Source organism: Camellia sinensis, chromosome 3, assembly GCF_055761805.1.
Source record: "Camellia sinensis isolate YWXY chromosome 3, ASM5576180v1, whole genome shotgun sequence".
Classification (NCBI taxonomy): domain Eukaryota; kingdom Viridiplantae; phylum Streptophyta; class Magnoliopsida; order Ericales; family Theaceae; genus Camellia; species Camellia sinensis.
Genome location: NC_138963.1, coordinates 115,952,825 through 116,024,913, shown reverse-complemented (window position 1 = coordinate 116,024,913; position 72,089 = coordinate 115,952,825). Strand labels below are relative to the sequence as shown.

General features: G+C 38.7%; 2 protein-coding genes across 2 annotated transcripts; both read right to left on the bottom strand.

Moving 5' to 3' along the window:
• Positions 1-29,283: 29,283 nt before the first annotated feature.
• Positions 29,284-34,196, bottom strand: LOC114294842 (uncharacterized). The gene is made up of 7 exons (XM_082918358.1): positions 34,034-34,196; positions 32,330-32,482; positions 31,888-32,253; positions 31,559-31,635; positions 30,779-31,394; positions 30,188-30,405; positions 29,284-29,313 (listed from the first exon to the last, which is right to left on the bottom strand). Exons 1-7 carry the CDS (start codon positions 34,194-34,196, stop codon positions 29,284-29,286), a joined length of 1,623 nt encoding a protein of 540 aa, XP_082774484.1.
• Positions 34,197-36,024: 1,828 nt separating this feature from the next.
• LOC114297594 (calmodulin-binding protein 60 B-like) lies at positions 36,025-61,282 on the bottom strand. Its single transcript, XM_082920567.1, has 9 exons — positions 61,098-61,282; positions 60,806-60,946; positions 58,946-59,021; positions 54,892-54,950; positions 44,760-45,253; positions 44,497-44,657; positions 44,213-44,416; positions 43,055-43,292; positions 36,025-37,018 (listed from the first exon to the last, which is right to left on the bottom strand). The coding sequence occupies exons 2-9, from the start codon at positions 60,907-60,909 to the stop codon at positions 36,426-36,428; spliced, it is 1,929 nt and encodes a 642-aa protein (XP_082776693.1). The 5' UTR covers positions 60,910-60,946; positions 61,098-61,282; the 3' UTR covers positions 36,025-36,425.
• Between the last annotated feature and the right edge of the window lie 10,807 nt (positions 61,283-72,089).

The window sequence follows — 72,089 nt, the reverse complement described above, 5'->3', positions numbered from 1 at the left end:
TTTTCGTTTTGTCAACTATGGGAAAGTGGTTTGGAAATACTGTTTTGATCCACTGGGACGCTCGAGATCCTCAATTGATGACCTGAAAAGAAACAAACACTCCGCTCGGGGGTGCCGGAATTAGCACTCCGACGGTTAAGTCAGTGTATACTCTCTTAGTTACTTGTGTTTTAAGTTAAGCACAATAATTTCCACATGCCTCTCTCTGGATGATATTCTTCTATTTATATATTTTCTTTCTTGGGCTTCAGGGCTAGGCCCACCTTCAATTCGTCGTATAACTATTTACTCGGCTCCTTTTGTTGCAAGCGCCCTTCACTTGGTCCCTTACTCAACTGGTTATTTGGCCGAATAGGGTACCTCTGGATTTGTGTATAAGACAGGGCCGAATGCGATATATGAATTTTGACTCTCCAGGTCCAACTATTCGGCCTCTTTACGTCTCCCAATATTCGGCCCCCATAATTGCCCCCCAAACACTCCACTAATGACAGTTAGCTGGTGTGTTTGGTTTCGAACTCGAAAAGTCAAAGCCGAAATTCGGCGGTTAACCTCATTCCAACGCGGATGTCAGAGCACATGCCTTTCCATCATCATTTCAACTTCCTGCCCCTTCATACGCTTCCATTTATTGTGATTTAAAATTTTCTCGTCTTTTCAAATACACACACATTGTTGGATGCTTGAAGTTTTTGGATTGCCTTCCGACTCACCTCTACAACTTCCTTTTATCCTTCATTTTCCTCTCCGTCTCTTGTAAGTTCTCTTCCTCTCTGCTTTGAATCCCTTTTCTTGGTTTGCTTTTAGTTTAGCATATTCCTATAGGCTGACGAAAATGGCAAAGCATTTGAAAGACCTCCTCTCTGCGGATCGAGTCTCTAGCTTTCGACGCCATTTTTCTATCCCTGATGACATCCGTCTGTCACTTGTGACAGACGGCACCCTTGATATGGAGAGGGCTGATGAAAGTACAATCATCTTCCCTCTCTTATCAATTGCAGAGGGCGAAGTCTGTTTCCCGCTTCACCCACTCCTTAGGGCTGTCCATCGCCATTGGGGTCTAATCCCTTCCCAACCCAATGTCAACATTTTTAGAATCGTAATGGGGATTATAGAGTTAAGCCGTCGCCTTAGGATTAACCTCAGCATACCTGCTATTCAACACTTTTATGCCTTGGCCAAGTCTTCTGGCCGGCATGGATGCTATTTCCTTAAGGCCAAGGACACCGACCATCAATTAGTGACTATGCTTTCCAGCTCTGGCAAGCGGATCGATGACGTCATGGTCATTGTCCGAGGTAACTGGGAATTCAGCGAAGGCGAGAATCGCCTAGATCCTATTCCTAGACGGAGGGGTGAACCAGGTGGCCATATAGCTCCTTGCGTTTATTTTTCTTATATGCATAAGGCTTTATTTTTGCGGTCTCATGGTTTTGCTTGCGCAAGAAATGATTTGAAGAAAGTTTTGACTTCAACCAACAATGTCGTTCCTATGTAAATTAAAGTCGCGCTCAAAAACTTCAACCGTCCAAGCCTTCAAAAACAAGGGAGGGCGGCCCACATTCTCCTTCGATACGACCCGATGTGTACGACGTTTTCGGCGGCAGAAAACATCCCAATTTCGAGGGGTGAAGAGTTTCTTACGGCTCTTGTTTTAACTAACTTCAAAACTTGCGGCAAGTTGGTTTCGACGGATCCAACTCCGAGTGGGCGGAAGTAGCTGAGGAGGTCGCCGAAGAGTCAAACCAGTCCGAAGCCGAAGTAGACGAGGCTTTAAAGTTTGCCTTCGAAGAAATCGGTCTCAATTCAGCCAATCCTCTGTCCACTTCGGGCCGAGGGGACCTTCCCTTCGATGACATTTTTACTGATTTAGAAGTCCTTCCGGCGCGTACCCCAAAGACATGGCCGGGTTGTCACTCACACAACTCGCTAAAAAGAAAAATACGGAAAGAATGGCCGCGCGGCGGAGAGCAGAGTCCATTCGATCTGAAGGGCCACCTACCGCCGAAGCTAAGCCCTCCCTGCCTGTTATCAAGGAGGGGACGGCTCAAACCCGAAATGCCGAGTCGAAGACGGTTGTGCAGGCTAATCAAGAGGCTGAGCGAAGGGCGAAGAAACGTCCTGCCGAGTTCGAGGCCGGCTCTGAAGAAAACCCTGCTGACAAATGGCCGCGCTTAGAGAAGTCGGATGTGGTTGTGCCCCTTGTCGTTCAACCAAAGATAAAAAAACATGCCGATCTCCTCTGACGCATCGGCTATGAAAGACCCAGCCGTGGAATTGAGCATGGCTTTGTCGCTCTCATTGCCGGCTGACAAGGCGGCTTTCTAGGTGGAGCCAAATCTGTTGGCAATAGCATTAGCCGCTCAATCAGCTCTTCTGGTATATACCTTGATCTTGTCTTTCCCTTTTATGCATATATTGTTTTGGTTTTAATTTTCTGTTTTGCAGAAGGTCAGAAAGATAGCCGAGATAAGCCGTTGCCAGCATGACGCCATCGAACGAATTGGCCGTTTACAATCGGAAGTTAAAGGCCAGAGGAGCAGGGCCGAGTTCGAAGCAGCGAGGGCAAAGATAGAAGGTGCGAGGGCCGAGGCCGAGTTGGAAAGGGCGAGGAATTCAGACTAGCTCAAATTGGCAGCCGAGGAGAGGGCGAACGCGAGCAAAAATGGGCTCAAGTTAGCCCGAGAGGCGATTGCCAAACTGGAGGGTGACTTGGAAGAATCGAAGAAAGCGAAAGAAGTAGCCGACTTTGAGGCTTTCAAGGCATACGAGGCTGGGCAAAGCCCTGCCCTCGCAAGTTATGTGGAAGAAGTCTCCAAATTTGAAAATCGGGGATTCAAACACAGCTTGCTCAAAGCCCTTGCTGCTACTAATGTGACATTGGCTATGCCAATTCCATACGAGCAAGTGGATGTTGAGCCGCTGGAGTCTGACTCCGAGGATTGATTAGGGAGACATTTTAGTTGTTTTTGTTTAAGGATTTTTAATGTATTGTTGTAGTTTTTCGTTTAGTAGTTTTTATGTGTAAAATAACTACAGTTTTTAAGTTTTTGCTAGGCATTTCTATGCGAACTTGTAGCTTTTTGTTTAGTAGTTTTCACATGTAAAATGGCTACAATTTATGCCCAATTCACTAATGAAAATTTCCTTTGTACTTTGCTATTGATGAATGGTATTGCTTTTTGCTACTTTGGATAAAACATTCGTGCATACTTGCCGATTAGATAACTAGGCAATTTAGTAATTTATCCTCGTCGAATAGCCAATTAGATTAATAAATCGCCCTTGCCCCAGCTAATGTATGAATTCTGAAAGCCGAATATCATTAGTTCATGGAGTAGCTGCGGCACAGATCGATCGGCATCGGGCTTAGATATTTGGATGATCAGATTAATAAATCTGCCCTTGCCCCAGCCAATGTATGAACTCCGAAAGCCGAATATCATTAGTTCATGGAGTGGCTGCGGCATAAATCGATCGGCATCGGGCTTAGATATTTGGCCGATCAGATTAACAAATATGCCCTTGCCCCAGCCAATGCATGAACTCCGCAAGCCGAATATCATTAGTTCATGGCGTGGCTGCGGCGCACGTCGATCGGCATCCTTTTGGAGTTTAGCATTAATGAAATCGCCTCGGGGGCACTGCATACGTTAGGAATAAATGGGGTGGGTTCTTCGCGCCCGTAATTTCACTTATTGTGTTCAGACTCAATTTAAACCAATTTGTTGCGGAAGGTTAGACTGTTTTTCAACAGTAGAGAAGAAGGGTGAATGTCAAATAGACTGTTCTTCAACAGCAGAGGAGAAGGGCGGACATTGGTTGAGCTTGACACTGAAATGAACCACAGCAGCAAGCCCACACAAATGGGAAATAGGACGTCCAGGGAACGGGAAAAACGTCAGCCCCTAAATCGTCGAAGCAAATCACCCCGAAAGGAAAAACAGCAACGGGGCAGCTCTCCTTGACCGTAACCGAGAAATGAGTCCGATGCGACGCCACGACCATTGAGTTTTGCGATTTTTGTGGGGAATAAACCGATGATGGAGGCAGATTCTATTGTTAACGACCCAGGTGTAGCAATCGAGTTCGCTCGACAGATTTTTCCACCGAAAGTCCAACAGTCGATGGTTGGTCAACAGGATTTCGAAGTGTTTCGAGAGGGCATCCATGGAGCAGTGAGAGGGCTGTATACCACCTATGAAGTCGGCATACGTCTACGCACCGCACAACGAGAGATAGAAAAGAAGGACGAACGAATTTGAAACTTAGAGACTCGTGTGGAGAAGGCCGAGTGTGAGCTAAAGAAGGCCCAAACTGCCGAGCCATGTGCGGCCGATCAATCTAGCCCGATCGTGGAGGAAAGAGTGACCCAACGGCTGATAAGTCATGTGATTGCCGATTGAGATACGGCAAGCATGTTTGCAATAGAGACTGCAAGGTCCGTGGGTTATGAAAATGGCTTCCACAACGGCCGGAAAGTTGGGATAGAGAAGACCAAGGAGAAACTCATAGAGGAGGTATGCCGATGCGAGAATCAGGGCTTTAGGCATGGGTGGATTAAGGCTCTCCAAGCCACAGAGGCACTCCAAGGAGCAGGAGTTGAATCGGCGTCACCATTATACCAACGTCATCACTTTCCTTTTGGCGCTTTCGAAATTCAAAAGAGCGATGATGAGGGTGACGCCGAATAGAATTGAACATATTGTAAACGCTCCAACACATATTGGGCGTCAGCTATGTATCTACTGGTTGACTTAATAAAATACTTTGTTTTAAATGTTTGCGTTTCATTTTGAATGTTTGCATGCTTAATTAAGCATCTCATTTTGAATGTTTGCATGTTTTAATTTGTTTATACGGTTTGCGCCGCCTCAACTTCATTAAGCATTTCATTTTGAATGTTTGTATGCTTTAATTTGTGTATACGGTTTTTGTCAGCTCAACTTAACGAAGCATTTCATTTTGAATGTTTGTATGCTTTAACTTTCGTCGTGAGGGGTGCTCCGAATCTAGAGTCTTATTCGGCCCAAACATGTTGTGCATGGATGGGGCTCCGAATTCGGAGGCCTTTTGTCTTGGCCAATCGTGATATCCATGAAGGGCACCCCGAATCCAGAGTCTTATTCGGCCCAAAAGCGTCATGCACAAATGGGGCTCCGAATCTGGAGACTTGGCTTGGCCGATCGTGATATCCATGAAGGGCGCTCCAAATCCGGAGGCTTAATCGGCCCAAAAGTGTCATGCACCAATGGGGCTCCGAATCCGGAGACTTGGCTTGGCCGATTGTGATATCCACGAAGGGCGCTTCGAATTCGGAGGCTTAATGGGCCCAAAAGTGTCATGCACCAATGGGGCTCCTAATCCGAAGACTTGGCTTGGCCGATTGTGATATCCACGAATGGCGCTCCGAATCCGGAGGCTTAATCGGCCCAAAAGTGTAATGCACCAATGGGGCTCTGAATCCGGAGACTTGGCTTGGCCAATCGTGGTATCCACGAAGGGCGCTCCGAATCCAGAGGCTTAATCGGCCCAAAAGTGTCATGCACCAATGGGGCTTTGAATCTGGAGACTTGGCTTGGCCAATCGTGATATCCACGAAGGGCGCTCCGAATCCGGAGGCTTAATCAGCCCAAAAGTGTCATGCACCAATGGGGCTCCGAATCTAGAGACTTGGCTTGGCCAATCGTGATATCCACGAAGGACGCTCTGAATCTGGAGGCTTAATCTGTCCAAAAGTGTCATGCACCAATGGGACTCCAAATTCGGAGACTTGGCTTGGGCAATCGTGATATCCACGAAGGGCACTCCGAATCCGGAGGCTTAATCGGCCCAAAAGTGTCATCCACCAATGGGGCTCCAAATCCGGAGACTTGGCTTGGCCAATCGTGATATCCACGAAGGGCGCTCCGAATCCGAAGGTTTAATTGGCCTAAAAGTGTCATGCACCAATGGGGCTCCAAATCCGGAGACTTTTGAACTAAATTACGCGATGAGAAAATGGGAAACTTTGCATTGCAAAAGTGAAATATGTACATGGCGAACCATTTAGAACAAGTATCATTCCCCACAAGTCCGGTCAATGATAGAATTTATGTAAATGTGTGGAATTCCAAGGCCTTGGCAGACTTCTCCCAAACATGTCTTTGAGCTGATATGCCCCTACTCCCGCGACTGAGTCGATCTGATAAGGGTCGTCCCAGTTAGGACCCAATTTTCCGTCGACCAGATTCTTGGCAGCTGGAAGCACTTTCTTCAGGACCAACTCTCCTGGCGTGTAGCGGCGTAGCTGAACACGTTGATTATATGACTTAGCAAGTTGCTCCTGGTACCGTGCCATGGATGCAAGGGCACGGTCTCTCCGTTCTTCAATTAGAATCAAATCCAAGGCCAACATCATGTCGTTTCGGCCCAAATCAAAAACTCTTGATTTCAAGGTTGGGAGGCCAATCTCCATAGGGTTGATTGCCTGCGTTCCGAAGCACAAAGTGAACGCCGTCTCCCCAGTGGACCACCTCGAAGTAGTGCGATGAGCCCATAACACACTTGGCAACTCCTCTACCCATCTTCCTTTAGCTTTCTCCAGCCTCTTCTTGATGTCGTCTAAAATAGATTTGTTGGAGGCTTCAGCTTGGCCATTACTCTGTGGATAAGCCGGGGAGGAATAATAGGGCCGAATACCATACTTGTTGCACAGTTCCCTGTAGACACCGTAATCAAACTGGGTGCCGTTATCTGAAATAAGCGCTCTTGGAATGCCAAATCGTGTTATGATATTTCTCCACACAAAACGCTTCACGTCGGTATCTCAGATGTGGGTTAGTGCCTCCACTTCTACCTATTTTGTGAAATAATCTGTCGCGACAATCAAAAATCGCTTGTTACCCGGGGCACGAGGTAGTGGTCCGACGATGTCAAGTCCCCATTGGGCGAACGACCAAGGACTGGTTATAGAGTTTAACTCTTCAGCGGGCAGGTGGGTCAAAGGAGAGAACTTCTGGCACTATTCACACCTTTTCACGTAATATTCGGCATCAGCTCTCATTGTCGGCCAGTAATACCCCTGTGTCACAGCTCGATGAGCCAAAGAGCGCCCGCCATAATGGGCACCACAGTTGCCTTCATGTATTTCGGTCAGAAGTTCTTCGACTTTGTCCGGATGAAAGCATTCCAGGTATAGACCAGAAAGGGATTTTTTATAAAGCTTTTCTTGCAAATCCAAGTAGTATCGCAGGGCTTTGTTTCATAGCTTGTGCGCTTCTTTCTTGTCCGTTGGGAGCTGTTCAGAAGATAGGAATGCAGCAATGGAGTCCATCCAACCCGGTCCTGACTCTATGACATTGACCTGGACTTCCTTAGAAGGGCCAATGCTCGGCTCTGGGATGAAACCTACTTCAATGGTCCGTTTAATCTCTGAGTTGATGGTGGAGGCTAGACAAGCCAGGGCATCTATATGTGTGTTCTGGTCACGGGTTATTTGGTTCAATTCATGATGGTCAAATTCTGCTAGCAAGGAATTTTCCGTTTTCATATAAGCTGCCATACGATCGTTTTTGGCCGCGTACTCCTCCTTCAGTTGATTGATCACCAGTTTTGAATCGCAAAATACAAGCAAATGTCGAGCACCTAGAAGGTGTGCATTCCACAAACCGGCTAGCAGGGCTTCATATTCAACTTTATTATTGGATGCTTCAAAGCCGAGTTTAACGGCCTACTCAATTATTGCGCCGTCGGGAGTCATGATTACTACTCCGGCTCCACTGTCCTGTTGGTTGGATGATCTATCACAGTACAACTGCCAAATGTCCCCAACATAAATTCTCCAATTTGGCTTGGGCTAAATTTGTTCAAACTTGAAGTCGGCAAGACCGCCCATGAATTCGACCACAAAATCAGCAAGTACTTGCCCCTTGATTGAGGTTCTAGGCACGAATTGAATATCATACTGGCCGAGTTCGAGAGCCCACTTTGAAACGCACCCTGATGCTTCTGCACTACGTAGTACTAACCGGAGGGTGTAATCTATTAGTACCCCGATACTATGCCCCTGGAAGTAATGCATCAGTTTTCTTGTTGCCATGACGAGGGCTAGGATCAGTTTTTCCAACGGAAGGTAATGTGTTTCGGCGTCAACCATTGCCTTGTTCACATGATATACTGGTCGCTACTCCCCAAGCTCTTCCTTTAACAGTACAGCGCTGATGGCCCGGTCGGAGACGGCCAAATATAAAATAAGCGGGTCGCCAGGCGATGGTGTTGTCAATAATGGAACTGATCGGAGATAAGTCTTCAGACCGTTGAAAGTCGCTTCACACTCAGAGGTCCATTCAAAAGCTTTACCCTGCCATAGAGTATGAAAGAATTGTCGGCAGCGGTCCGTGGAACGACTGATGAACCTGTTGAGTACGGCGGCCATCCCCATCAACTTCTGAACTTCCTTGACCGATTGAGGAGAGTCGAGTTCCAGAATTGCTGTGATTTTCCTGGGGTTGGCTTCGATTACTCGGTGGTTGACAATGTAACCCAAGAATTTGCCAGAGCTGATCCCAAACGCGCATTTGGAAGCGTTCAGCTTCATTTTGTATTTGCGTAAAATGCCGAATATCTCTTCCAGATCGACTAGATGAGTTTGCTCTTCTTTGAACTTGACCACCATATCGTCAATGTACACTTCCATAGTGTGGCCAAGTTGCTCCTTGAACATGGCCGTGACTAGTCTTTGGTAAGTTACCCCTACATTCTTCAGCACAAAAGGCATAACCTTAGAGCAATAGGTTCCTCTTGGGGTGACAAATGCAGTTTTGTCTTGGTCCTCCGGATGCATGGCAATTTGATGGTAGCCTCTGTAAGCATCTGTGGAGAAGTGGTTTGGAAATACTCTTCTGATCTGAGGGGACGCTAGTGATTCTCTGCTAGTCACCTGAAAAGGAATAAACACTCTGATTGAGGGTGCCGAAATTAGCACTCCGACGGGCAAGTTAGTCTCTGCACTCAAGATTACTTGTATTCTAAGTTATGCACAATAGTTCTCACATACCTTTCTAGAACTGAAGATCTTGTATTTATAGTATTCTCTTTGGGCCTTGGGGCCTGGCCCAGCCCTAGTACTTTTCATGTACTTCAACTCAGCCCTTGTTTCACTGGAAGGAATGCCAGCTACTTTATTCGGCCCTTCAATTGAATAGGGTCAATGCCGAATAGAGGTTATGTTCTGGATCGAACTGGTCCACTCCTGTTGATCCAAGATTATTCGGCTCTCACAATTACCTCCCAAACACCCCACTAGCATCAGTTAGTCAGCGTGTTGGCTTCTAGTCTAGAGGTCAAAAATTCAGTGGTTACACCTCTTCCCGATGCGTGTCAGAACGCGTACATGCTTTTTGGTCATTGTAACGTTTTCCCGCCCCTTCGTACACTGCGTCCATTTAATACGATTTGAATTTGTCTCTTTGAATGTTTGTTCTGAATACTCAAAGATATTTGGCTCGCCTTCTAGTGCAACTCCTACATTCCGCGGCTTCTGTAACCCCTTGTTTCTCGCTTTTTCCTTCATCTCCTGTAAGTTTTCTTCTCTTTCATTTTTTATCCTCCTTCTTTATCTGCTTTTAGTTTTCCATAATCCTTGGGTTGGCCAAAATGGCAAAACATCTGAAGGAGCTCCTTTCTGCGGATCGAATCTCCGGCTTTCGACGCCATTTCTCCATCCCCGACAACGTCCATCTGTCACTTTTGGCAGACAGCACTATTGATATGGTGAGGAAGATGAAAGCACAATCATCTTTCCACTCCTATTAATTGCTGAGGGCGGCGTCCGTTTCCTCTTCACCCACTTTTGAGGGCCGTTCTTCGGTACTGGGTCTCATCCCTTCCCAACCCAATGTGAACTTCTTTCGCATCATAATGGGGATTGTAGAGATAAATCGGCGTCTTAGAATTAATTTAGGAATTCCCGCCATTCGGCACTATTATGTCCTAGCCAAATCTACCGGCCGACTAGGACGCTACTTTCTTAGAGCCAAGGATACTGATCATCACTTAGTGACCATACTTGCCAGCTCTGGCAAGCGTATCGATGACGTGATAGTCGTTGTCCGCGGTAATTGGGAATTCGGCGAAAGTGAAGATCGCCTAGACCCTGTGCCAAGGCAAAAAGGCAAACCAGGTGGCCGATCAAATCATTTTGTTTCTGTTATTTACATATGCATGTATTCGGCACTAAGCTCATCCAATCATTTTGTTTATGCAGGCAGCGGCTTGAAGAGGGTGTTGGTTTCAGACGACGACGCTGTGCTCATAGAAATTAAAGCCGCGCTACAGTTCGTCGGCCGCTCAGACCTTCAAAAATAAGGGAGGGCAGCCCACATTCTCCTGCGGTACGAGACAACTTACACGACGTTCTCAGCGGTAGACAATATTCCGATCACACGAGGCGACAACCATCTTGTAGCCCTCATCTTCTCCAGCTTCAAAAACTTAAGACAGATCGGCTTAGAATCATCTGATTCTGAACACGTGGAAGAACAAGTGGTCGAACCAATCGCCGAGGACCCAAACCAGTTGGCCGCAGAAGTTGACGAAGCTATTAATTCGGCCTTCGAGGAAGTCGGATTGAACTCTTCTGACCCTCCATCTACATCAGGCCGAGGGGACACCTTCGAAGATATTTTTACAAACTTGGGAGACCTTCCCAGCGATTTTCCTGAGGATATGGCTGGGGAAAATCTTACGCAGATGGCACGAAAAAGGAACGCCAAACGCATGGCCGCCCGACAAAAGGTCGTAGCCATCCGTTCCGGACTTGTCCCGACTGAATCTATTGCCCCTACTATTATAGAAGAAACAGCTCACGTTGCCGTGGCCGAGACAGAAAAGGAGGTCAAGCGCCCGATTATAGAAGGGCGGCCGATTTCGAAGGATCGGGGCGAAAAACGAAGCGCTGAGGGCCAGGATGGCTCCGAAGAGGGCCCTATTGAAAAATGGCCACGCTTAGAGGAGTCGGCTGTGGTTGCTCCTTTTGTTATTGAGCCAAACATGAAAAACATGTTGATCTCCTCCGAAGCGTCGGCTTTGAAAGATCCAACCGTGGCACTAAGCTTGGCTGCCTTGGTCTCCTTGCCGGCTGACAAGGCGACCTTTCGTGCTGAGCCGAATTTGGTGACAATGGCATTAGCCGCCTAGTCGGCTCTTCTGGTACGTGACTAACTCTTTGGTTTGGTTTGCATTCGATGTTTCTTGGCATATGACGATCCTTTGTTTTGTAAACGGTTGGAAAGATCGCCGAATTAGGCCACCGCCAGGATGACGTTATTGAAAGGATCGGCCGTTTGCAATCTGAAGTCGAGGGTCAAAGGAGCTGGGCGGAGTTTGAGGTAATGAGAGCCGCGATGGAAAGTGCGCAGGCCGAGGCTGAGAAGGAAAGGGCCAGGACTGCTGATCAACTCAGATCTGACGCCAAGGAGAGGGCAAACGCGAGCGAGGAATCGCTCAAGTTAGCCAAGGAGGCGCTTGCCAAGCTGGAGGCTGAGTTGGGAGAGTTGAAGCAGGCTAAGGAGAAAGCCGACTCTGAGGCTTCGACGGCGTTTGAGGCTGGGAAGAGCTCCGCCCTTAATGACTATGTAGAAGAAGTCCCAAAATTCGAGAATCGGGGATTCAAACACCGCTGGCTCAAAGCCCTTGCTACCGCTGGAGTTACATTGGCCATGCCAATTCCATACGAGCAAGCGGACGTTGAGCTGCTTGAGTCTGACCCTGAGACTTGATTTGGGAGACATTCTAGTTTTGTTAGGTTTTTCTCAATTTCAATATATGTTTTTGTTTAGTAGGTTTCTGTTAGTTCGAGGTAATTTTCATGTATAAATTGGTTACTATCTGCGCTTAATTTATTAATGAAAATTTCCTTTCATTTCGTAATTCATTGTATGCAGTTTTTGACATTAACAAAGAGTTTTGCTTTTGCTTTTCACTACTTTGGATAAAATGATCACTGCATGTTGTGCTTGCTAATTATCGATCCAATAGGAAGTAGGATCATGAGATGAGTAAATTAAATATCCCATTGCATACTTGGCGATTAGATAACGGTGTAAATCCGAATAAGTAAATCCATTCGGCTTCGTTGTATGCCCTTGGCCGTCAGTGAGCTCTTGGTGCTGAATAAGATTAGTTCACGGGTAATGTACTAGTAAATCGGTTCATGGGGCGGCTGGGGCACACAAGCCGAATAGATTGATGAATCTGCCCTTACCCCAGTTGGCTTATGAACATTGGACGCCGAATAACACGCACTCATGAAGTACTGATGAATTGATTCATGGAGCGGCTGGGGCACTCGAGCCGAATAGATTGATGAATCTGCCCTTGCCCCAGTTGGTTTATGAACATTAGACGCCGAATAACACGCACTCATGAAGTACTGGTCAATTGATTCATGGAGCGGCTGGGGCACTCGAGCCGAATAGATTGATGAATCTACCCTTACCCCAGCTGATTCATGAACGTAGAACGCCAAATAACAGAGGGGACGATTGGGGCACGTGACTCGATCGGCGCTAGGCTGTTGAGGTTTCGATATTAATGACATTGCCTCAGAGGTGCTACCTTCGTAAGGAGAAAAAGGGTGTGTACTTCGTGAACGCAGGTCTTATTTATATGTTTTGGCAGCAACTCAGTCCAGTTCTTAGTGGAAAATTAAGCAAGTGCGAATGTCGAATAGACTTTTCTTCAACAGCAGAGGTGAAGTGAAGACGCTAGCTGAGCTAGGAGGAAACATGAATCGAAGTGGTGAACCTTCACGCACAGGCAGTAGGACTTCGAGGGATCGGGAGGGACACCAATCTCCCCGTCATCGAAGTAGGTCGCCCAGAAGGGACAAGTAGCCACAACGCAAGTCTCTTCAACCTCGTCCTGGAAGGGAATCCGACGCGACTCCTCGCCTATTAAGTTTTGCGGTCTTTGTGGGTAATAGACCAATGACAGAGGTGGATTCGATCGTTCGAGATCCAAATGTGGCAGTCGAGTTCGCTCGACAGATCTTTCCACCCAAAGTTCGGCAATCGATGGTAGGTCGGCAGGACTTCGAAGTGTTTCGTGAAGGCGTTCACGGGGCGGTGAAAGGACTGTACACTGCTTATGAGATCGGCATGTGTCTTCGAGCCGCTCGTCGCGATATAGAACAGAGAGATGAACGCATTTGGAAGTTAGAAGCTCGCGCCGAGAAGGCCGAGCGTGAGCTCAGGAAAATCAAGTCCACCGAGCCTCAATCGGCCAGCCACCCAAACCCAGTTGTGGAAGAGAGGGTTACTCAAAGGCTGATTAGTGATGCGATCGTCGATCGGAACACGGCTAGCATGTTCGCGATCGAGACCGCGATGACTACGGCCTATGAAAAAGGCTTCCACGACGGCCGAAAGGTCAAAATTCAGAAGACCGAGGAGAAACTCGCTGAAGAAGTTTGCCGATGCGAAAATCGTGGATTTAAGCACAGTTGGATCAAGGCACTTTAACAAGCTGAGAGTCTCCAGGCAGCAGGGTTGGATTCAGCATTTTCGTTGTACCAACAGAATGATTTCTTCTTATCCACTTTTGAAATCGAGCAGAGTGATGATGAAGAAGCCGCCGAACCGAAGAAAACCTTGTAATGATTACGTAGTTTGAAAGTGAGATTATGTATTTATTGGCTTATTTAAATAAAGTGCTTATTTCTCAATTTGTAGCGTACTTGTTATTTATATTAGTACACATTTTATTCTGAATGTGGGCACGTTTTAGATTACGTTTATGTAGCTTGAACAATCTTATTTGAATATTCGCATTTTTCAGCCGTTGTTTAAGGAGGCCTTAATTTGGATAATAGTACATTGTCTATTTCAATTGTTTGTTTCGTTGTAATTTTTACTTGGCACACGCGTATTTGAACAAGTGTATAAACATTGAGATAATTGTAAAAACAATGACCGGCATAAGTCGTCACACGCCGAGGGCTCTCCGAATTCGGAGGCTTTATCGGCCCAAAGATGTCATGCGCCGATGGGGCTCCGAATCCGGAGTCTTTAATTGGCCAATCGTGATGTCCACGAAGGGCGCTCCGAATCCGAAGGCTTTTTCAGCCCAAAGACGTCATGCGCCGATGGGGCTCCGAATCTGGAGTCTTTAATTGGCCAATCGTGATATCCATGAAGGGCGCTCCGAATCCGGAGGCTTTTTCGGCCCAAAGACGTCATGCGCTGATGGGGCTCCAAATCTGGAGTCTTTAATTGGCCAATCATGATATCCACGAAGGGCGCTCCGAATCCGAAGGCTTTTTCAGCCCAAAGACATCATGCGCCGATAGGGCTCCGAATCCGGAGACTTTAATTGGCCAATCATGATATCCACGAAGGGCGCTCCGAATCAGGAGGCTTTTTCTGCCCAAAGACATCATGCGCCGATGGGGTTCCGAATTTGGAGACTTTAATTGGCCAATCGTGATATCTACGAAGGGCGCTCCGAATCCAGAGGCTTTTTCGGCCCAAAGACGTCATCCGCCAATGGGGTTCCGAATCCGGAGGCTTTTTCGGCCCAAAGACGTCATGCGCCAATGGGGCTCCGAAGACTTTTGAACTGGATGTTGAGAATAAATAGGGATCTTTGCATTACAGAAAATGAGATGTACATGGTGAACCTTTCAAAACAAGTATCATGCCCCACAAGTCGGGTCAGTGATAAAATTTGCGTAAATACGTCAAATTCCAAGGTCGTGGCAGACTCCTCCCTAACATGTCTTTGAGTCGATATGCCCTTACTCCTGTGATCGAATCAATCTGATAGGGGCCGTCCCAGTTAGGACCCAATTTTCCATCAGCCGATTTCTTGACAGCTGGAAGTACCTTCTTCAGAACCAACTCTCCTGGTGTGTAGTGGCGCAGCTGAACACGTTGATTATATGACTTGGCAAGCTGCTGCTGGTATCGCACCATCGACGCAAGGGCACGGTCTCTTCGTTCTTCGATCATAATCAAATCCAGTGCCAGCATCATGTCGTTTCGGCCCATATCAAAAACTTAAGATTTCAGGGTTGGGTGGCCGATCTCCAGGGGTATGATTGCCTGGGTTCCAAAGCACAGAGCAAACAGCATTTCTCTAGTAGATCGCCTCGGCGTAGTTCGATGAACCCACAATACACTCGGCAATTCTTCGACCCGTTTGCCTTTAGCTTTCTCCAGCCTCTTCTTGATGCCGTCCAAGATGGATTTATTAGAGGCTTCGGCTTGACCATTGCTTTGTGGGTAAGCCAGCGTAGAAAAGTAGGGCCGGATGCCATATTTGCTTCACAGCTCTCGGTAGACGCCACAGTCAAACTAGGTGCCGTTGTCTGAGATAAAAGCTCTTGGAATGCCAAATCATGTTATGATATTTCTCCATACAAAACGCTTAACATCAGCATCTCGAATGCGCGTTAATGCCTCCGCTTCGACCCATTTTGTGAAGTAATCTGTCACGACGATCAAGTATCGCTTGTTCCCTAGGGCCCTTGGCATTGGTCCTACGATATCAAGCCCCCACTGGGTGAACGGCCAGGGACTGGTAATGGAGCTCAACTCTTCAGCAGGTAGGTGGGTTTGCGGGGAGAACTTCTAACATTGTTCACATTTCTTCACATAGCATTCGGCATTAGCTCTCATTGTCGACCAGTAATACCTCTGTGTTATAGCTTGATGGGCCAAAGATCGCCCGCCAGAATGGGCACCGCAGCTGCCTTTATGTCTTTCAATCAGAAGCTCTTCGACTTTGTCAGGGTGCACGCATTCCAAATATGGACCAGAGAGGGATTTTTTATAAAGCCTTCCTTGGGGATCCAAGTAGTATCGCAGGGCTTTGTTTCACAGCTTGTGCGCTTCTTTCTTGTCCTTTGGGAGCTATTCGGAAGACAGGAATGCAGCAATGGGATCCATCCAACTTGGTCCAGATTCTATAACATTGACCTGGACTTCCTCTGAAGGGCTGATGCTTGGCTCCGGGATGAAACCTACTTTGATGGTCCGTTTAATCTCTGAGTTAATGGCGGAGGCCAGGCAGGCAAGGGCATCTGCATGTGTGTTCTGATCACGTGTTATCTGGTTCAATTCATGATGGTCAAATTTTGCCAGCAAGGAGCTGGCCGTTTTCATGTAAGCCGTCATTCGGTCGTTTCTTGCTGCGTACTCCCCCTTTAGCTAGTTGATCACCAGTTTTGAATCGCAAAACACAAGCAAGCACCGAGCACCCAAAAGATGTGAATTTCGCAAACCAGCTAGAAGGGCTTCATACTCGGCTTCGTTATTTGACACTTCGAAGCCGAGCTTGACGGCCTGCTCAATTATTGCGCCATCGAGGGCCATGATCACAACTCCAGCTCCGCTGTCACGCTGATTGGATGATTTATCACAGTAGAACTGCCAGATGTCCCCAACATAAATTCTTCAGTTCGGCTTCGGTCGAATTTCATCAGACTTGAAATCGGCAAGACCCCTTGTGAATTCGGTAACAAAGTCAGCTAGCACCTATCCCTTGATTGAGGTTCTAGGTAAAAACTGAATGTCGTACTGGCCGAGTTCAAGAAGCCCACTTTGAAACACGTCTTGATGCTTCTGCACTTCATAGTACTGATCGGAGGGGATAATCGGTTAGCATCCCAATGCTATGTCCTTGGAAGTAATGCATCAGATTTCTTGCCGCCATGACTAGGGCTAGGATGAGTTTTTCCAGCGGAAGGTAGCGTGTTTCGGCGTCAACCATTGCCTTGCTCACATAATACACTGGCCGCTGCTCCTCCAACTCTTCCATTATCAGTACGGCGCTGACGGCCCTGTCGGAAACTGCTAGATACAGAATGAGCGGGTCACCAGCAGTAGGTGTTGTCAAGAGTGGTACTAAGCGGAGGTAAGTCTTGAGGCCATTGAAAGCGGCTTCGCATTCAGCAGACCATTCAAAAGCCTTGCCCTGCCGTAGAGTATGGAAGAATTGTCGGCAGCGATCTGTAGACCGACTGATGAACTTGTTGAGTACGGCAGCCATCCCCATCAACTTTTGAACTTCTTTTACTAAACGACGGGAGCTGAGTTCCATGATTGCTATGATTTGCCTCGAGTTGGCCTCAATTCCCCGGTGGTTGACAATGTAACCCAAGAACTTGCCGGAGCCGATCCCAAACGCACATTTAGAAGCATTCAGCTTCATTTTGTATTTGCGTAAGATGCCGAACGTCTCTTCTAGATCGGCTAGACGGGTTTGCTCTTCTCTGGACTTGACCACCATGTCATCAATGTACACTTCCATAGTGTGGCCGAGTTGCTCCTTAAACATACCCGTGAACAGTCTTTAGTAAGTTGCCCCTGCATTCTTCAGCCCAAAAGGCATAACCTTATAGCAGTAGGTTCCTTTTGGTGTGGGGAATGCAGTTTTTTCTTGGTCCTCAGGATGCATGGCGATCTGATGGTAGCCTCTGTAAGCATCGAGGAAGCTCATACGCTGATGGCGTGCCGTCTCATCTACAAGTTGGTCGATTCTGGGTAGGAAAAAACAATCCTTGGGGCATGCTTTGTTTAGATCCGTGAAATCGACGCACACTCGCCAAGTCCCATTTTTCTTCTTCACAACCACTGTATTAGAGAGCCATGTAGGGTAGGTCACTTCCCTGATTGCCCCGGCTTCAAGCAGCCTGTCAACCTCCTCAACAATGGCGGCAGTGTGCTCTGCGACTGACCGCCGGCTTTTCTGAATAATCGGCTTGCATTTACAGTCAACATTCAAACGGTGCTGTGAAACGGACGGATCTATATCCGGCATCTCGTATGGAGTCCATGCAAAAACGTCAAGGTTGCTCAGCAGGAAAGAGATTAGCTGCTGTCTGTCGGTTTGACTTAGGGAGGCGCCGACCATGAAGAACTTCTCTGGGCTTCCATCAATTTCAACCTAGTCTAGGCCTTCCGTGGCCTTTTCACTTGGAAGTCGCCCAACATCGTCAAGGCTCTCCCGATCCAGTAACTCAATGGAATTTACTTGCAACTCATTTGTCGTCTTTCCAGCGAGGAGATAGCATGCTTGTGCTGATTTCTAGGAGCCGCGGATTTGCTCAATGGCGCGTTCCGTCGGGAAGCATAGTAGCTGATGATACATACTCAACACGGCCTCCATGGTGTGCAATCAAGTTCACCCCATAATGAGATTGTACGGCGATGGCAGTTTGACGACCAAGAATTCTACATCCACTATTCGGAAGCCTGCTCGGACAGGTAGTGTGATTTTCCCCAACGGGTACTCTGGATTGGCGTTGAAGCCAAATAATGGATAAGGAGCCGGGGAGAGATCTGATTCGGAGAAGTCGAGTTTGGTGAATGTCTTGTAGTACATGACCTCCGATGTGCTCCCCGGATCAATGAGTACGTGCTCACCTGTGAATCGGTTTACACGTAACTCAATTACCAAGGGATCAATATGGGGCAGCGTCACTCTGGCCAAATCTGAATCATCAAAAGTAATGCCTACGGCTTCATGGGGTCATTTAGCCGGAGTGAGTTGATTTTGAGGGTCGGAGTTCGACTGAATCGTATGCACCGCCGATGACATTGGCAGGCTGTATATCACGTGAATCACGTCGAGCGGAGGTGAATCCTGTCTTAAGGCTATTGCTTTGGTTGGGTTGCCTTTTCTAACATACTGTTGTAGGTGGCCATCTTGTACCAATTCCTCCAAGTGATCCTTCAGTGCATAACAACTCTCAGTATCATGGCCATGGTCCTTGTGATACTCACACCGTCTATCCCGTCTTCTCGTGTCGGGAGGTCCCACCATTTTCGACGGCCACTTGAAGAACGGAAGATGTTGGGTTTTGGACATAACCACACTGATCAGCTCCGTCAACTCCGTATATTTCTTGTTGACGCGCCTCGTGCGCCTGCTGTCATCTTACAGTTGTTCACTTTCTCGGTGGGAGTAGTGGTCGCTTGAACAGCGAGAATCTCGTCGCTTATCTCGTTTCGCCCGATGTCGTGGTTCAGGGCTCTAAGGTGCTACAGAATTTAACGACTGAGCAATTTCAGCAAGAGCTTTGTTGGTCACCTTGTCGGCTTTAACCCTCAAGGCATCATCTTCCACTTTACAGTATTCTTCAACTTTCTTTATCAATGACCAAACTGTTTTGGGGGGCTGTCTGGTCAAAGAGCTGCGGAGGGCACTATCAGGATGCAGCCCTATCTTGAAGGCGGTGATGGCCATGGAGTCATTGCAAGAATCGTCTACCAGATTGAAACATTCCCAATACCGCGCCGAGTAGGCACGAAAGGTTTCCCCCGGTTGAATCTGCATTGCCCAGAGGGAATCGGCTTGCTTTGGCTGGACCTCATTAGTGATAAACCTTGCCCTTAAGGATTTTTGAAGTTGGTGGAAGCTTTTAATCGAAGCCGGCTCTAGTTTGTAATACTACCTGACAGCTAGTGGTCCCAAAGTACTCGGAAATATCCTGCACATCAAAGCCTCGTCATCTACATACAGTGTCATGGCTTGCTTGTAATGGCGGATGTGATCGGTGGGGCCTGATTTACCGTCGTACAAGGTGAATGACGGTGCTTTGAATTTCTTGGGTAGCACTGCCTTTGCAATCCGTCGTTCAAAAAGTTCGTGTTGATCTTCATCCGAACTGTTTCTTCTTCGCTTATGCCTTATATGGGGACTCTCTTCAGAAGAACTGGAAGTTTCAGATCATCCCTTCTTCTTGGGCTCGGGGGATAATGAGTCAGAGTCGCTATCAGCGTCTTGTTGTCGAGCTCGAGATCGTCGGCCACCTGCCCTCACAGGTCGTTCCGGATCTTGGCGTACAGCTTGTTTGGACTTTGCCACTTCCAAGGCCAAATTCTGACGGAGACGTTCATTCTCTGCAATCACGTTCTCCAACCTCTGTTTGTTTTGCTTTGCTTGTTCCATGATCGCCTGCATTGGCTCATGCTCTGGAGTCGAGGGTGAGGCGAAGTTCAAAGCGCGTCTTGCAGGGATAATCTCCGGTCCAAGCATGTTTGTTGGAGTGAGGTTATCTCTCTGCATGGTTTCATCAGTGACTATTGGAGGGTCTTCCGTTACCCCCGCCATGGATGTGTTTGAGTATTCCCACAGACGGTGCCAATTATGGAGAAGTGGTTTGGAAATACTCTTCTGATCCAGGGGGATGCTAGTGATTCTCTGCTAGTCACCTGAAAAGGAATAAACACTCCAGTCGAGGGTGCCGAAATTAGCACTCCGACGGGCAAGTTAGTCTCTGCACTCAAGATTACTTGTATTCTAAGTTAAGCACAATAGTTCTCACATACCTTTCTAGAACTGAAGATCTTGTATTTATAGTATTCTCTTTGGGCCTTAGGGCCTGGCCCAGCCCTAGTACTTTTCATGTACTTCTACTTAGCCCTTGTTTCACTAGAAGGAATGCCGGCTACTTTATTCGGCCCTTCAATTGAATAAGGTCAATGCCGAATAGTGGTTATGTTCTAGATCGGACTGGTCCACTCCTATTGATCCAAGATTATTTGGCTCCCACAACATTGAAAAAGCTCATACGCTGATGACGTGTCATCGCATCTACAAGTTGATCTATTCTGGGGAGGGAAAAATAGTCCTTGGGGTAGGCTTTGTTTAAGTCCATGAAATCAACGCAGACTCGCCAAGTCCCATTTTTCTTCTTCACAACCACAATATTCAAGAGCCATGTAGGGTAGGTCACTTCCCTGATTACCCCGGCGTCCAGCAACCGATCAACCTCTTCAACAATGGCGGCAGTGTGTTCTGTGGTTGACCACCGGCTTTTTTGAAAATCGACTTGCATTTAGGGTCAACGTTTAAATGGTGCTGCAAAATAGACGGATCTACACCTGGCATTCATATGGTGTCCACGCAAATACATCAAGGTTGCCGAGCAGGAAGGAAATTAGCTGCTGACTGTTGGCTTCATTCAGGAAGGCGCCGACCATGAAGAACCTGTCGGGGTCTCCGTCAATTTCAACTTGATCCAGGGCTTCCTTGGCCTATTCACTTGGGAGCTGCCCAACATCGTCGAGGCTCTCTCGATCTGGCATTTCAATAGAATTCACTTGCAACTCTTTTGGTGTCTTTCCAGTAAGGAGATAACATGCTTGTGCCGATTTCTGGGAGCCACGGATTTGCTCAATGCCGCGTTCTGTCGGGAAGTGGAGAAGTTAATGATAGGTGCTTGGCACGGCCTGTATAGTATGCAACCAAGTTCGCCCCATGATGAGATTATACGGCGAAGGCAGCTTGACAACCAAGAATTCCACATCCACTATTCGAGAGCCCGCTCGAACTAGTAGTGTGATTTTGCCCAACTGGTATTCTAGATTAGCGTTGAAACCGAATAATGGATAAGGAGCTAGAGAAAGATCCGATTCAGAGAAGCCGAGTTTATGAATGTCTTGTAATATATAACTTCCGATGTGTTCCCTGGATCAATGAGTACGCGTTCAACGGTAAATCGGTTTACGCGTAACTTGATTACTAAGGGATCGATATGAGGAAGTTTCACTCCGGCCAAATCTGAATCATCAAAAGCAATGCTCGCAACTTCATGGGGCCGTTTAGCCGGAGTGAGTTGATTTTGAGGGTCGGGATTCGACTGAATCGTATGCACCGCGGATGTCATTAGTAGGCTGTATATCATGTGGATCACATCGAATGAAGGTGAATCCTGCCGTAAGGCTATTGCTTTGGTTGAGTTGCCTTTTCGGACGTACTGTTGTAGCCGACCATCTTGTACCAATTCCTCCAGGTGATCCTTCAATGCATAACAACTCTCAACATCATGGCCGTGGTCCTTGTGATACTCACACCGCCTATCCCGTCTTCTCGTATCGAGAGGTCCCACCATTTTGGACGGCCATTTGAAGAACAGAAGGTGTTGGACTTTGGACATAACTGCTCTGACCGGCTCTGACAACACCGTATATCTCTTGTCTGCGCGCCTTGTGCGCCTGCTATCTACTTGAAGTTGTTCATTAGCTCGGTGGGAGCATTGGTCGTTTGATCGGCGAGAATCCCGTCTCTTGTCTCGTTTAGCCCGATGCCATGGTTCAAGGCTCTGAGGTGGTGCAGAATTTACCGACTAGGCGATTTGAGAAGGGGCCGTCTTGTTGGCCATGTTTCCGGCTTTAACCTGCAAGGCGTCATCTTCCACTTTGCAGTATTCCTCGACTTTCTTCACCAACGACCAGACTGTTTTGGGGGGTCTTCTAGTCAAGGAACTACGGAGAGCACTATCAAGATGCAAACCCATTTTAAAGGCGGTAATGACCATGGAGTCGTTGCAAGCATCATCGACAAGATTAAAGCATTCCTAATAGAGCGTCGAATACGCTCGTAAGGTTTCTCCCGGCTGGATCTGCATTGCCCAGAGAGAGTCGGCTTGCTTCGGCTGGACCTCGTTGGTGATGAATCTTGCCCTGAAGGATTTCTGTAGTTGATGGAAACTCTTAATCGACGCCGGCTCTAACTTATAATACTAACTTACGGCCAATGGCCCCAAACTGCTCGGAAATATTCTGCACATGAGAGCCTCATCGTCTGCATGTAGCGTCGTGGCTTGCTTATAATGACGGATATGATCAGTGGGGTCTGATTTCCCGTCATACAGGGTGAACAACCGGGCTTTGAACTTCTTGGGTAGTATTGCCTTTGCGATCCGTTACACGAAGGGATCATGCTGGTCTTCTTCGTCTGAACCATTTCGTATTCGCTTATGCCTTAGACGTGGACTCTCTTCAGAAGAACTGGTAGTTTTGAGTCGTCCCTTCTTTTTGGGCTCTAGGGATAATGAGTCAAAGTCGCTGTCACTATATTGCCTCCGAACTCAAGGTCTTCGACCACCCGCTCTCAGAGGTCGTCCTGGATCTTGGCGTGTAGCTTGATTGGATTTTGCTACTTCCAAGGCCAAGTCCTGAAGGAGGCGCCTGTTCTCAGCGATCATGTTTTCCAGCCTCTAATCGTTTTGCTTCGCCTGTTCCATGATCGCTTGCATTGTCTCATGTGCTGAAGTCGAGGGCGAGTTCTGGGCAAGTGAGTCGGAGTTCAAGGCACGTCTTGCGGTGATAGTCTCCACTCCAAGCATGTTTGTTGGGGTGAGGTCGTCTCTCTATGTGGTTTCGTTAGTGACTATCGGAGAATCTTCCGTTACGCTCGCCATGGATGTGGTTGAGTATTCCCACAGACGGCGCTAATTGTGGGAAAGTGGTTTGGAAATACTCTTTTGATCCACTGGGACGCTCGAGATCCTCAGCTGACGACCTGAAAAGAAACAAACACTCCAGTCGGGAGTGCCAGAATTAGCACTCCGACGGTTAAGTCAGTGTATACTCTTTTAGTTACTTGTGTTTTAAGTTAAGCATAATAATTCTCACATACCTCTCTCTGGATGATATTCTTCTATTTATATATTTTCTTTCTTGGGCTTCAGGGCTGGGCCCACCTTCAATTCGTCGTATAACTATTTACTCGGCTCCTTTTGTTACAAGCCGCCCTTTACTTGGCCCCTTACTCAACTGGTTATTTGGCCGAATAGGGTACCTCTGGATTTGTGTATAAGACGGGGCCAAATGCGATATATCAATTTTGACTCTCCAGGTCCAACTATTCGGCCTGTTTACGTCTCCCGATATTCGGCCCCCACATCAACCATCCTAAGTGCCTCATGTGGAGGTTCCTGAAAGTCTTTTATGGATGAGTCCCGTGATCAAGTCTTGTGATCAAGTTTTAAGTTTTTATTCTTTGTTTATTTGGTCAAATTTTTGTACTATAGGGCTAAGTCCTTTTTTGTTTTATCTGTATATGGATGGCATAAAGATGATGTTTCACTATATGTATGTAAATGTTTAAAGTTTTCTATCTCATATACGTCAGCACAATTCAATGGACGATTATATTTATGTATTGCTTCCGCTAGCCCTTTATTTTGCTAATCTGTTTCAGAGGCTTTCGGTAATCTTAGGATTATTGGCCAGTTACGACACTAAACCTATAGCAGGTTTGGGTTGTGACAATATGTGATTAGACAACTTGTTATAAAATCATCATATATCATATTTTCATCAACACTTGGCACAACTTAGAAATTGTTTACAACTTTTAAAATTAGGGATATTAAGGATATCAATCACATAGTTTCAGAATTGAAATTTTAAATGCAATTTCTTACTTAGTGAAATCATTGAGATAAAAATTTATTTTTAAGTTTGCAAATATTTTGAATTTTAAAAGACTTGAGAGGATCTAAAATAAAGTTGAGGATCTAAAATAACTTCAATTGTTAAAAAACTAAGAAGAAGAAAAGAGATAGTTGAAACTGAGAAACGAGGGGAATGGGAGAAATGAAGCAAACGAAATTTTTTTTGAAATAAATATGGAAATGATGAAACGAAATAAATAAATAACATATGAAGATCAAGTTGCAGAGAAAACCAAAAATAAATAAATAAATAAATCGAAGCAAAAGAAGTATAAGAAGATATATGGGAGAACTAAAATAAATAAAAAGAAAAGGAAAGAGAAAGAGACACGTAGAGTGAGAGTGTGAAGAATTTTTTTTTTTTTTCTTTTTTTGTGAACGAGAGGGAGTGTGAAGATTATAACTCCAAAATTGAATTGAAGATTTAAGTTGATGAAAGTCATTTCACCAGCCTTTTGTTTTCCAAATGTTTACTCTAAATAATTTTCTTAACATGGGTAACTAGGAATTTTCGTCTACAAATATGAGAATATTTTAGGGGTGTGAGAATCAATTTTTTCAAAAAAATCTTGGGGCAGCGAACGTGTAAAATTTGGGCATATTGTTATCTAATACACTATATTGAAGGAGTTTTAAAAAACTTTAGGGTAGCGGTCGCCCCCCTGTCAACCACTCCTCAAACTCAATCCATCACTGTATATATATGTGTGAAAGAGAATTTTGACAACAACAATTTTGCCAATCCAGAAATCTCTTTCCATCGAACAAGACCTTTGATAAACAAGTCATGTTCTGTAACAAAAATGACTCGCCAAATCACTATTATATAATCAACCAAAGATATTTAACTTTACCAACGATACAGTGGTCACTCGAGGGAGGGAAATGGGAGGAAAAGGGGAGGGAGCTGAATAGATGGGTGAGAGACTGCATGTGTATAGAAGATAAAATTAAGACGGCTCACTTTTTATGTGGTCGCATTATTTCATTGATTCCTAAATACCTAGCATATTACAGAACAATGCCAACATAATTTAATCTCTTTTTAAAAAACGGCTTGGCACATAGGCCAAGTGCAACATGAGATGAGAACAACAATACTCAAAGCTAATCATAGTTGGAGAATTATCCAAAACATTTGCCCCTATGCCTCCTAAAAGCCACTCTACTGCACACTTCCACTCTATGTAGAATAAAATCAAATAAAATCAAAATGCTTTTTTCCCGAGTATTCACTAGTCAATCATGTGATGTGAGAAGGCATTTTGGCAATGACTCTATGTAGAATATATCAGTTAAAAGGGCTAATATTTTACAAACATACGTCATAAGGTCATTTCTTAATAAATTTCAAATAATTATATATAACTTATAAAAATGAATAAATAATGATTAAAAGAATTGATATTTTGTGATCTATTTTTTATTTTATTTTATATAATTCTTCTATAAAATGCCTTCTCTTTTTCCTTCTTTTTTTGGCCTAGAAGGGTGGTTGGGGTTTCGCGTTAAGTACATGTACTCTCTCTATCTAGCATATATCATATAATTATGGGGCCCAACCCTTTGAGTGACCTCAAGGGAAAATAAGTAATAGAACTTCAAATTGTTGGTCCACCTCTTGAGGTTCAAACTTATGACTTTTCAAGCGAGAATCATAGACCTTAGTCAATTTAGACAACTTAATTGATAAAATTAAAATATCTCTTATTTTTTTTTAAATATTTTTAAAAAAATTTAAAAAATTATATCTTTTTGTGATTGCAGAAAATTAAAAATCAAATTTGTATTTGTGGGGGATAATGTCTAACTCAGAAAAACAATTTGATGTTGAAATTTCTTTTAAAATTTATTATTTCTTACATGTGGTAGGTGTGCTATTTCATCAATTGAAAGTATGTTAGAACAATTTAAATAAACATTTTTAATTTCTTATTTAATTTTAAAAATTATCAAATATTATAATTGAGACGGTATATTTCATTTACGATTAAATCAAATAAAAATAAAATTTTATTTCTAGTCTTTATACAAGGAACTTAATTACAAAATGGACAAAATTGTCCTTTTGGCTAGCATTTTCCTTCTCACTACGACCATCATCGCTCCTCCATGTTTTCCATACTGTTGTCCACAAAATGGATATTAAAAAAAAATTGTCTTTTCTTTGGAAACTTGTTTTACTTTTTTATTTTTTTGGGAAATTTGAACACATGAAAATACTTGAATATACATAAGTGTTTTACACCAGCATTGAAAATAAGATTAATTTCTTGTTGTTGAACTAAAATACAATTTTCACAAAAAATTAAATGAATAAGCAACACTAAATGCCGTCATACAAGATGTTGCCAAGTCCTCAAAATGATTTTGTCATTTCTTGCTATACTCAAGTCATATTTGGTAGAACTTTTTTTAACTTAAAAGATGATAATCATAAAGTAGAAACTAAAGCACCACTTTCTCAACTCTAAATAATCAACTTTTTTTTTTATTTTGTTTAAACTATTTTTGTCTAATAAGGTATAAGTAGAAACTAAACCAAACAGTCTGATATAGACTCTTAAATCAAAATAAGCTATAATTACCTCTTAGAAACTGTAACAAATAGTGCCCAAGTGTTGGTTTGGCAATTTCCCCTTTTTAGTAATTTTTAATTTTTTGACTTTTTTATGAAGTGGAATAAGTTAATATGGAATAAGTTTTTTAGTTGAATAGATATAATTGTAAAAGAAAAAGTGATTGATTGATACATATGATATGACATTTTGACTATTTAGATTTTTTTTTTAGTTTTTTTTGTGGGTTTATAAAAAAAATTTAACTAAAAAAATCACAAACCAAATGAGGTCTAACTAAGATCTGACTTTTTAAGGAGTAATTATCTTATCTAATCTTCCAAGAATTTTAAGGTGATGTTGTGCCCATTCAATAACAAGTTGTGTACTTATATTATTACATAACCCCATAAAATAACAATAATATGAGAAAATGATAAAATGCCATTAGTTAGGCACACAAATACATAATCTTTCTAAAACCCAAGCAAGTTTGGGAATTATCTAAAATAACTAAAAAGTCAATCATTCTCACTTTTCTACACATTCTTCATATAAAATTAAAAAATCAATTAAAATAACTAATTCTCAAAACAATCTTAATTTCTACTTTTGATGTCTCTTGTGAGTTGATAATAGAACATTAACAACTGTACCATATTTTACAGACACATGTCATAAGGTTATTTGTTAATAAATTTCCAATAACTCTATAACTTACAAAAATATATAAATAAAGACTATTATTTTGAGACGGATGAAATATATAAACTTTATACTTACCAGTCATTTTCCATTTTTTGTTTCTTTATGATGCCCCATTACTTCTGTCTTTGTGGGCCTAAATTACTTTCCTGGTAATTGGTTTGTTAAGCCACTTTCATTAGGACCCATTACTTTTGTCTTTTTTGGCCATTCACAATTCCTTAGCCTTTTGAACTGCATGTATGTGTGAGGATTTAGAAGTTTAGGTCTCGTTTGAGAATTATATATTTTAGTTAAAAAGTTATTATAAATTATCACATTATTCTCTCTATATTTCTGTACATTTTTTATAAAATGTTAAAAGTTACTACAATAACATGTTTCTAAACAAGGCCTTAATATACAAGTTTTATAGGTTATTTTTAAAAAAATTTCTTAAACATGTTTTGCCATGTTACCTACGTAGGGTTGGTTTGGGAAATAAATTTATTTTATTTTAATTTTATTTCTTTATTTTTTGTTAAAATATGAGATGAAATAAATTGAAATGTTTGAGAATTACTTTTTGATTTTTTATGAAAAAAAAATTACAAAGTGAAGCAAGTATAAAATAAAAATTGATAATTAGAAAGCAAAAGTCAAAAACACCCTTCCCCCCGCTTCCTGACAATCATTTTATTTCAGCTATTTTTATCTAATAAGTTTTAAGCAAAAATTATACCAAACACAGACTTGCAAAATAACATAAATTATACCAAATAATCCCAATATACTTCAGCCAATGCAGAATATAGCAACACTAATTGATGTTTCTCCCATTCCATTATGGCCCAATTTCGTTTATGAATTTTTTTTTGGGGTGAATAAATTATTTATTATTTTTTGTTTATGAATGTTGCTCTGTTTCCTTGTAGTATCATGCCATTTCTCCTTCAGCTGCCGGCATTAAACATACGAGACAATTAAAAAAAATAAAAAAATAATTCACAAGTTTGCATATTTGATTATCTAAAATGGCAACTGAGAGAATCATCTCTTGCCCAATTTGGCAACAACCTAATGAAATAATTCAATTATAAATACCTCCCAATATGACATTATAGAGTCTCATAATACCATATGTCATTATTTTTATACTAACTGCAAAACGCACTATGTAAGTCGTCATTTATCTCCTAACTACCTAATAAAGATGAGTTAAATTATTCCACCCGCAAAGATTTATACAATATTGGATAGTATTCTACAACTACTAAATAATCACCACTTTTACCTTACCAGTAGACATCATTTCCATTATAGTTAAAGCATTAAAATCAACAAAAACATTTCCATTATAGTTAAAGCATAAAAATCAACAAAAACATCAGGAATTACCCCTAAAAGAAGTCCTATTGTCCCTTTAACTAGATAAGCGAAACTTAAGATTCTACACAAAATGATTTATGATGGTATGTTTTTTCAACTTCCGTAATTCCATGAAATGAGGCAAATTAAAAATATATATATCCTAGAAAATTAATGCATGTACTATGGACATCTAACAATGTAAAGAAATCTAGAATAAGTCATGATTTATCTGATCAGTAAATCAGACCACAGTCTAAACCCTCTAAAAACTATCATTTGCCTTCCCATAGAGAAAGCATCAATCTTCAAATCTCACAATATGGAAAGAAGCACTAAACAATCATGAACACAAAATCTTCTATCAGTGTAGGCATCGACAAATCTTCTTCTTCTTCTTCGATTTCATAATTTAGCTTCAATTTAAAATAGGATGCCCTGTGATTACAACTTAGGAGCCGAATTGCTCCAAAACTGCAATACAAAAGCCAAAAAAGTGAGTCAAGAAACAGTTACAAGTCCTTGTTTATATAGATTCGTATTTAAGCAGTTGAAGAGAATCAATCTTAAATGATAGATATTTTAATGGAATAATTTAAGTTATTACTAGTCTGATTCATGACTGCATCAATGATCAATCTCGCATGTCACAACTAACTGTGGTTTTGGAATCAAATCTTATTTATTGTTAAGTTAACCTAATAATTTTTTCAATCAAGTTCAAATCCAATTAGCTGCATGTAACATGTGATAGCTGTTGTTGAAGAAGCTGCAAGCAGTGAAGCATTCCGATGGGTTTAATTTTCTTTTATCTAGAAGGTTTGGAGCATCATTAAGAAGGATGTTATGGTTTGTCTTAGGAATTTTACAAAAATGAGAGAATTGTAAAGGGCCTTAATGCTACATTCATTGCCTTAATTCCTAAGGTTGAAAGAGATTCATGCTTTGAGGAGTCCAATCCCATTTAGTATATATGGTACGATTTATTTACAAAATATTATCCAAGATGTTATCAATCAGATTAAAGAAGGTACTTTCAGAAGTTATTAGTGAACCACAAGCTGCCTTTGTGGGATAGTGTTTAATACTGATTTTAAAAAAGGCATATGATCATGTTAATTAGCCCTTTTCCTTATTGGATATGCACTTTACAAGTGTCCCGTGTAGGGTTGTGTGACTTGAGAAAAGACTGACATACCTAGGCGATCAAAAGCAAACACCCCAATAATCAATCATGGGGAATTAAAAAATAAAAAATAAAAAAGATCGTTAAACATGTTTCTCCTTCAATGGATTGGGGACATTTCTAATTCTGAAAAAGAGGAATTACAGCTGAAAAACGCGTTACCTGTTTTACCATAATGCTAAGGAGGCCATCATCCGACGAACTGCTGCTATTATTGTGATGGCTCCTGATTTCTCTTTCTGTATTCTCAAAGGGATATCGATGCTGCACAAACTGCCCTTTCCGGATTGAGTCATCTGTGATTTGTCGCATGTCAAATGGAAAGTTAATTGGTTCTTCTTTTACTTTGAGATTAGCTAAATTTCTTCCTTCATGTTGCCCTGAAATCGGAAAACAACAGAATGATGAGCTCTATAAAACACCAAGTACAAGAATAATAAAAACAAAGCAAAGACAGTGTCTACTGAAACTCCATCATTCAAAAAATTATTAAAGGAAGAAACTCTTTTGTTTTAAGTGGACATACAGTGAAATCTGCTCTCAAATTTAAGTGTAATAATTGATATAACATTCTTATTTTATGGTCTGAAAGCTTGAAATTCTGTCAATTTATAGAATTATTTCAATTTTGGTTTCATTGATATAGGAGGGGACAAAGAACAAATTAGCGAAATACTAAAAACCAAACAGAATTCAATGATATTGGGGAACAAAAATAAAAAGAAACAGAAAGATAAAGGGAGGATAACTAACCTGGAAGCAGCATGGCAAGAGAATCGGGTTGAGAAATTGGATTCAGTTGATTTGAAGCATCTCCAAGAATTTGAAAAGGAACACCGCCAAGGTTGACGGCTGCAAGAGGACATGAATATGGCCCAAAGCTAACAGGCATACTGCTTGGACCAGATTCTCCTGTGTTAAAGCTAGGAAGCTGAGAAGAAGACATCTTGACATTGTCATCAAAAATCTCTGTTCTCGAATTAATAGAATGAAACCTCATCCCATTCAATTCATGATGGGGAGATGGATTTGCCGCAAAAAATTGAGATGGAGGGACACTTCCAAGCACGGTTGGGCGCATTTGATCTGCTACTACTTTGGGAGGTAGTTGGTTTTGTTGGAGGAGTTTTGCATTTGATGTAGAAGCACCAAATGTTTGAAGTCGGCTACCAAATGAGGTGATCCCAGTACTCATGTCTTGTTCTGCAAATCTATTGTGATGATTGATGGTGTTTAGGCCTTGATTAATACAAGATGTGGTGATTGTATCAGATAGAAGCCTGTTTGTTCTGTTTGAATTGATATTGTTCTTGCTTTCTTGGGTCATTTTAGCTATTGTGTTCTCCTTCCTTAAGGCATTTCTGTACTTCTGTAATCAAGAAAAAGGAGTATCAAAAAACTATCAGTTAAAGAATCACAGTTTAGTTTCACTTGCATTACATATCTGACTAGTCCATGATGCAGGATATAGAAAACAGAGGACTCATAGCCTAGAATGCCATCTTGGAAGCTTGATGGAAAAACCAAACTCACCCAAAGGTGGCAAGCAACACTTGCGCGAGAGATCTCCGGTTCATTCATGATGTTGAGTATCTTCTTTGGAACTGCTTCTGCAAAGGTACAAAGACACCCAATAATGTTAGGATACACCCCAATACATACTTTTACCTTTGTCATGTTTGTGTGATATTAGCAGCTAAGCTAGTGCAAGAGCATGGTTTTACATAGTGGTATCGAAAGATGATTAAGTATGGATTACAGTGTAACCTTATTGGAAGTATCAAGCCATATGTATTGGGAATCAATCAGGTGTATATTTTTTAAGCCTGTAAAATAAAATAAAATGAAGATCCAAGACTTACTATCTACTCCTAGCTCCCGAACAGCATTGACAAACTTGTTATGCAACACTCCAGTCCAACTAACCCTCTTCTTCTTCTGAGCAGAAGATTCCTCATTATGAGTGTTTGTTTCATCATCTTCTTCTTCTTCTTCTTCTTCTTCCTCATTTCTCTTTTCCCTCAGCCTCTTTGAAGATGGAATTGGGGGGTTTTGATCTGTTCCTACTTGCATGGTGCCAGATTTCGTTGTATTAAATAGATTTTTCCGGACCACATGCTGCCAAATATTCTTCACTTCTTCCAACCGAAGTGGCTTTATCAGGTAGTCCCGAGCTCCATGCTTTACCCCCTTCATCACCGATTCTTTGTCATCGTTTACGGACATCACTGCAATTCCAAACTTAGCTTTAAGGTTTAATCTCATCCAAGTTAATGTATACTGATTAAGAAATGATAAGCTTACTTATTACTAGCATGTCCATTTCAAGGCCTATTATCTCCAAAAGCTCGAAACCGTTCATATCGAGCATTATAACATCAGTAATCACAATATCATATTTTTCTTTCTTCTTCCTCAGCATTTTAAGAGCTTCTGTTGCTTTTGTTGTCGTGGTAACTGCATACATATCAAAATGCATAAAATTTTGGAATAAATAGGCCTAACAGTTCAATGACCCTTTCAATAGTCAAGAATTTTGTATTTCTGTATCTCTGCTCTATAGAGTACGGAATGTAGTTTTAGAAAAAATTCTATGAAACAGTGCATTAAATTCAATTTGTTTGGCTTTATATGTTTTGATTGAACTCCCTCTGAAAATTTTGTAAGAGTAACTACATGAAAATATTGGAATGTGAATCTTGATTCATAGGGAAGACATGATCTTCTGCCTAATCCCCAAACTGTAAAATTCAAATTCGTTTTGTGTTTTTATAGCAGAGAACTAGTCAGACCCACAATAATGGTCAATTTTGGGGGAGAACTCTAGTTTGACCATTGCAATATAATAAATATTATTTTTTAATTTTATCAATTTAAATCATAAAATTTTTATTTCTTTTTCAATCTAAACCATCTACCTCCCTATTTCCGATAAGTAAAATCAACAAAAAATAATATATTTTAGTCATTAAAATCAACAAAAAAAAGTGTTTTAGATATTTTATGTACACATACATTGAGTTTAATGACTAAAATAATATTTTTTCCATCCGTTTTACTTAACAAAATAGGTTGATGGTTTAAATTAAAAACAAATTAAATTTTAAAATTTAAATTGACAAAATTAAAAATTCAGATTCTTCTGTAATTTTCTTTAAATTTTAATATCCGACAATTTAGTAACATTATACTTACTTGGCTGTTGCCTTTAAAAATAAAGAGAGAAAAATGGAGCAATTGCACAAAGTCGCCTCTTTTTTTCTTTTTTTTTTTTTTCTTTTTTTTTTTTTTTTTTTTGAAACAGCAAAAATGCACTTTATTTATAATAAACAAGCAACAATACATTGACATCAAACAATAAAAGCAAAGGATGCCGAGAACATCATAGCAAAGATACAACAAAAATGCTATAACTCCATTATGTTAATCACAAACCCAAACTAGCAAAATCATTTTTAAAAAAAGAAAAGAAAAATCACAAGCAACCTAATAAGATGTCCACAATTAATTCATAAATTCTACAATTCGAAATTAATAATTTATGTAACTATTGTAGTTATGTTACGCACACTGTATACATTTAAAATTAGGAATCACATGTATACATTTAAAATTCAAAGAAAAAAGTCCAAGAATCATGTTCTATAAGTACTCTCTACATAAATTTTCATATCCTCAAGAATTATGAACTTGTTCAAATAATAAACCAAACCCTATTTGTGATCTTCAAGCATACAAGTCTGTGGGAGTGTTTGGGAAGAAAAAAAATATAAAATTCACAAAAAGACAAAATAGGCTAAAATAGCTAATAAGACAAAATATCACATCAAAGCCATAATCATTTCACTTTTTCTCTCATAAACATCACATCCAATCATAAAAAAATCTAATCATCTTCCCAAACACAAAAATTTTAGCCTACTAAAATAGCCAAAAACTAAAATAGCCTACTAAAATAGCAACTTCCCAAACGAAGCCTATATATATATTGGGATTGAGAATAGAAACCTTTATAGCGACACTTGTTGAGAAGAGCAGTAACACATTTGAGGCAGACAACGTCGTCATCAACCACAAGAACACTCAAACCCTCCGGAAAGTTGGCATTCACTCTGCTTTGCGGTGGTGCCGCACGGTTCAGACTCACATGAACGCCCTCAGTCTTTGACATAATGAAAACACTTTTATTATTATTATTCGAAGAAAGAGAATATCTTCACCAAGATATATGCAATTTGCAAAGTGGGTTTTGTTTTGGTTCTCTCTTAGGATGTCACTAGGATTTTCTCGGGAAAATCAAGCAGGAAAATCGCTCCATGAAAAAGTTTATGAAGAGGGAAAGGAATATAGGAGAAGCAATTCTAACAGAGATCACTATATAATATTGGGAAGAGGATGTCAAAGAACGCAGAAACTGAAATGTTACTAACTAACTCTAATCAAAACTGAAACGTTACTAATTACAGCCTCTTCAATTATTAAATCAAATCAAATAAAAACTTAAACTTCATTCATCATGAAACCGTTACTAACTATTTAATGGATTAAGGGTGGCACACCTTAATTTAAAGTGTATTAAGGGTGGCATAACAGTGACTGTTGTACTTTAATTTAAAGTGTATTATGAGCTTATTTTTATGATTCGAACCGTTCATTTTGTAGGGTTTGTTGAGTACTTCATGCCTACCAAAAATCATATTAATCGGATATCAATAACTATATAATCGAATTGCATATTGTTTATACTATTTCTCAAAAGAAAAACTTATTGTTTATTTTTTTTGATTATCGATCATATAGTTATTAAATCCGATTAATATGATTTTTGGTAGGCATGAAGTACTCAACAAACCCTACAAAATGAACGGTTCGAATCATAAAAATAAGCTCATAATACACTTTAAATTAAGGTACAACAGTCACTGTTATGCCACCCTTAATACACTTTAAATTAAGGTGTGCCACCCTTAATCCATTAAATAGTTAGTAACGTTTTAATGATGAATGAAGTTTAAGTTTTTATTTGATTTGATTTAATAATTGAAGAGGCTGTAATTAATAACGTTTCAGTTTCTGCATTCTTTGACATCCTCTTCCCAATAATAGGGGTGTGAGAATCAATTTTTTCAAAAAAATCTTGGGGTAGCGAATGTATATAATTTAGGCATATTGTTAACTAGTACACTATATTGAAGGAGTTTTTAAAAAACTTTAGGGTAACGGTCGCCCCTGTCAACCACTCCCTCAATCCATTACTGTATATATGTGTGTAAGAGAATTTTGAGGACAACAATTTTGCGAATCCAGAAATCTCTTTCCAACGAACAAGACCTTTGATAAACAAGCCATGTTCTGTAACAAAATGCCTCGCCAAATCACTATTATATAATCAACCACTGATATTTAACTTTACCAACGATACAGTGGTCACTCAAGGGACGGAAATGGGAGGAAAAGGGGACGGAGCTGAATAGATTGGTGAGAGACTGCATGTGTATAGAAGATAAAATTAAGACGGCCCACTTTTTATGTGGTCGCATTATTTCATTGATTCCTAAATACCTAGCATATTACAGAACAATGCCAACAGAATTTAATCTCTTTTTAAGCAATGGCTTGGCACATAGGCCAAGTGCAACATGAGATGAGAACAACAATACTCAAAGCTAATCATAGTTGGAGAATTATCCAAAACATTTGCCCCTATGTCTCCGAAAAGTCACTCTACCGCACACTTCCACTCTATGCAGAATAAAATCAAATAAAATAAAAATGATTTTTTTGGGAGTATTCACCAGTCAATCATGTGATGTGAGAAGGCATTTTGGCAATGACTCATTCATCAAACTCATCTGCTGTTCCATTCGTTCATGGATTCTAGAGTTCGATTTGGAACTAGAAATTTACCAAACCCATATTGTGATTCCAGCCCTACCAGACTAGAAACAAACCAGCAAAATAGGTATAAGAACTACTAGCCAAATTTCAAAATAATCAAATTGGAAAAAACATCTTACAGTGACCATAACTTTATTTCACACAACAATGTTTCCCCTAAGATAAGAACAGTCTTCAACATTGAAACGGGTCATTAATACAACAGCACAACAAACTGAGTCCTAAAAGTCATATTGTGTCATTCACAACAAGAAATGACTAGAAGCACCCTATACTAAAGAAAATAATAAGGGTGTAAAGCGGAAAGAACCTACTTTACAGGCAACTGTACAACAAGAGAAACCCCTCATGTCTGATAAAGAGAACAAAAGTCTTCAACACTTCCAAAAACAACAGTTGTTACAATGGGTGAAGAGTTTCATCAATTGTCAGATTGGTAATAATGCAGTGCGAGAAAGCTATTCACATCAACAACGAAACAGCATTTTCACAGAAAGTCCTCCTATTCATCATCATCCAACTCTACAATCTGTGCCCGCTTTTCAGCTGCTTTCTTCCTGATAAAGAAGCCCCACCTCATCGCCGCCTTGATTTTCAGCCAACCCACAACAGCTTTACCTGAGCGGCTACGATCCTCCTCAAAGCTAAAGTTTGTTGGCGGTGATGATGGCATGTATGATGGGAAAGTAAACCCGTCTTCAGGTCCATTGACAGAGGCATGACCACCACCCCCCATGCTGAAGAGTCTAAGCAAATGTTGCATATCTTCATTCTCAAGCATCTCATGACTTCTAATGCGAATTTCCTCCTCAGACAAGAAGTCATCGACACCCTTGTCTCGATTGTGTGACCAGTCTTCAAAGGGGTTAAGATTTGACTGTTGAACAGATGTGCTGCTAGTCTGCAATGACGTTGATGATTGTGGAGGGCCAAGTGCCAATCCTACCCTGTTATTACTATGAATTTCGTGAGAACTGCTGGTTTGCTGGTCATGCAGAGCATACAGATTACTGCCGAACAGAGCACGGGAATTAGAATTGATAAGCTGTGTCTGTATTGGGTATCTAGTAGCCAGATTGTCATTATAGCCTGAACCTGAAACAGAAAAGAGAATAAATATAATTAACATTTATATTACATAAAATTACTTGAACAATATTGGTGCACACATGCATGCATGGATACAAGAGAACAAAAGTCAATCTCCAAAGTATAAATAAAAATGGTCAGCTCGGTCCCCCAATGCATCTAGCACTAAGGACTTTCATGAGTAGAAAATGCACCCAGCTGAGCATCCTAACTGGTGTGAATAGCTTCTCACTTTTCTTTTCTTTTATTTATTTATTTTATTTTATTTTCTTTATTTATTATTATCATTTTTTGTGAAACAAACATATAACTGATTACCAAGATCAGCAAGTGTCATGCGTTCACTTTTCTTCCTTTCTTTCTGCACAGTTGGTATTTTTGAGATTTTGACATGGTGCAAATTATAACACTCCAAATAAGTCGCACTGAAGGACAGTTTTGAAACATAAGAAGCATAATATCAATCTATACTATATAAGTATATATATATATATATATATATAAAAGAATGTAGTGGAGTCTCAAAAGCCTCAAATATTCATCCTCAATTTTCTAGAAAATTTAAAAAACAGGAGATCCTCGTGACACTCCCAATCTTCTTACTTTCAGCTTTCTTCACCTTACTCACACAGGCTCTCACTTTCAGCAATCTATACTGTTTTTTTTTTGTTTTTTGTTTTGAGCCACATAGAGGCAAGTGGTGCAAAACAAAATAATTTTTTGCTATTAAAACTTTGATTTGTATGTTGGATGTTTAGCTATAAATTTAAAATAAATAAATAAAAATTGATGTACCCCAGCCGTACCCATATCCTACTTTTTTAAGAATTTGTCGTATCGGCATATCCGTATCGTACTCATACCCATATCTATACTTGCACCCGTACTTCATAGATAATTACATATGACTAAATAATTTACATTTGGGAGAAGCAATAGGGAGCACTTCTAGAAAAGTGGTTGGGCATTAGGAGGTTGCTCATCTTTAATGACGCCTTTTGAGTAAATGAAATAGAATAGTCTAGCAGAATCGTATGAGAGGGAAAGTGAAGAGCCTCCCACTTGTCGGGGTTACCGGGCTGGCTAACCTAACTATGAATTTCTATCAAGGGATAGACAGAGGTCTAGGATAGTACGCTGTCGGAGTGAGACTGGGGTACAGTAATGAAGTTGGACCAAAATGAATGACTCAATTCCTCTAGAAGAAAGGAGAGAGAAAGAACAACCAATTCTATGAAACAATATCTTATTTACTAGGATCGGTTGCTACTAGTCCGCTAATTATGGAGTTATGTCTGGTGATCTATGAATCATGGATAAGGATATAATAAAAATATAAGATACAAGTATGGCCAGGATACGTTCGTAAAAGAAAATCAGTTTTATAATTTTTGTACTGTAACCAGTCCAATGAGTCAGATACCGAGTTAATAAAAAACAAAAAAAAACAGAAGAAGAAGATATCAGTTAAAGGGCTAATAACCAACTATCTTAACTTATTTTTTAGTAGGTCCTATGAAAATTTCATTTCAATATCAAGTATAAACTATTTTTATTGTCCTCGTATATTTTCCTTTCACACTTTAATATGTTATGTGCAAACATATAGTACGCAAATTTATTTTCTTGTTTAATCGTTAAAATCCGATTTTATTATCATTATATTTTCTTATTTATCCTTAATTTCTAAATAGCATGGACATGGATATGGGATACATATAGGACATATTTTATAAGGATATGTTAATTTGATAAATTGCTAGAAAAGTAAAATACTAATTTAATCTCACTATGTTCTTCTTCTAAACAAAGTGTTGAAAAAATATTATTGTATTTATCCTAACACGTATACTCTAATACAAGAATTATTACACTCTTTTTTTAATAATAGTTTGGATATATGAGCTAGAGTATCTAAAAAGTATTCGATACTTCTCAAAACGGCACACCCAGTGCACAAAACTCCCGCTTAAGCGGAGTCTGAAGAAGGGTTGATGTATGCAGCCTCCCGCAAGCGGAGAGGCTATTTTCGCAACTCAAACCCATGACCACCAGGTCACCAAGGGGTAACTTTACCGCAACGCCAAGTCCGCCCTTCATCCAATACTTCTCAAAATTTAAGAAAATTAATACGTATCCACAAGTATCCAATTAGTATCAATGCCTGATACAGGTATGACTCCCTTTTAGAAGTATTCATGCTTCATAGGTGGTGTTAGGAAGAGGTTCTAGATGAAAGTGCTGAGTTCCAAGTATGGGTCTTCTTGGGCTGAGTGGCGTACGCCTCCAGTGTTGATGTCTCATGGCAGGGGGAAGGGTATTGGACAAGTTTGGGATGAGCTTTCAAAGCATATCTGTTGCAAGCTGCGGAGAGCTGACAGAGTTAAATTTTGGTATTATTAGTGCTGTGGAGATGATGCTTTCTGTAGGTTTTCCCCTTCGATTATTCTCTATTGACTACAAAGAAGGATGCTTTAGTACAGGCTATGTTCAAAGATTGAATGGCAATGTTTTGTGGGACATTGAGCTGAAAAGAGACATCAGAGATTGGGAGGTAGATCATTTGGCAAGCCTCCTTGATCTTCTTTAGGATTGCAAGGGTGGTGAGGGTTGGAGATGATTTGATGTGTTGGGCTGCCTCGCAGAGTGGGAGGTTTGATGTTTAAGTCTTTTTATAGGACTTAGCAAGATAGTAAATCTTAAATCTGGATTTTGGCAGCTTGGTACACATCCTAAAGAAAGACCTAAAAACTGGTTTTTGCATTCCAGATCGACATTTTCAATGGGCAATCATGCCTATCAGCCTCAAAACTGCTCCCTCCTTATTTAAAAAAGCAATGATCAGGATATTTGAAGTTATTCTTTCCTCAACTCTGGTTTAAATTGATGATATCTGCTTTTTTCTCGTAACCCTGCCTCACATACTATTCCATTGTTCTTCAACATGGCACCATGCTCTCTTAGAAGAAAATGAAAATTGCTGAGCCAGCAATGGATAATCTGGGAATGCAAGATCTCTAATGGGCAGTTCCATCTCCAACCCCATATTGCCAGCCAACTCAATCAAATTTCAGATGAAAATTTATCTTGTAAACAATCTAGCAATTTCTTGGCATTGTCAACTAAGGCTCCGTTTATTTCGATGTAAAATATTTTACACAAAAATATTTTTCTTGTAAATTGATTTTACAAAAAAAAAAAAAAATCAATTTTTTTTTTTTTTTTTTTTTTCAGAGTTTGATAGACACTTGAACCAAAAATATTTTATTGCCTAAAAAAGAAATTTTGATTCAATAAAGTATCATTTATGAGTTTTTAGTGAGCTAAGATATTTATTTGAAAAGGCTAAATGTGTTGAAAAGGTAGTGAATGAGAGTGAACTTTGTGATCTATAAAAATAGTCAACTGTGTAAAAATTGATTTACAGAACTTTTAAAAGTAAGTTGTTTTTGGGAAAATGAAGCAAAAATGTTTTCCTTAAATTTTTGGGAAAATGAAGCAAAAATATTTTCCTTAAAAAATGTTTTACTTGCATTTTGTTCAACCAAACAACAAAAAATGAGTAAAATATTTTTGATAAAAACATTTTACGTCAAAACAAACGGAACCTAAATGGCTGATTTTATTCCAAGAGTTACTCGATACAAAATTATGGAAAAATATTTTCCTTAAAAAATGTTTTACTTGCTTTTTGTTCAACCAAACAACAGAAAATGAGTAAAATATTTTTGATAAAAACATTTTACGTCAAAACAAACGGAGCCTAAATGGCTGATTTTATTCCAATAGTTACTCAATACAAAAACCCACTGGCAGCTCAATTAAAGAAAATGCTCCTCCATAGGATCAGACCTGTATTAATGCAGTTAAGGCTCTCAAGAAATTGGTTCCAACCAGTTTTCCAAGAAACAATCTTCTTTTTTCACGCAAGGAAAAATGGCAATATTTCAAGAAAAAGTCTTTTTGAAAAAACAAAAATATGATCAGTGTTCATCTGCAAACAGAAAGGCCATTATGCAAAGTAATGTCCCCAAAAGCAGACGCAGTATAAAATGGTGAAGTCCCTTTCCCAAATTGATAATCTCTCTTGTGCTGATACTGAGTCTGTTTTTTCTCTCCAAGATAATTTGTAATCACTCAGAAAATACAGTCACAAAGAAAGGAGAATCATATATTAAACAAGCTATTTTATTACTCAGATTCAATCTGAAGTTACAATACAACATGGAGCTCCTTATATAGACAGACGGGTGCAATGTGCACATGATGATTTTGAGCCTTTTCTGATTGGGTCACCTCTTTTGGGGCCATACCATGGGTTTACATGGTCAAACCTCTGGCCAACCCTCTGTTCTTTATGTACAAATTTGGTATAGGTACTCCAGTAATCAAACAGCCTTAACTGCATTGGATGAGCTTTCCATGAAACAGTATTTGGAAGGTGGGGGCTCTGTGGACCACGGCACATGGGAAGACCCTCATTATTGACAACCTAATTAGGAGATGACAAATTATGGTCATTTGGTGTTGAATGTGTAAATGGAATGAAGAGTTGGTCTGTTATTTGCTTGTTCACTAGAAGGTTGCTAGGGTTTTATGAGGGTTGGTATTGGCATTGTTCAGGGTTAGTTGGGTTTTTCAGGAGGAGGTGACAACTGACATGTTTGAGTGGTGGGGCAGTAGAGTGGGGAAGGGTAGAAAAAAGGCTTGGCTCCTTAAGTTGCTTTTCTTGATGTGGGTTATTTGGGAGGTAACAGAAGAAAATTGTGGAGGAACTGATGTACAAGTTGAAGAGTTCCTTTTTGGCTATTTTGTAGGGTCGGTTTTCTTAACCTCCTCATTTTTGTACGGGGTTTTCCATTTCTCCTCTTTCACGGAATTTTATTATTTATCAGAAAACATTAATTGCGTACATGTTTCCAATATTGCCTCTGTTCTTTAAATGATTTTCAACACTACATTTCAAGAATTTGTAGAAGTGTGAAACTGGAGCAAAGTTGCAGCACCACAATCAAGAAAGTAAGATCCTCCCCTATTTTTGTTCTTTCTCTCTTCTATTGTTGCAATTGTTTCTTTTTGCTATCACTATAAAACATCATTCTACAGAGTGCACCCCACAAAGCCCCCCCTCTCTTTCTTAGAAAGCAATGCCGAATTAAAATATTGGCGTGTTTCGCTGAAAAATTCATCTGTATATTCCCTAGATTCAGAACAATACAGCAATTTTAAATTTGGACTAGGATGTATTAAACTTTTCAAAATCAGCGACGGTCAGATGCAAGTTTTTCATAAAAGGCCTTTCTTGCAAGGACTTCATAGAAGTCCATTTAAATGGAGTTCTGATCAGATAAGCTATCACAGAGATAACCTAAATCATGTTGCCTTTATTAACAGGTAATAATACAAAACAACATAACATACAGGCACCACCCTGCAATTATACAAGAATGTGTTGACTAGAGTTCAGCCTCAACACTACAGTATAGCTTTGATTACTTACCTAACACAAATTAAGAGATTTTTAGAACCAAATTTTAAGTTCTATAAAAAAAACTTCTGTTCCTATATAAATTATAGTAAGGATATTTTCTGAGTTCCTAGATTGAACGTACTCAAGTCAACTAACATCATGACTGATTCAATACATTCAGAAGATTGTAGGGGACCTAGCCATTCCAAGGGGAACAGCATGAAGCACGAGAAAATAGAGAATATCAATTACTGCTTTTAGGTTCATAGGTAGAGATGTCACTAGCAAGTGGTTTCAGACTTTTGGAGCGCAACCAGCCATGCTGTTTAAGCTTCAATTGCCGTAAAACAGTTTAACCCATTTGTCCAACAGCTTGCTACCCAGTACCACCCACCCATCATTTAGCATAAGACAAAGTTCTATTGATTATTATTATTATTTTTTTTTCAGGAGAAGACAATTTTTACCCAAATTTAATTAAAAATAAAGGGAGAAAGAAATAAGAGAATAAATAAAGAAACTAAAGGAAAAGAACGTAGAAGTCTATAAACATTCGAAGAGACCATCCTTACCTCCAATTAGTAGAGTTGAATCCATTGAAGACTGTTCGGGTGGAACTGAAACTGACAAACGTGGTTGGGGAAGCTGATTATCCAAAGCATTAGGATAATCAACTGGGCCCAATGGAAGTTCATTTCGAGATGCACTCACCCTCTTATTTTGTTTGAAACTCAAAAGGGACTTGCCATCATATTCTACAACATGGTTCCAATTGTCATATGCTTTCTTCACCAAGCTATCAACATATACCTGCAGCAAATTTTTTTTTACAGGTTTTAACTAAGAAGCAACATATGCCGATACAGGACACTGGTATGACACAATATGGGCATGCAGCACTGCAATTTCAAAAAGCTCTATTCACTAACAAATTGGAACTTTTAGGCTTTATTTTTAATATCAAAAGATCTCAAGGGGAGGGCTTCATTTGTATAAACTCAAATTGTTTTAATTTTAATATTGTTTCCCCTCAAGTTATTTTCTTCAAACTTACAATGGGTTTATGGGTGTCTAAGAGATGAATGGATGTGTCCACCAAGTGTTTAAAGTGCATCTAATTCTAAAAATATCAACAAAAATAATAATAATAATAATAATCAAACATATTTGGAAGCATATCCATCATCTGTCGGGGCGTATCCAACAAGTGTCTGACATGTGTTCAATGAGTTTCTAACATGGACAAGGCACCTTAGAAGTGTCCGTGCTTCTTATGGTTTCCATAAGAAACGAAGTCATAAGCTTTACAACAGCTCCGGAGTAACCAAGTGGAAAAAAAGTTTTAGTAATTACTTCATTTGCAACTTGGTTGACCAAGTTTGTTTGAAAAAAGAAACACACATAACATATGTTCATGCTCATGATTCACAATATCTCCCATCACTGTTAGGTTCAAGGGTGTGACACAACTTTGGTCAAATATACAATCTATATTCCATGTTTAACAATATGGTTCACAATTCAACTTGCAATAGTTGTAGGTATATATAGCTCAGGATAAAAAAAAAAAAATTTAAATCTTTTTTGTTGTGGGGGAGGGGGAGGGGGAGGGGGAGGAAAGGAAAACAATGGTTATGGCATTATTATTTGGATTTAAGAAGATTGTGGAAATCAAAAATTTTAATGATATATGAATCACATTGTCACGCAAAAGTATATTTCATACCAACCTTCTGGTTATCAGAAAGCGAATCAGCCGAGAAATATTGTTCACCAGATATAAGGCCACTCAACTCATAAATGTTGTTAAAAACAACACCAACATTTCTTGTATCATCAGGATAATACACATGAAACTTCCCAGTCAAGACACAAGTCTTTGCATGATCTATGAGAGCCTCCCACATCTTATTTGACATACCACTTCCAAGGATCTACAACCAATAGAGAAATATGTCAGAAGACAATTATAGCGAATGGATCCTCTCATTCCACAAACCAAGCAAGCACTTACAGTCCGTAGTTTTTGAGAGTCTCTAACAACAAGTCGAAGGAATTCTTCCACTGTGAATATTCCTTCATTATTTAGCCTCTTGTGGAATGACCCGTCCTTGCCAATCTTCTCCAATCTCCACACTTCATCATTTAAAACAGGTGGATAGTGCTTCTTGTACACTGTCAAGGAAAAGACAAAAGTCCACCAACATTCCAAGACAATCAAAATAAAAAAGAGAAGAAGAAAGAAAGAAAAAAAGAAAGAGACACGAAGCAGCCTACATTCCCCCCTGTGATCCTTAACAGTGAAAGCTTCTGTCTTTGCCTCCCGTATCCGTATACTATCACAAAAACCTGAGGCAACCTTCAGGCCCATCCTGAACTTCCTGCTCCTTATCCAACTTGAGTTATCGGTAAATGTAAGCTCCCCCAGAGTTCCTACACCTTCTTTGAGCGTCACCTGCACGTCCCCAGTCAAAAGTGGTCTCTTTCCTTCACGCTCTTTTACAACATGACTTTCAAATTCTTCTTCGGTCCAGCCCTCATCGTCTTCATTATTGAAATCACCTTCCAACACAACAACATCGAGCTTTACAGAGGATTCAGGTCCAGATGTTACAACATGACCTGTATTCACATCAAGTAGAACAATATGTATTGAAGCACCCTGTTCCCCTTCTATTTTTCCTCCCGTGAAGAGTGGGAGAGACAACCTGGACCTAAAGTGCAGTTGCAAGTTTCGTCCATCTGGCCCTTCAATTCTTTTAGGAGAAGTCCTGAAATCTCAAGTGCGCAAACAAGGAAATAAGAAAAACAGGCAAAACAAAGAGTTTACAGTAGTGCAACAATGACCAATTCAAAAAATATCAACATGAGATAAACATAACATTCGCAAGAAGTCGCCATTTCTTGAGCTGATGTAGGAGTAGGGATTACTTTCGTACAAGTCGTGAGCCCGGGTTAAGCATACTCACTGTTGAAATTGATGTATAGAGAAATAGAGAATTGTATTATTGATTGATATATATTGATCTCTATTACAATGATTCATGATTCCTATATATAGAAGAGGGTGAGTGTGTAGTAGGTAAGGAGTAGGTGAAGTGGAGGTGGTAGTGGTGTAGTGGGTTAGGTTTAGTGGAGTAGGTGAGGTGGTAGTGGTGCAGTGGGTTAGGTTTAGTGGAGTAGGTTTAAGTGGGTGAAGTAGGTGGAGAGTAGGTGGATTTTAACAGCCCCCCGCAAACTCAAGGGGGATAGGAACTAACCAACTTGAGTTTGGAGAGAGTAACAAAACAAGAAAATACATAAAAATAAAAGAGGATAAGAGACACTGTATGGTCGTGTCAGACCATTGGTGAAGACACTGGATGGTGGTGTCATAACGTTGTAGAGGACACTGTATGGGGGTGTCATAACCATGTAGAGGACACTGTATGGTGGTGTCATAACGGTGTAGAGGACACTCAATGGCGGTGTCAGACCGATGTAGAAGACAGTTTATGGGGTCATGTCGGACCGTTGTAGTAGACAATGTTCTGACAGTTGTTGTGACAGTTTACAGAGTCTTGCTGGACCCTTGTAGAAACTAACCGGAATCAATGTCGGGACAGTTTACAGAGTCTTGTCGGACCCTTGAAGGAGCTAACCGGAATCAATGTCGGAACAGTTTACAGAGTCTTGTCGGACCCCTAAAAAGTCGCACCCTCAAAAGGTGTGCCCAATCTTTCAAAAAAGGCGTGCCATCAAAAGGCGTGCCCATTCCATTAAAAGTCGTGCCCGACAGAAAGCGTCGAGCCATCAAAAGGTGAGCCGGAGACGCGGCGAGGCACGTGAGCGACAGAGCGGCGTGTCGGCCGCGTCGTCAGTGTCAATATAAACCAATGCGGAGGCGGAGGAAACCAAACCAGACTGAAACCTCTGAACTTGTTATTCTGAAACAATCTGTAAATACTCTGTATCCAACCCTTCTCGGAAACACTCAACAACCCAAAAAACATGGCCTCTTCTTCCCGTTCAGCTACCCAGAATATGGCCTCTTCATCCCGTGGTCTACTCACTCTCTTTCCCGACCTCAATGAGTCAACAAGAGAGAGAACTGGTGCGGTGGCCAATGAACCTCAACAAAACACCTCTGTGTTTGCTCCGTTGAACTTTCCGATGCGGTCGGTGGAGCAAAAAATGGCGGTGCAAACTGATATTGAGGCCAATCAGTATACTCTGAAGTCATGTGTGGAAACCATGACTGCGGTCACAAACTTGTCGCACCGGCTGCAGAGCAGGACAAATGAGGTGCAACAGTTAAACTCCCAGCTGGCTCTGCTCCAACGCATGTATAAGGATGCGCGAGCAGAGATAAGTGTGCTAAAGGCGGAAAATAAGGAGTTGAAGCGGAAGGCCACCGTTATGTTCCGATTTGGAGGGCCGCCATATGCTGCAGTGGAGGAGCAGGGAGTAGTGATCATGCCCAGTGGAGTGGGAAACACGGAGGCAACACCGGCAAGGGCCGTCCAGGACGGAGGCAAGAAGAAGAGACCGGCGGCAGAGTAGATAAGAAAAAATCCCGCCTGTGGATGTGTTGTTTGTTTTTTTTGTTGTTGTTTTTTTTTTTTTTTTTTTTTTGTGGTGTAAAATTGTGATCGGGGTTGATCCCTGAAATGAATAAAGCAAGTGTGTTTGGCAAACTCGAATGGTAGGTGTGGTAATGCAGAAAAATCAACTGGAATGATTATTTTTTATTTTTTTATTTTTTTTTTGTAATTTTTTTTTTTTTGTGCAAATAATAATAATAATAATAATAATATGGGTATCATGGAGTGGGTGGTGGTACAAAAAAATATTGTGTAGAAAAAGAGGGAGATGGTGGAAAAATATTGTTTAGACAGAGAGAAGGCATGTGAGGTGTAAAGTGGAGGACAAAATAAAAGAAAAAAAAGTGATATTGTTTAGACAGCTAAGGTTGTCAAAAGAAACAACCTTAGCTGTGGCTGTGGAAGTCAACTGGTGCTTCTCATCAAAGGACTTGACCTTGCTGACCGCATCTTTGCCTAACACAAAGCCCTTTGCAAGCACGCCGCTGACTACATCCTCTGCCTTCCGAAAAACATATTCAGAACCACCTGCGGTTTTGTTTTCTGTTTTAAGAGGAGCTGCAAAAGCAGCAGGTGGAAGCTGATAATCTGGATCCAGATTTATGGTGACGGTCAGATCAACTATTGTTGCTCCCGAAAGTAAGACTGCAGTCCGTGCTCCTTGCGAATCCTTGAAGGTAACAAATGCTATTTGGGATCGCTCAGTATGACTCAGCATTTCAACATATTCAATATCACCAGAAAAGGAAAAGAACTCCTTGACGTCTTGCAAAGTTGCCCCTAGGGAAACATTGCTGACTTTAATGGTTCTTATCGACATCGAGAGAATCAGGGATCGAATGAGAGAATAGGACGATCTGGATTGGTGATCTTCAACAATGGATGGACGAAGGTATGTGTACAAAATTTTAGCAGACTAGGTTGAGGTCCGGCGGACGGCTAAGGTGAGGTTGCCGCCCGCCGGTGAAGCGAAAATATTAGGTTCTAAACCTGCTCTGATACCATGTTGAAATTGATGTATAGAGAAATAGAGAATTGTATTATTGATTGATATATATTGATCTCTATTACAGTGATTCATGATTCCTATATATAGAAGAGGGTGAGTGTGTAGTAGGTAAGGAGTAGGTGAAGTGGAGGTGGTAGTGGTGTAGTGGGTTAGGTTTAGTGGAGTAGGTAAGGTGGTAGTGGTGTAGTGGGTTAGGTTTAGTGGAGTAGGTTTAAGTGGGTGAAGTAGGTGGAGAGTAGGTGGATTTTAACACTGACAATAGCAACAATAAACTTATAGGATTGGATTTTGTGGCTGCAAAAGTATTTAAAAAATAGGAGTTTAAAGATTTATAAAAGAGTAGAGTTTTGGGAATGAAAACACAAGTGTTTAGGGGCAGTTGGGTGGTTGCCTAAGCACTGTGAACAGTGATGCGAACAGTAACCTTGTTGGATAGAAGGGGGAGAGAGAGAGAGAGAGAGAGAGAGAGAGAGAAGTGTGCTTCACCCTCACAAGGGATAGGCCAATCACACAAATACAATCTCAAATTTTCATGATATTAACTCTGCTATTGAATCATTGAGATAACACATATATTTATAGGCTAAAGACACTCCTAATTCTATAAGGACTATTTCTCAAATTTAGAAATTAAAAATATTTAGCAACTACTAATATTCTAGACCAACTATGCCTTCCAATTCTACTTCAATCATAATAGGAAACTTTAATGACTTCTAGTTCTACTTCAATATCAAAATAGAAAACTTGAACTTTTGACTTATTTTAGACATAATAAAACCCATATATAATAACCCATTTAATAAATTGACCAAAAATAAAACCTATGAGTGACCCCTACAACCCATGTCTAACAATTATTGAAATTACCATTATACCCTTAATTACTAAAACCTACTACAATGACATGAAGACTCAAAATTATTCCAAATCTTTAATTCTTGATACCCTAAATGTGCTTCATGTGAAATTCCAGATTTGCTCTTTTTCTTCTTTTCATGATCTTCATCACTTGAGGTGCATGGATGTTGGAAAACTTTAAAACAGAACAAAGGCTTCAGAATAAGCTATACATAACCCCAGTAACCTCCCATTGACCACACAAATTAACAAAGTGCCATGCACAAGATATACTGTAATTACATGTTCGCCCATCATTAAATTAAAAAGACATTGCTGACAGAGAATCTGAGATCATAAGCCTACAATAGAAAGCATATTTGGGGTCCAATTGCATTTCCAACTACCGACTACAAAGGAAATCAGAAATCATCTGTGCAATCACAGCAGATACCCCATGTCTTCCAAACTGCCATTAAACCAGAAATCAGCTGTGGTAGGTAACATCATTTTTATTTTTTTGCCAAGTAATAGGTAACATCATCCTTTTTTTTTTCTTTTTTTTTTTTTTTTGTTAGTTAGTTTTGCTAAATAGTAAGTAACATCATTGATCTTTGTACATGCCCAAAAGGCCCAAAACAATCTTAATTGCATTCCTTTTCAATCAAGCCAAGCCCAATTTAGGCTACTGCTAAGCAAAATTGCATTGAGAAAGCAAGTTTTTTTTTTTTGTCAGCAAGCAAGTGAATAAAATGATTGCCAACATAACAATACATCAACCAAAGTTCGTTTCACTTCATTTGGTTAGGTACAGGACCTTATGATGGATTACCATTGAACTTTGAGCCCATAACCTTAGGACCACCTCTGCATTGGTGGCTAGAAAGTACGGATACGGATACAAGGTACGAATACGATACGATACGGATACGGCGATACAACAAAACCTAAAAAAGTAGAATATGGGTACGGCTAGGATACGTTTGTAAAAAATAAAAAATAAATAAATTATTAGCAATGAGTTACACATAAGCTCAAGAACGTTGAGAAACCACAGTAACTTTATAATGCAAAATACTAATCTTTAAGAATTAGATATTAATTTGAGCCAGTAGCTAGTTTAGTTTTAAATTTTCAATAGATCTTGCAAATATTTCATTCCAATATCAAGTCTAATATGTTGATATTATAATATCAAAACATTCCATAACTTGACCCTATGCTCTTTCCTTTTGCGCTAGTCAAAATTATTCTATGAAAGTTTATTTGCTTATTTATATTTATTGATATTTAATTTTACTATTGTCATATTATCTTATTAATCTTTATTTCTACGTAGTTATAGAAGACATGCATGATACAATGAAGATATGCCAATTTGATGAATTCTATTACTTTAGCTTATTATGTTATTTTTATTTGGAAAAAAAAAAAAAAAAACCTAAGCAAAGTATCGTAAAAATATTCTATTTATCCTTCTAATTATATTATATTATAGTGTTATGCAAGAAATGATACAATTCTAATTTCGTAAAAGGAGTAATATGTAACTTAGAGCATTTGATACTTCAAAATTAATTAAAAAGTATCCAATAATATGTGACTCAGAACATTCGATACTTCAAAACTAAGTATCCGATACTTCAAAATTAATGAAAAATTAATTAAGAAGTATCCAATACTTTTAATAAATATCTGATACGTATCCATAAGTATTCAAGGAGTATCAATATCCGATACGGATACGTCTCCCTATTTGAAGTATCCGTACTTCATAGATTGGAGGCAATGCTAAAAAAAAAAAAACACTAAAGCCTTGACAAATGTTTTAAAATGCACATTCTGAAACATGAAACACATTTGTTCCAAAACTGTGCTTTCTTTGCGAATGTAAAGTTATCCCAAAATCTTTTTCTATATATTTCTTAAAGAATTTCCTTAGAAGACAAAAAAATATATATAAATAAATAAAAATAAAAATAAAAATAATCTAATGAACTACAATTTATATAGTGTAAGCAAGATAAATGGGGGGAGGGGGGGATGCTATAAAGCATGGACACGCCAAAATGGAAGCCATGGCGGTGTCGAATACGGGGATACGCTGAGGACACGTACGGGACACGGCATCTAGCATGTCCCCTTAATTTAATTTATTTTTTTTGCAGGGGACACGCGTGTCCCGTTTGGACACGCCATGGACACGGCGAGAAGAGTAAATGAAAGGAAAAACCAGTACAAACATGGTCGGTGACAATCCAGAGCCCTTCAACTTCGACTTCGACAATCCAAGCCCCCCTTCGACTTCGACGAGCTCTCTCTCGCTTTTGCCTTCTCAGAGGTCTCTCTCTGTCACCTTCTCTCTCTCCCTCGCGATCGCGATCGTCTCCTTCTGTCTCGCTTCTGTCTCGGTTCTCTCCTGTCTTTGTCTTCTTGTCTTGATTCATATATAAATTATATAATAGTTATTATATAACATAAATATACTTATAAGATAATGTATAATACATATTATAAGATAATATATACTTATACATATTAATAAATAAAAAAAATAAACACGTGTTTGTAAAATAAAATAAAAAAATTAATTGGAACACATTATTTAAAAAATATAATAAATAAATAAAATAATTAATATGTATTAAAATAAAAATATTTATAAAAAAAATAAAAAATTGGCCATGTCCCCTACCGTGTCCGTGTCCCCATTTTTTAGAAATTATCGTATCCCGTGTCCGTGTCCGTGTCCGTATATGTGTCCGTGCTTCATAGGGAAAATGGGTTATAATATTCCTCCAATTGTGATTTTACATGATTAAATAAAAGAATAATAAATTATATTTCATTGGATGTCTAGTTATTAAAAGAAAATTGCTCTAACATTTCGAAGTAGCTTAAATTCTAATAGTATGATCTACACGAGACTATACTCTCTCTCTCTCTCTCTCTCTCACTCACATACATGCATGTGCTTACATGCATATATAATAACGGTTGATTGATTGGTATGCTATGTTACACGGACTTGGGTACGAGTATCGGGTGCGGGTGCGTATCTAGGGATCGGACATTTCAAAATTAAAAATTAAAGATACGTGGATATGTATCCAAATTTGGATACAGGTATGGGGATACGTTAAATAATTTTTTAAAAAATATATATATTTATTATAACGCGGATACAAGACACGACAATTTCTAAAAAATAGGGACACGGACACGACAAGGGATACGGCAAATTTTTTAATTTTTTATAAATATTTTTATTTTAATATACATTAATTATTTTATTTATTTATTCTATTTTTTAAATAATGCGTTTCAATTAATTTTTTTATTTTATTTTACATACATGTATTTATTTTTTTATTAATATATATAAGTATATATTATCTTATAAATATATTATATGTTATATAATAATTATTATGTAATATATAATAATAATAGTTATTATTATAGTTATTATAATAATACTCCCTCTGTCCCAAAATATTAGTCCCTTATTCCATTTTTCATTGTCCCAAAATATTAGTCCCTCTTCAAAAACAAGTACAAAAATAATGTAAATTTCCTATTTTGCCCTTCTTTTAAATTAATAAACAATATAAAAAGTACAATTATGACATTGATATTCTCAAAAAATGTACTATCAAAAGGGTAATTTTGGAAAATCAACTTTTTTCAAATGTAATAATTGTACTACCAAAAAAAGTTGGATTCCCCAAAAGGGACCATTATTTTGGGACGGAGGGAGTAGTTATTATTATTTATTATTCAGTTCCTTAACTATTATTATTATTATTATTATATATAGATAGATACGAATAGAGATATAAATCAAGAGACAGAGGAATGAGAGACAGCAGGAGAGAAAAGTGAAGCCATTGATCGCGATCGCAAGGGAGAGAGAGAGAGAGAGAGGGCTTTTTGAAGTTGTCTGGGGTGTTCGGTTGTTCGATCGACTGATAGAGTTTCGATCTTCGACTGGATCGAAAGGATGGAGCTTTGATTGAAGGTTTTCGATCTTCGACTGGATCGACTAGATGGAGCTTCGACCAGGTTCTCTTTCGCTCTCACCTTTTTCATTTCTTTTGCCGTCTATATAGAGTCGTGTCCAAGAGAGAACAGGCGAATCCGACACAGATCCCACACCCACACCCGTGTCGTCGTGTCGACACGGATACTTCGCCCTAAAGTGCCGAGTCCATGTAACACGGTCTGCAATTTTGCTACGGCCAGTGGATAAAAGTTCACAAGTCCAAAGTCTAAACTAACATAGGTTGCCTAAATTATTAGGTGATGACACCAAAGAAAATATAAAGAAACAATTTTTGCTAATCCTGATTTTGAAAACCCTTATTTACGGGTATTCACGGGTCAAGTTGGGTCGGTTTTACCCTCAGCCTGTCAGCCGAGTTGACACATTCGGGTTAGAAAACGATTTACCCGTTATTGACCGAACAACAGCTCGAAATCAACTGAATCAAAAGTCACAGTTTGGTGGTTGGTTCGGTCGATTTCAAAAATCTGGTAGGGATGAATTTTGTTTTTTGTGAAAAAAAGGATTTGAGAGTTCAAAACAACAAATTAAGCTTATGCATATACACTTACAGATTACAGATCAGTGATAGAGAGAGTAAAGAAAAGAAAGTGGAGAAAAAGAGAGACGGGAAACTTATTATTCCATTAACATTGCCATTACTTATCGCCGTGGCCACTGCCTTCCCTCGTCACAATGCTATCGCTCATCACCACCAACACCTTTGTTAGTTGTCGTTTGGCAAAAACTTTTTTGGTTGGCTTTTTGAGTTGGGACTTTTTTAGCTTGGGACTAAAAAGTTCGTTTGGGTTGGCTTTTTTGACTTTTGTGAGAGAAAAAATAACATGGTTATAGTTTGGATGTGACATTTTGTCTTATTGGCTTATTTAGTCTATTTTGTCTTTTATGATTTTTTAAAAGCCTTAGTCAAACGGAAATTGACCTCATCCGCCCCTGCCATCACCCCATCACCATCGGAAGAAAAAGGAAAGGAAAAAAGAAAGAGAAGCAAAGATGAGGAAGAGAGTGGGAGATGAGTCTGTCTCTCAACGAGAGAGAGAGAGAGAGAGCGAGCGAGCGATAAAGAGAGAAAGAGAGAGAGAGAGAGAGAGAGAAGGGTAAGGGAGGGGAGTGGGTGAGGGAGTGAGACGAAAGGATTAAGAGACAAAGAGATATGGAGATGAAAGGTTTGGCAGAAAGAGAAGTTGAAAGGACTGAGAGAGAGGAAGCCACAAGAACAAATGAGTTGTGAGATCTGTGAGAGAGAGAGAAAGATAGAGACGTAAGAACTGAGGAATACACTTTTCTTGGGAAGATAGACATTGCCTTGGAAAACATATATTTGTATATATGCCTCAGATTTGTTGATGGTGTATATCGCACGCTTGAAAAAGATGAGAATTGGTTGACAAGGGAGTTGGTGAGTTGAGTTGTAATACAACTCTGACTTGGAAAGGATAAGTTTTGTCTTAGGAATATATAAATGGTCTTGGGAAAAAAAGAATTGAGATAATGCGTTTTTAGTTTATCTAGGTGAGTCAAACATGCTGAACAATTAAAATAATATTAATTTATTATATATATGTCAGTCGGATCGGGTTAGACCAATATTTTTTTATTACATCTAACAGCCAACCGGAATTCAGATTTTTTCTACGAAATTCAACCGCTGCCAATCAAATTGTCCTGCGAAACCGTCCGTGGCATGCACGGGTCAGGCGGGTTCAAGTGGGTCTACAAGTGATTCGGTTTTTTGAACACCCCTACCCTTATTAGTGATCCTACTGCAACCAATGTGATCTCAAGCATCATTATGTCAAAAAGAACATGCAAGCATTAAAAGTAACAAAATACCAATATAGTGGAAAAATAAATTATCTGTATTTTACAGAATCTACCACAATTTTATAAATAATCAAATATGTCTCAGACCTTCCATTAACTCTAGCAGGGCCTAACTTTGCCAAAGCACGCTCCACTTCTTCACTAACCTGTTTAGCACCAATTGCATGAGAAATTTAAAAATAAAAAACAGATGTGCAGGGGGTCAAAATAAAGGGAAAGTATTGAGAGGAAAAAGGAGGGGAGAAAACAGGCTAAGATGATATTGCATCGCCAGAAGTATATGTAGACTACAAGTCGTAACACATGCGATGTGTGTGCATAATTTGCATTGAATAAAAATCCATAATTAGGAGTATAATTTTGACAATTCCTTTTGGTTGCAAACAGAAATAACGTCAAACTATAAGATAGTGTTAGTTTTACTAGAATGAAGTGAAATGGAATGATCATGTCATCAGAATGTCCATTCTCATGTTGGTATACTAAAAACTAATGAAAAATGCATTGCAAATGAAATCATCATTCCCCATCGTAAGGAAATGACCATCCCATAGAGAGGCTAAGTAATGACCATTCCATTCAGCCTCATTCCAATGAACCAAACACTACAAATCTTTCTCAAATGAAAATAAGATTTAGTGTGATTACATTAGAGTATTATTGGTCAGTATTGACACGATATTTGCATAATTTGAATTGTACCATGGAAGGGATTAGTAAAGCACATGGTTGGACTTAGGTTTCGAAGTATTACAGTAAAAAACAAATGTTGCTGACTTGAACAAAAGGTAAAGTAAAGAAAATTGCAAAGTTTGTGAGTCTCTGACTTGGAAATTGGAATACTTCACGGAGATTTAAGATGGGTAATAAAGGTGTGAGTAGTTGTGGTGGTAGTGGTGGTGGGACCAGTGGGAACTTTTTGTTAAGTGAGAATATTATTAACTGCAAAAAAAATACAGAAATCACTAGGATATAACTCACAAAACAACAGCAAGGCTCCACAACTACATAGAACAAGTCTAAGCTCTGAAAACACTATGTGGGATAAGCCTAATGCTAAAAATAACCAAATATAGAGAAGAAGCTACAATAGAGTGAAACTGAGAGGCCTTAATGCGAACATCATGCCTAAAAGAATTAAGCAGCTAATTAGGTGGGCTATGGGTGCCTTGAAAAACTGTGATTCCTATCATTCAAAGAGGTTGTTTGGAATGATCTAAATAATTGCACTTTTTTTATTTTTTATGAAAAGATGTGCAGAAAAGTAGAGAGAGAATGTGACCCAAATAAGTGTTTATTTAAGAGATGCCAAACAAACTCCAAATGTAATAAACCATAAAAGCCCAGCCAAGCAACTGATGATATTGCTAATGGTTTGCTACTAATTGCCCCAGTAATGCATCTCCTGTCATTATGCCAGCACTGACTAGGCTTAGAAATGCGACAAAGAGAAGATAAATTTGAAATGAGCCTGGAAAAAGAGCAGTCAAAGAACAAGTTAAGGATATCTTCATCACCTAGACCACAAAGAACACAAGCAGCATCCTCAATCACTCCCCACTCTTTAAGCTTACTCCTGGTATAAAGTCTCACTTTAATGGCCAGCTAGAAAATAAGACGATGTCAAGCAATGCAGCTTGAGAACTAAACCAGTTTGTGCCAAGGAAACACAGAACGGTGTGGCCTAAAGAGCTTCCTAGGTAGCTGAAGCAGAGAATACACAGTTCGAGAAACTTGTTCACTCTATTTTATGAGGCCTTGAGGTATTTTGGAGAGAGAGGCAAATGATATTGGGTAAGGTCACTTTAAATCCAATAGAGAGCCATATCTGACAGTACTGGAGGGCCGTCTCCACATCCCATTAGAAATGATATCAGAGAATTTAGCTAGCGGAGAAGTACCTGAGTCATAGGCAATTCTAGGTCCATAAGCATCAATTCAGGGGCCAATTGGATATCAATTATCAAACCAAAGAAAAGTCTTTGCCATCACCAATTTTTTGCCTTCCAAACAATCTAGCAATCTGATAAAACCTTCTTCCAAGTCCAAGAACAGTCAGAAGGCTCCTTCATAGCCCAAAAGCACATGCCTTTTATGATATAATGGCTGCACCATTGAACCCAAAGAGAACTTTCTTTAGAGCATATAGCCCATAAATACCTTAACATAAAAGCTTTATTCCAATTAACAATTCTTCTAATGCTTAGATCACGCTGTTTCTTTGAATAACGCCTATTTTCCCAAGCCACTTTATTAGAATGAGTCATGTTTGCACTACTAGGCCCAAGGAAATTTCGAAGGAGGGATTCAAAATGGCTACAAACTTTCTTAGGTAAGATAAAATGCATACTCCAATACACTTGAATGCTAAAAAGAAAGGATTGAATAGTTTGGACTCTGCCAGCATAAGTTAACTATTTCTTAGCTTAACTTTTGATTCTACCTGTGATTGTACTGACAAGAGCAGAACAATCACCAACAGAAAGCCTTGAACTTACGAGAGGAACTCTGAGATACTTAACTGGAAGAGGGCCGAATGAGAACCCAAAGTATGACAGATCAATTTTGAATTTCTCCTCATTTGGTCGAAGGCCAGAATATTTATGAAATTCAAGAAAGAAGTCCACGCCAAAAAAAGGTGAAAAAAGCAAAACTTCTCAAGGTTGGAAGTTACTAAAACATGCCGCCCTCCAATCCCTATATATTTTTCATTCCGATCTAGCAGCACAATGCAAAATTCACAATGATTGGTAATTACAAAGTGGGTCCACATGAACTTCAATATAATCCCACAAAAAATGTCCTTTATATATAGAGATTCTGAGTGCATACTCTATATATTATTATACTAGTATTAAAAGTTTCCCATAGTCAATCATGTGCCTTTTTAGCAAAAGTCTATACAAGGGTTTGCTAATTAACTTGAAGCCTTCATCTTAAATACCAACCTTATATGACATTTGCCATTGAGTTTTTCTAACTATCTCTAAGCCCTCATCCTCCAGCAACCTCTAATTAATACAACATATTCCATCGAAGATTCAATGATTCAACTCCACCGTCTATTCAAGATTAGAAAAAATGAAGCAACAAGCATATTGCCTTGCAGGAACCTTCTAGTTTTCCCAAAACAAGAGAGCATATAATAAATAGATCTAGAAATAATAACTGAAAAGAAATCAGAGTTGCATTGCCAACATAAACTAGGGTTTGAATTTATTAAAATAAACTCTAGAAGGAAAAAATATAGAACAAAAGGGAAATTAGGAAGAGCAAAAAGAGAAGAGATGAGATGTCACTGCAGGTGTGCATCTAAATCAGTATGAGTAAAAATAGATGTTGGGACTACACCTTGCAATGTCACATCACTATTTTGGCCTCTTTTGGGGAGTGGGGTTAAAAGACACTTTCTAGCTTTTAACCCATTTTGGGTCACATCATCTGTCACATTTTTTTACATGTTTTTTCAAAAAAAGCCAAAAAAAAAAACAAAAACAAAAAGCCAGCTTTTAACCATCTTCCCAAAACACCCCTTAATCCTATATATATAGAAAATGTCCAAAATTAATAGAAAGTGCATTAAGTTGAATAATACTTGGAGAAAATTTCCATCTTTTTTTATTAGAGATAAGTAAATATTCGACAGTAATTTCAATAAACAATTGATAAACATACAGAAGAAAGAATCTAGATATTCCAATAGACAAAAAGGAAAGAAAGTAACAAATACATGATTAAGAAAACAAGATGTATTAAGTTTTGCAAGGAACAATTATAGCTTCAAGTAAGAAATATGAGGTCAAAAATGAGTAATTCACAACATTATCAAAATTCAGGGTATACCTTTTAGTCAACAGATTTAACTACAAGAGCAAAAACTGTAAATTAAAATCATGTAGAACAACAATGAGAATAAGGGTAGCTGTCAAGGGTCAATAAGAGTTAATCCAGCTGACATTTGAAATAAGAAAATATCACAACCAGATAGGCAATATTTCTTTCAATAGGAGTAATTTGGCTACTATTCAGAACCAAAAAAAAAAAAAAAAAAGGCACGCAAACATATAAATCTAAGAGCAGATCGTGTTTTCCACTATGTTAAACAATCAAAGCAACCATAAGAAAAGGTTGTTTATCTTACAACTCTGCGAAGGACAGGTTCCAAGGACGAGCAAAGCTTTTGCAAACTATCCATCTTCAGAGCTTCCACAATCACACTGCATGCAATATCAACTTTTCAGAACATTGCTCTTTCTTCCGTCACTCATATAAAAGTGGAACAACAGATGATGTACAATAACATGTTCATGAAGTGTTGCCAACATGTCTAGCAAAAAATTAATAATTAAAAAAATTGACACACCACATGGCATGCTCAACATGTGTCAAACAAGGACATAGCACCCATTTAGAGTGTCTGTGCCTGTATAGGTGTTGGCTTATGCACAGGGAAACTAGTAGAATTATGGACTGAGTAATGGTTAAGGGAAGGGAAAAACTTGTGAAGATGAGAAGATGATAAGTATGAAACATCCATTCAAAACCTATTGCAAGTCCAAAATTAACGTAGTCACACATACTGTTGAAAGTTAACAAGCATTACAGTTTCTAGACTTGTGAATTATACAAATGATCGAAGTTTCATAACAAATCCACAAAACAAATGGGATCTTGTAGATAAAATTAAAATTTTAAAGATGAGGTCCTACACAGCGACATGAAGAATATTGACTAGCATTCTTTCAACAAAAGATGCATAAATTTATTCTATAATGAAAACGGCCAAGCTCAGTTCATTTTGGGTTTGTTTGAAGACAGAAGCAACCCGAACCATGTGCACACCTAGCTACAACACTTGATCCATGTACATATTTTAATCTATAATTGGGTACAAGACAAGAAAGTTACAAAATTTAAAATTCAGACATTATTGTTTTTTTTGTTTTTTTGGATCAGCAAATTCACACATTATAGTAGATCCAGATGTCATCTAAAATTGGGGTCAGATTAACGCAAAATAAAACCCTTAGATAGGCTTCCATTTGTGAAATTTGGGGCAATGACTAAAGAAAAAGAGAAACTCAAAATTTAGGCCACCATTTACGATTTAATTGAATCCATTAAATGGGGTTCGAAAATGAGATAGTGAAAACCTAATTAGGGGAATTAACAGAAACCATAATTTTAAGGTTTAAATGTGTTGCTAACACCCCTGCATAAACAAGTAACTTTGCCTCACATTTATGTTTCTCATTCTCAAAGATCGTCTTTGGAGGAGATGAAGAAGCAGCAAGAAAAGAAGGAGCAAAGCAAACTAGTACAAAACACGAAGTTCCAAAATTTGCCTGTTATTGGGTAACTTCTTGGTGGAATTAGGATCCAAATTTAAATTCAGTCCAAAATTCACAAATATCTAATGCAGCTGAACTCCCAACATTTGGAATTGGGATCCCTAGATCAAAAAACCAAGAACCAAACGCATGTCAGCAGAGTACTAGCTTCTTAACACGAAGGAAAAATAAATAAATTGTGTGGGAATAAATATGCTAAATTACATCAATAGTACCAAAAGTGAAGTGCAACACACCTGTTTAAAAAAATAAATAAATAAATATATATATATATATCAAATTGAGATTGCGTTGAGAGAGAACCAGTCAACATCAATACACATACCACAGAATCATACTCGTAGTCCACGACAGTGTGGTTGGGGATTTGGAAACAAATTTGGAAATAAAAAGAGAAAAAATAAGTGAAATATGAATAGAATATAGTTTTTCACACATATTTTTTCTTGTTCTTTCCAAATCTCTCAGCCAAACACCGCCTAAAGCTACAGTTGGTGACAATTTTATACACCCAAGTATTAGCATAGTAACCCATATAAGTAACAGAACAAGAGTTTTCATAACACAACTCATCAACCAGCAAAATTAACAAATCAAAAACACACAACAAAACCCAATCTACAAAATTCGCCCAACATTTGCAAATTTACCTAGCTAAAGCTGGGCGCTTCCGATCGGGCAGATCATCGTCGCCCTCCAAATTCCGCTTCCCTCTACTCATAGAGTTGGTCCTCTCCATGTACCTCGTCTGCATTTACCTCCACTTCGCAGAACCCCCAAAGTTCACAGATCTGCAATACCATAAACCCCCAAATTTCACTGAATTAGCGAAGCAACCCTAACAACCAATACACACATCATTCTGGTTCACAGATCTACAAATTCAACATTGAAAAAAAACCCTAATTGAAGAATTAGAAAGGGACGGCGAGTTCGAGAAACCTGAGAGGAGTAGCTGACTGAGGGTTGCGAATTTTCAGAGGATCGTGATATAAAGAGTGATCGAATTAGTCTACGAGGTTTCTCTTACACAAACACACATGCGACTTGTTTGTGTTGACAAGTGTGAGCTGGTCTACTCTAATATATAGATATTTATCGCTGTGTTGTTTTTCCGGACAAATTACGAGATTTAGGCCAAGTTTGGGAAGACTAAATAAGTGCACTTTTTGTCTTTTTGGACTAAAAAATTGAGATTGAAAATATGGATGTTTGGGTTAACTTTTTGACTTTTTATGGAAAAATGTGTAATAAAAAATTGTAAAAATTGGTTTGTAGAGGAAAATTTGAATTGGGAGTTGTGCAGCCGTAATTGTTGACTTTTGGTGAATAGTGTTAACTTTTTAACTTTTTGACTAACTTTTTGACTTTTTGACTTATTTGGGACTTCCCAAACTTAGCCTTAGTTAAATTATAAATATTTTTAAAATTTTAGAAATTACAGATATTCTGAAATTTATATTTTTATAATAAATTATTCTATGAAATTTATATTTTTATAATAATTTGTTTCATAATTTGTTATGTAAATAATATCTTCAAGAGATATTTGTAATTTTTCAAATTTCAAAAATATTTGTAATTTTGTTAAATCTCGAGGGGATATATGTAATTTGTCCTTTTCTTTTTGTTTTTTGTTTGGGTCCTTTATTACAATTGCTCTTGTGTTCGACACGTCATTTGTTGGTTCTGCGTATAGCATATTTCAATTGTAATTTCATCGGCGGTAAAAATAAGATTTATAATTTTATATGAAATGATCTGATAATATTAAAATATGAGATTTTGTGTTTGATACGAGACGGTTTGGTAGAACTTATTTCTAATTTATTTTAATTTTTAACTTAATTTAAGTTATTTTGATGTATTTGATTTAATTTAATAATATAATTTATATTTTTTTGTAAATCAAAAATTAACTTATTCTTTAAGTAGGGGAAGAAAAGCTTAATTTATAAATTAAAAATCAATTTATATTCACAGTTATAAGGTATAATTAGTTTCATACAGTTTTACCAAATGAGCCTATTATCTTGTAAAATTTCAGAGCCAATCAATAATTGTTCTTTGTGATCGTAGCCGTATGTTTTGTGAGATGTGAGCCGCTTACCACGTCACTTGGAAATTTTTCTCGCTTTTTTAACGATGGTGGATTGGATCTCTTGTACTGGTGGAGATTGACCGAGAAGCTCACAAAAGCTTCAAAAACTTTGGTCAAGTTTGGAAAAATTAAATAAGTGTATTTTTTGACTTTTTATGAAATATGGGTTGGGTTTAAGTTGGATTTGAAGTGATGTGTTAGAGAGGTGATGTGACTTAAATAAGATGATGTGATTTAAATAGAATAGTGACTTTTTGACTTTTTAAATTTTTTAAGAGTTGCCAAACTTGACCTTTGTAAAATTTTAAATATTTGGAAAAATTATCATTGTCTCATTTGAAAATAAATTATTTAATAATTTTTTATGAAAAAATATATAAAAAAATAAAAATAGTAATGTGATAATCTATAATAATTTTTTATTTTTTTAACTAAAATATTTAATCTCTAAACGAGACATTAATTTGGTTTTTAAAATATGATCTTAGAATATTTTATTAAAAAATTAAAATTAATTTAATGAAATAAATAAATAAAAATACTTATTATTTTTATATAATTTTATTTTTGAGAGGTCACAAATAATTTTTAAAAATTTAAAAATATCTACTTTATCAAATTAGTTTTAATTTTTTCAAAAACAATTTACGAAGGGATGCACCACAAAAAAAAAGTTTTAATTACAAATTATTATGATTGTATAGTGAACTATTATGCTTATGTTATGAATATTAAAATATTACGTACTGTTATGGTGAAAAAAGTTATTAACTATTGTGATTTTATTGCCAATCATTGTAGTGTAGTTTTGAAAGGGTATACAGTATGCATTTTAAAAGTGTATATCATAGTTTTACTAGTTTTATTTCCTTAAAATAAAAATAAGAAAGAAGCTAGTAATTTTATCTTTCATTCATTAGTACGTGATAATTTCACAATTTTGTATACACGGTGTGATATGTAATTCATTACCATTCATATACTAGATGAATTATGTGATATTACTTTTCATTTGCATTTTTCTAGTGGTAAATCACTTAAATTTAAGTTTGCAGAATATATTTTTGTAATTATTTTTTAGCTTACTTTTAACAGTGATTTGTTGATTTCAGTCGTCTAAATTAGACTTGATACAACTGTTTAGACTTCTTAAATATCTTACTTTGCCCCCTCTAATGCTATAATCCTAGCTCCGCCCCTGGCAAAATGCCACATGGTACTTGAATGTGGTGTAACAGTGATTGGTAGGTTCGATTGAGCTGACATAGAGTGATGATAGATGATAGTTGATGCAAAGATTAATTTTAATTATTAAATTGAATAATTAATATAACGATTCTGGTTTAAACCTGAACCATTTCTTGCTCTTAGACCTGGGACTCCGTACCTTTGATTGTCGTTGATGTCCTTATTCATCTTGTTAGGAGTTGAGTTGAGCAATTGGTTATGTTTGAAATAAGTTGGGAGTTAATTGTTCAAAAGAGTTGCTGTTCAGTTTTCTTCTTGTTTGCTCAAGCAATATTCTAGTCGCTCAAGCAGTCCTTTCAATCTTCTAGTATTTTTGCAAGTTTGCAAAACTTCTGGGAGTAGGATATCTTCGCTCGAGCAGTCTTTCTTGAGCTCGAGCGGCGTTTTGGTCACTTAAGCAGTCTGTGCGTATATTAGTCCAGAAAAATGAATTTTTGAATCACTTTTTCATTCCCCTCTCTCTCTCTCTCTCTCTCTCTCTCTCTCTCTCTCTCTCTCTCTCTCTCTCTCTTTAAAACATTCCAAAACCTTAGTTTCTTCATTTTCTCTCTTTAGTTCTTGCTTAAAAGCTCAAATACTCCATCATCCATTGATTTCTCCACCATTGCTCTTTGAAGAAAAAGGCAGAGCTCGTCGTAAGCTTCAATCTAATCAGACAGGATCTTGTTTTCGGCTCTGCCAAAAGTTCACACTTGCTCTCTTCCTCTTCTACTCTTAAGGTAGAGATTTGTTTAACCTTTGGTATGACTTTTAGCCTAGTTATTTGCTCATTGAAAGGATTTAGTGATTTGGAAATTTAGAGTTAACCCTAGGGTTTGATTGTGAAATGTAAAAGAGGGGTTTTCAAATGGGTGCTTGAGAAAGGTTATGAGGATGTATTTATGGTTAAGATATGTTGAAATGTTGAAATTTCTTTGCTTAAATGTAATTTTGAAAGTAAATGAGGTTTTGTTCAAAAATCATTGATGTTTGGTTTATGAAAGAAAAGGGAAAAGATGTTGAGTTTTGAAAAGATGAAATGAATGTATCTATTGATGATGAGGGTGGAGTTGGATTTGTAATATAGCTCCCATTTTGGAAAATGATGAGGTCATATCTTTTGTTGGAAATTAGCTATTGAATAGAAATATCTATCTTGGGCTATCGGTGGAGAATAACTTTGATTGTTGTAGAATTGCATGAGGATTAGATGAATTAAAACTAATTACTCGTACATCTTGCATTGAGCATCGTTTCATACTTAAACATTAAAAATGTATTGTTTTGAGAAAAATAGGTGAATATCTTGGTAAATCTAGTTAGGGTGTGGTTGTGGTTATCATGTTAGCCTGTATGTCCTTTGTGAAAGTCTAGAAACTCTCGTGGTTAGGTGTCGATCCTTCTAGTTAGAACCGGTAAAATAACTTTGCCAGTGCTTGTATATCTTACTAGCAGACATGTACCTAGAGATTCCTAATGTTTTGTATCCACTGCCCCGTTATTTAATATGAAAGGATATTTTTCATGAATTGATATATAATCCTGACATTGCATTGTTTGAAATGAAAATATAAAACGCTTTGACAAATGGCATGCATTGATATATAATCCTGACATTGCATTCACCTTATGACTTCGTTAAGATTTATACATTGTGTTAAAGTATCTCTATTAGGCTTTAGCTCACTCTACATGGAAAACAACTTTCAGGTGTTGATAATATTCCTCCACTAAGGACATAGCTTGGGAGAACTTGGAGCCAAAAGCTTCTTTGTTTCGTTTGACATAATTGCTTTTTGTACAAGTCTTGGGCTTTAATTGTATTGAATTGAACTCACTTTTATTGTACTCAAGCATTATCTTGGAAAGATGTAGCCATTAAGGCATTAACTTATCTGGATAACCTTTTATTTCAGTTTGATCATATGTGGCATATGCTATAAATTCAGGATCTAGGATTTATGAATATATACTCACATATGTCACATTTTGTATGTAAAAAAAGATAAATGAAAGGTTATTATTTCGTATGTTACATTTTCTTTGATTATCATGAGATGGGTTGTTGTTATTATTTTGGGATGTTACAACTTGGTACTAAAGCTACCAGGGTTTGAATACTTTGAGATCATGGGATGTGGTTTTTACCACAAGGGATTTTTCTCGCTAAATGATATTAGAAGTAGACCTGGTATGTTATATGATAACGTGTTTATGTGACTAGATGTGTATGAAATTTGGTTTCTAAGATATCGATTGGATCTACGAGTTTCTAGAAGTCCTATTAAAAGAGCACTTGATCACTGCTATTTCTAATAGGAACTCTAGTAAATGTCACGGGACAGTCATTATCTAGAAACAAAATTTGTTTGTGATTATGTGATTCAGTGCTTATGTGGAGTGAATTACTTGTTGTCCATTGTATTAGAACATGAGAGACTTAGCTTCAGCACATTTGTAAATGTGCTAATCTATCGTGTTACCATTATTAGGATGTCTGGATATGGACGTAATAATGGTAGGCATGGCAAGCCTAGGCGACAGGAGGTGCCAATATCGAATGAAATTCCGGCACAGGAAGAGGGAGTTGGTCATGCTAACGTGGCCGAGCCAGCAGGTCAACAAGCCATTGGTGCCTTAGCTTGGGAAATGGCCAGAGCATTGTAGGAATCCATGGACAATCTTAGGGCTGAGAATCAAGTCCAGGCCCATGTTGCAGAAACAAGGCCATCTTTTCTGAAGAGGGAGTTCTTCCGGTCGAATTTGGACGAGTTTGTAGGGGATCCAAAAAAGCCACTGAAGGCTAATGAGTGGCTTGAACAGATAGTGAAGACGTTCGAGATGCTTGGCATCGAGGACAACGGGTTAAGACTGACCTTGACGTCTTTCCAGTTGGAGAGAGATACGGGCCAGTGGAGAAAGTATAAGCAGGGACGTATTGGGTGACCTGGGAGGCTTTTGTCAATGCCTTCTAGGACAAGTTATGTAACACCCCAAAAAATATTTAATATAAACACATCAATCGAAACGTAGTTAAACACCAAAAGATCCTCATTCTCATTGAACTAATGTTTTTATCTATAGTTTCGTGTTCAACATATTAAATACGCTTCCATATTACAAAGTTCAACAAGTTAGAGGGTACAAAATAAAATGCCATAATGGTGTACAAAATTTCACGGCATTGCCTTATTACAACAAAAATAGACTCACGATCCCAACAAAATAAACTTGGAGCTTCACATTTAATCATCCATAAGCCTTGGCACTCCAATCAAAACAAAAGTGTATATTTCATCTCATTGAGGTGGTGGCGCATCACCAATTGCAGAAAATGTTAGATAGGGATGAACAATATACCCAATAGATATACATTTAACAAAGTATCTAATTATTTGAACATCTACATGGTATCACCATAACCCAATCATAATTTAAAGTTCATGTTCAAAAATAAAAATGGGTAAGAAAACAAATACATTTATGTTCCACTGAAAACCTTTCTCAACAACGACGGGATAAATATGCCATGAATCCCTCGTAGCAGCCCCATACTACATATAGGTATAGGTTTATAACCAAACTATTCCCCACACTTGCCGACTATTAATATGGCAGGTGGTAGACAACCAAAATCATCCGCTTTTTCACTTTTGCAGACTGTTATACAGTAGGACCAATGGACACCCAAAAACATTTTCACACATTTGTCAGGCGATAAGCTCAAGATAGGGCAATTAGGCACCTTAACTCCCCACACTGGTACCAACACAACATATTGTTCCCAAAAATCGACTTTCTACCTAGACTCATACTATATTTACCTTCTCATTTTCACCACATTCCAAGTAATCAAGTGTTCAATAAATCACGAGATGAATAGTGAAAATAGAATACATTGATTATCAATTTCCAAGTCCACAATCTCAGCTCAACACACATTAATAATGCATTCCAAACTCTAATTATTCCCATAATTTCAAGATTTGAAGGTCAATTTCATCCATGCATCATTTTTACCAAAATCAAAACTAGGGTTTTAATAAATTTGGGGTTTTACCCCCTCTTCATATATATGGTAGTTCTCAACACCAATACTCATATTTATTTGAAAATTTATTAAATGTTGGATAAAATCCCCTTTGTGTGAAACATAAAACTTAACTTTAGCTCAATCATCAAAATAAAGCATCATGGTCACAATGACACCACATAATCATCCTCAAACTAAAGAGATACTAAGTTAAAAGTAACCATACCTCAAGGGAGAACAAGAAAACTAGACTTTTAAGAAGAATCCTTTGTAGAATCAAAATCCAATCGGTAGAAAAGCAAGATCCATACGTAGACACCACTTATTGCAAGTGATTTAAGCTTGAAACTTAGTAAATTGAGAGGTATGCAAAAAGAGAAATCTAGGGTTTTAGAATTAGTGTGAGAGGAAGAAAAAGAGAAAAAGAAAAGTGAAAGAAATGATCTAAAAAGGGGTTTTTGAGGTGCTAAATTCACATAGACTGCTCGAGCGATCTTTTCACCTCTCGAGTGATGAACGAGACCTCTCAGTATCTTTGTCTACAAAACAAGATAATGGGAACCCCTCATATTCGCTCGAGCAATCACTTGTTCGCTCAAACGGTCCCTTAACCTGCAACACAAACTATTGGGGGCACTTTATCTCCGCTCGAGAGGTCTTTCCACCGCTTGAGCAATCACGTGAAACAAATTGTCACAATCTTCCCCCTTGAGGGATTTTTTCCTCGAAATAATGTCAATGCTCAACACAACATCAATAATATGATAACAACGTAATAATCATCTGTTCTTAACAATCCCCAAAGACAATGAACCATTTTTAGTAGCAAGAGAAGGAAAAGAATGAGAAAATATGGTTTATGCTATGTTTACCACCTATTAATGAAAAGCAATACAAGTGGATACATCACATGTTTTGGAATAAATCTGGGTATTTCTCGCACACCTCGGCTTCATGCTCCCAAGTCACTTCCTCAACACTGTGATGATGCCACAATACCTTGACTAATGGAATGGTTTTACCCCTCAATACTTGCTCCTGGGTATCTAGGACTTGAATCAATCTCTCCTCATAAGACACATCCTCAGCAACTTCAACATCCATCCAATCTAAGATGTGGGAAGGATCGGGCTCATACATGCAGAGCATTGACATATGGAATACATTGTGCAGTCCTGAGAGTTGTGGTGGTAAGGCAAAACGATACACAACTTCTCCTATTTGCTCTATGATGTCAAAAGGGCCAATAAATCGGGAAGATAATTTTTGGCTTCTACTAAACCTCATCAACCCCTTCCTATGCGAGATCTTAAGAAATACATGGTCTCCTACTTCAAAGGAGAATAGTCTTCATCTTTGATCGACATAGCTTTTTTGACGGCTTTGAGACGTGATTATGCTCTTCCGAATAAGTGCTACCTTCTCAGTGGTCTCGCAAACCAACTCGAGCCCAAGCATATGTTAATCCCTACCTCAGCCTAACAAACAGATGATCTATAAGGATGTCCATAAAGAGCTTCGAAAGGTGCCATCTCAATGCTAGCTTGGTAACTAATGTTGTACGCAAATTCAACTAATGGCAAGTTTTTCTCCTAAGACCCATTAAAGTCCAACACGCACGCTCTTAACAAGTCTTCTAAAATTTGTATGGTGCGCTCGAATTGTCCATTAGTTTGAGGGTGATAGGCAAAGGCACTTAGACACAAACGATGCTATATCCTTCTTCATACCTCTCTACCAAAACTGACGACTGAGGTCATGGTACATTTTTGTGCCTTCTAGATGCACCACAAGGTGAGAGTGGTGGAATTCCCAAAGAACTTCATCTTTAGACACAAACAACCAGTCAAAATAAAGAACACTTGCATCGGCATAAACTTTCAAAACTTTCTCTTCCTTGCCTTTCGATATTCTCTCCTGAATAGTCTCCACTTCCGGGTCACCCTATTATGCTTCCACTACTCATGTAACAAGTGTAGGTTGTGCGACTGCGATGAATAGGGTAGCCTGCTTGGAGGACTCGCGAAGTTGTAAGTCAAATTCATGAATGTCCCCCATCATCTTTCATTCCCTCACTTCTAGACTAGTTATGGATTTACAGATTTTCTACTCAAAGCATTGGCCACAACATTGGCCTTTCAGGGACAATAGTGTAATTCAAAGTCGTAATCCACCATAAATTTCATCCATCTCCGTTGACGCAAGTTCAAATCTTTTTAAGAAAACAGGTACTTAAGACTCTTATGATCAGAGAATATTTCAAATTTTTCTCCATATAAATAATGTCTCCATAATTTCAAGGCAAATATGACAGTAGCAAGATCTAGGTCATGGGTCGGGTAATTTCTCTCATGAGTTTTTAATATCCTACCATGATAAACCCATTGTGGCAAAGCCACATCCCACGAGCTCAAGATATTCAAACCTGGTTAGTTCTCATACTAATTTGTAACGCCTCCAAAAATATTTAACATAAATACATCAGTCAAAACATAGTTAAGCACCAAAATATCCTCTTTCTCATTGAACTAAAGTTTTCATCTACAGTTCCGTGTTCAACTTATTAAATATGCTTCCATATTACAAAGTTCAACAAGTTAGAGGGTACAAAATAGATGCCATAATGGCGTACAAAAATTCAAGGCATTGCCTTGTTACAACAAATACAGACTCATTATCCTAACAAAATTAGCTCGGCCCTTTACATTCAATCATCTATAAGCCTCAGCACTCCAATCAGAACAAAAGTGTATATTCATCTCACTGAGATGGCGGCATATCACTAATTGCAGAAAAATGTTAGATAGGGATGAGCTATATACCCAGTAGAGATACATTTGACAAAGTATCTAATTATTTGAACATCTACATGGCATCACCATAAACCAATCCTAATTTAAAGTTTATGTTCAAAAATAAAATGGGTAAGAAAACAAATACATTTATGTTCCACTGAAAACCTTTGTCAACACAGGGGGTAAATATGCCATGAATCCCTCGTTGGAGCACCATACTACATATACGTATAGGTATATAGCCAAACTATTCCCCATATTTGCCAGCTATTAATACGGCAGGTGGTGGGCACCCAAATCATCCGTTTTTCCACTTTTGCCGACTATTATACGGTAGGACTAGTGGACACCCAAAAATATTTTCCCACATTCATCGGGCGATAAGCTCAAGACAAGGCAATTAGGCACTTTAACTCCTCGCACGAGTACCAACATGACACATTATTCCCAAAGACCGACTTTCTATCTAGACTCATACTCTATTTACCTTCCCCTTTTCACCATATTCTAAGTAATCAAGTGTTCAATAAATTATGAGATGAATAGTGAAAATAGAATACATTGATTATCAATTTCCAAGTCCGCAATCTCAACTCAACACACATTAATAATGTTTCCAAACTCTAATTATCCCCATAATTTCAAGATTTGAAGGTCAATTTCATCCAAGCATCATTTTACCAAAATCAAAACTAGGGCTTTAATAAATTTTAGGTTTTACCCCCTCTTCATATATATGGTAGTTCTCAATACCAATACTCATATTTATTAGAAAATTTATTAAATGTTGGATAAAATACCCTATGTGTGAAACATAAAACTTAACTTTAGCTCAATCATCAAAATAAAGCATCATGGTCACAACACCACCACATAATTGTCCTCAAACTAAAGAGATACTAAACTAAAAGTGACCCTACCTCAAGGGAGAGCATGAAAACTAGACTTTTAAGAAGAATCCTTCGTAGAGTCAAAATCCAATGGGTGGAATGCAAGATCCTTATGTAGACTCCACTTCTTGCAATTGATTTAAGCTTGAAACTTAGTAAATTGAGAAGTATGTAAAGTGAGAAATCTAGGGTTTTTGGAATTAGTGTGAGAGAAATGAAGAGAGAAAAAGAAAAGTGAAAAAATGATCTAAAAAAGGGTTTTTGAGCTGTGATGGATTGTTGAATCGAGTATCGAATTGAACAATGAACTATTGAATGGCTGAGAAATGAATCAAGTCTCTAAAACAAGCTACATGGCAAGGCAACTACTTGTGAAAATGGAAACAGTGTGAACCTATGACATCTGATCAGTATTTGATATAAGATAACTCAAGTTTGGAGGACCAAACTTCTTAAGTTGGGGAGATTGTAACAATCCTAATCCGTAATTAAGGAGGCTAATGAAGGGATTAAAATAAATTATGCATTATTACATATTTTGTATGTTATTTGGCTTTCTATCTGTTACTCATTGTAATATCTGTCAGGAATTCTGTTTTGACCTGAAACTTTAAAGTCTTATCGGCCTTCAAAAACGGAATTAGTTATATCAATATGTTATTCGGAATTTTTGAAATCATATGGCAAATTTTATTAAAAATTGATTCAGTCTGATTAATTAAGTTTCGTTTGGCAAGCCTAATGTTTTAATTATTGTATAATAGCATGACAACTATATATATGAGCCCTTAAACTTATTCTTGAGCTCAACTTGATTCATTTGAGTGCAAAGTCTGAGATTTGCATTTTAGAGAGAAAAAACTCTCATTTTAGAGAGAGAAAGGAAGA

Excerpts from the sequence above, each read along its gene's own strand:
- LOC114297594 (XM_082920567.1), bottom strand. The coding sequence starts at position 60,909 with ATGCAGACGAGGTACATGGAGAGGACCAACTCTATGAGTAGAGGGAAG. Across the intron at positions 45,254-54,891 it reads CCTGCTAGAGTTAATGGAAG|GACTTCTCCTAAAAGAATTG; the intron begins GTCTGAGACATA and ends TTGAGATTTCAG. Across the intron at positions 44,417-44,496 it reads ACTCTCAAAAACTACGGACT|ATCCTTGGAAGTGGTATGTC; the intron begins GTAAGTGCTTGC and ends TATTGGTTGTAG.
- LOC114294842 (XM_082918358.1), bottom strand. The coding sequence starts at position 34,196 with ATGTCAAAGACTGAGGGCGTTCATGTGAGTCTGAACCGTGCGGCACCA. Across the intron at positions 31,636-31,887 it reads TCGGGAGCTAGGAGTAGATA|AAGCAGTTCCAAAGAAGATA; the intron begins GTAAGTCTTGGA and ends GTACCTTTGCAG. Across the intron at positions 31,395-31,558 it reads GTGTTGCTTGCCACCTTTGG|AAGTACAGAAATGCCTTAAG; the intron begins GTGAGTTTGGTT and ends TCTTGATTACAG.